This window comes from Rattus norvegicus, chromosome X (genome assembly GCF_021556685.1).
Source record: "Rattus norvegicus strain SHRSP/BbbUtx chromosome X, alternate assembly SHRSP_T2T, whole genome shotgun sequence".
In the NCBI taxonomy this organism is placed as follows: domain Eukaryota; kingdom Metazoa; phylum Chordata; class Mammalia; order Rodentia; family Muridae; genus Rattus; species Rattus norvegicus.
Genome location: NC_141554.1, coordinates 106,632,933 through 106,705,021, shown reverse-complemented (window position 1 = coordinate 106,705,021; position 72,089 = coordinate 106,632,933). Strand labels below are relative to the sequence as shown.

The 72,089-nt window shown below is 40.7% G+C and overlaps 1 protein-coding gene across 3 annotated transcripts; it reads right to left on the bottom strand.

Annotated features, from left to right (window-relative positions):
* Positions 1 to 17,061: 17,061 nt before the first annotated feature.
* On the bottom strand, positions 17,062 to 52,885 carry Pramel (preferentially expressed antigen in melanoma-like). Of its 3 annotated transcripts, NM_001419568.1 has the most exons (8): positions 52,637 to 52,885; positions 52,471 to 52,533; positions 50,997 to 51,086; positions 49,525 to 49,580; positions 44,372 to 44,469; positions 21,157 to 21,456; positions 20,138 to 20,719; positions 17,062 to 19,229 (listed from the first exon to the last, which is right to left on the bottom strand). In NM_001419568.1, exons 6-8 carry the CDS (start codon positions 21,444 to 21,446, stop codon positions 18,716 to 18,718), a joined length of 1,386 nt encoding a protein of 461 aa, NP_001406497.1. In that variant the 5' UTR covers positions 21,447 to 21,456; positions 44,372 to 44,469; positions 49,525 to 49,580; positions 50,997 to 51,086; positions 52,471 to 52,533; positions 52,637 to 52,885; the 3' UTR covers positions 17,062 to 18,715. The 3 variants fall into 3 exon arrangements, with proteins under 3 accessions (NP_001406497.1, XP_087456717.1, XP_087456718.1); XM_087600591.1 differs by lacking the exons at positions 44,372 to 44,469; positions 49,525 to 49,580; positions 50,997 to 51,086; positions 52,471 to 52,533; positions 52,637 to 52,885 and adding an exon at positions 39,330 to 39,427 and having other exon boundaries at positions 17,067 to 19,229; XM_087600592.1 differs by lacking the exons at positions 44,372 to 44,469; positions 49,525 to 49,580; positions 50,997 to 51,086; positions 52,471 to 52,533; positions 52,637 to 52,885 and having other exon boundaries at positions 17,067 to 19,229; positions 21,157 to 21,483.
* Between the last annotated feature and the right edge of the window lie 19,204 nt (positions 52,886 to 72,089).

The following is a 72,089-nucleotide window of genomic DNA, read 5'->3' as shown; positions in this document are numbered from 1 at the left end:
CCTCTAACCTCCCAAAGAAAGCTTCCTTGCACTCCCAGCAGCAGTGCCACTAACCTCCAGCCTACCACACAGCAGCCAAGGACTATGCCCCTGGGACCAGCCAGAGCTCCCCCTCTTGCCCCTCTCGGCCCTGGTCTAGACCCAGCCCTGCAGGACCCCACTTAGTTCTCAGCTCTTCTGTGTTGCCTGGGTGCCCAAGAGCCTGAGAACCAGAAGGCCCCAGCCTCCTTGCAGGCCTGGGGACCCCTGAGCCAGCTCCTGCTGTGTCCTGCACTCAGACTGTGCTTCCCCATCTCCTGAACGGGGTCCAGTGGCTTTCCACAGACCCACACCCTCCTGGCAGTGGCGTGGGGGAAGCATGGTCAAACTTCCTGTATCCCGCCTCCCAGAGTGGCCTGAATCCTGTGGTAGAGCAGACCGGAGACCCCATTAATCCCATAATCTGACACAACTCCACAGGTTCATTGAGAGTTAAAAACCATAACTACGTTATTAGTTAAGTTTTGTAAAGATAACCCCAGTTGATATTTTCTTTTGTCCTAGCATCTATAATAAATCGTTAATTCCCTTTTTATGACCTTCGGTTAATTGTTTTACAACCTCTTGGAATGTGCTCTGAGGAGGAGAAAGTCTGGTTACTAAGGCAATTAACTGGTGACACATGGGAGACTGACAGTTCTTATTGAAGTTTTGACTACCAGAAAAGGACCTAACAGCGGTCCCACTATAAAAGATCTTAACAAATACTGATACAATTTTAGGAATTCTTCTAGGATCATCATTAAGAATTAAGAAGTCATCTATGGTCTATATGGCATCACTGCAACACAGTTCGTCTTTGTAGTTCTGTAGAGATCGGCTGAAAAGTGGTGGGTGGACTAATACCTAGTGATTCTTTTTTATATGATAATTCAGGAAAAGCACATTACTAGCAGGAATCTTTTCTAAAACAATTTTCTCCTTGGCCTTGCCTATCAGAGCCTTGCCATAGATCTCAATCTAAGGGGACGTCATTTCAGGAAGATCACCTGCTAGTTATTAGTGTGTTGGCTAACGATGGAGCAAATTGATGGTGACTAGAAGAAACAGACGGGGCCATGGAGAGCAGCAGGTCCTTGAGAGCAAAGAGGAGAAACAGCTCCCCTCACTGGGGTAGGGTCTGTTTCTGGGTGAGGAATGTCAGCCTATAGTCCAGAAAAACAGAGAGATCTAACAGAGTTCAGATCACAGTTATTTGAAGGAGCATGAAGGAGATTCACCAGGAAGGCCAAGTAACCATGGAGGTACATCTACAAGAGATACAGGCCAGAGAGTCTGACCTCATGATTGTGGTTGTGCCATCAAGGCTGCCCTACATGCAAAGGTGCCAGAATTTTAATGGCCAAAGTCACCAGTGTGTTGACCTACATTTCAGAAAGATTTCTTGGAATTTCTAGGACCTGTGGCTTTCCCAGATGGCCATTGTCATGCCTACATGATCTACAAGCCCATTTGACATAATGCTTATGTCAGAGGGCAATGTTTTTGCTCTACCTCAAATCTTCTACCATAACTATCTTATGATGCTTTAAGCAGTCAGAATTCCATACACCACTGGCTTGACCTGTCCCAAGGCCAGAAATAATTTTTAGATCACGTGTCCTGGGTTTCTTCTCTGTGGGTAATTAAAGTCCAGCATTTCACTTCCTGGGTTTGTAAAGTGCTGATTATATGGACGGAATTCATACTTAATGACTTTCACATCTCCTCTAATCCACGAATATACAGCAGGGAATGCTTGCATACATATCCATTAGGAGTAATTATCTGACTAAGCATTCATCTCCTGATATGGGACAATGAAAGACACCCTGGTTCCTGATAAGGAGGCTTGAACCCTGGAGACCCTGAGGGGTGGTAGGCATTTTGCCTGACTCCCAGGAAAACGGGCCACTCAATAGACCACAGCCCTCCATAGATTTGTGACCATCAGTCTTGTAAGGGTAATGCCTCAAGCCTCTTCATAGGTAGAGGACTTGACCACAGGTCACATGGGCTCAAGACAGATCTCCATTATAATGAGGTACCTAAAGGCCTGAAGGCTTAGCCAATGAATTCCCCTTCCCAGACACTCCTCCCTGCAAATTGTATTTTATCTCAGGCTCACTCTGAGAAGGGGTACAGACTTACTCATCCACTTTCCGCCATGACACTAAATGCCTTGAAGCCATGGACCACCTCTTTTCATCAGGCTCTGCTGTGGGGAGCCACAGAGAAGGCCTTCACCTACAGAGCTGCCCTCTAACCTCCCAAAGAAAGCTTCCTTGCACTCCCAGCAGCAGTGCCACTAACCTCCAGCCTACCACACAGCAGCCAAGGACTATGCCCCTGGGACCAGCCAGAGCTCCCCCTCTTGCCCCTCTCGGCCCTGGTCTAGACCCAGCCCTGCAGGACCCCACTTAGTTCTCAGCTCTTCTGTGTTGCCTGGGTGCCCAAGAGCCTGAGAACCAGAAGGCCCCAGCCTCCTTGCAGGCCTGGGGACCCCTGAGCCAGCTCCTGCTGTGTCCTGCACTCAGACTGTGCTTCCCCATCTCCTGAACGGGGTCCAGTGGCTTTCCACAGACCCACACCCTCCTGGCAGTGGCGTGGGGGAAGCATGGTCAAACTTCCTGTATCCCGCCTCCCAGAGTGGCCTGAATCCTGTGGTAGAGCAGACCGGAGACCCCATTAATCCCATAATCTGACACAACTCCACAGGTTCATTGAGAGTTAAAAACCATAACTACGTTATTAGTTAAGTTTTGTAAAGATAACCCCAGTTGATATTTTCTTTTGTCCTAGCATCTATAATAAATCGTTAATTCCCTTTTTATGACCTTCGGTTAATTGTTTTACAACCTCTTGGAATGTGCTCTGAGGAGGAGAAAGTCTGGTTACTAAGGCAATTAACTGGTGACACATGGGAGACTGACAGTTCTTATTGAAGTTTTGACTACCAGAAAAGGACCTAACAGCGGTCCCACTATAAAAGATCTTAACAAATACTGATACAATTTTAGGAATTCTTCTAGGATCATCATTAAGAATTAAGAAGTCATCTATGGTCTATATGGCATCACTGCAACACAGTTCGTCTTTGTAGTTCTGTAGAGATCGGCTGAAAAGTGGTGGGTGGACTAATACCTAGTGATTCTTTTTTATATGATAATTCAGGAAAAGCACATTACTAGCAGGAATCTTTTCTAAAACAATTTTCTCCTTGGCCTTGCCTATCAGAGCCTTGCCATAGATCTCAATCTAAGGGGACGTCATTTCAGGAAGATCACCTGCTAGTTATTAGTGTGTTGGCTAACGATGGAGCAAATTGATGGTGACTAGAAGAAACAGACGGGGCCATGGAGAGCAGCAGGTCCTTGAGAGCAAAGAGGAGAAACAGCTCCCCTCACTGGGGTAGGGTCTGTTTCTGGGTGAGGAATGTCAGCCTATAGTCCAGAAAAACAGAGAGATCTAACAGAGTTCAGATCACAGTTATTTGAAGGAGCATGAAGGAGATTCACCAGGAAGGCCAAGTAACCATGGAGGTACATCTACAAGAGATACAGGCCAGAGAGTCTGACCTCATGATTGTGGTTGTGCCATCAAGGCTGCCCTACATGCAAAGGTGCCAGAATTTTAATGGCCAAAGTCACCAGTGTGTTGACCTACATTTCAGAAAGATTTCTTGGAATTTCTAGGACCTGTGGCTTTCCCAGATGGCCATTGTCATGCCTACATGATCTACAAGCCCATTTGACATAATGCTTATGTCAGAGGGCAATGTTTTTGCTCTACCTCAAATCTTCTACCATAACTATCTTATGATGCTTTAAGCAGTCAGAATTCCATACACCACTGGCTTGACCTGTCCCAAGGCCAGAAATAATTTTTAGATCACGTGTCCTGGGTTTCTTCTCTGTGGGTAATTAAAGTCCAGCATTTCACTTCCTGGGTTTGTAAAGTGCTGATTATATGGACGGAATTCATACTTAATGACTTTCACATCTCCTCTAATCCACGAATATATGCCCGGCAATTCCCTCTAGAAGATAAGTCCCTAAAATCATTGAGGTACTGGGAAAGGAGTTGGTCTGGCTGCTCCTGAATAATGGATTCTCCACTCTAGTTCATTTTCTACCTGAAAGACAATCTCATGTATGGAGGAGACAGATGGAATTATGTTTCTGCAAGCCCATCATGAGATGGTGGATGAGTTGCAAAGAAAAAAGATAAAATTAAAATGCCCGTTCAGTCTGCGAACTCCAGTGACTAAAACATGATCACCACTAACATGAGATAACTGACTGGCTACATGATAATCTGGAGACTAAATTCCAAGTTTTCACGGAAAATCCTGGTGTGGTTTGAACCTGATTTTGTAGGTTTTGTAACATGCAACTTTATCAGAATCATCAGGAATACACGCATGGAGTCTAACCTTGATGAAATGATATCTTTTCAACTTCCCAAAAAAGGGGAAATGTCTATGGAGAGACAGAATGAGACAGGAGCATGTCAATTAAAGGGGAAAGGGAGTGAATGTCCCATGGTAAGGAAAATTAGCATGAAGGGTCATTTGTGGGCTCTTCTGGAAACTTTAGAAGTTTCTTAAAATATAGACAGACATGAAACAAATTTAAATAGAGTCATCAAATAATGGAAGAGGTAATTCCTTAACTAGTTATCTTACATCGAGGGAAACCTCCAGTACCAGCAATGAGTTATAGCTCGCTAAACTGTTGGCTACAAGGTTCCATGGGCATGTAAAGAACAGAGGCTATTGTCAAAGCTACAGATTGTTCTCCACAATCTGATAGCACAGCCCAACTATAGAAGACAAACAGATAAGTCCAGCAGGTATCTAACTAGAGCCTTTACCTCTACTGTTCCCCAAAAGTACTCTGCTGTCGACCAGAGAGGTAATGTAACTACCACCCCATTTCTAAATCCTCAAAACTACAACAGTAGCCTTCCTACATTGTATGTTTGTGCAATAGTGGCATAAATGTGGGAACAACCAACCATTCTCTGATTGGAATTAATGTCCACTCTACAAGATGGATATCTGATGGTTTGAATAAGATTGGCCCAGGGAGTGGCACTATTAAGAGGTATGGTCTTGCTGGAGTAGGTGTGTCACTGTGGGTGTGGGCTTTAAGACCCTCATTCTAGCTTCCTGTAAGGCAGTATTCTGTTAGCAACCTTCAGTTGAAGAGGTAGAACTCTCAGCTCTGCCTGCACCATGCCTGCCTGGATGCTGCCATGTCCTGCCTTGATGATAATGGACTGAACCTCTGGACCTGTAAACCACCCCCAATTAAATGTTGTCTTTTATAAGACTTGCCTTGGTCATGGTGTCTGTTCACAGCAGTAAAACCCTAACTAAACAGAAGTCATGAATGACACTGCCTGAGTGCCCAAGAACCTGTAACTAGAGATGCCATAGGTTAAGGGAAAACCAATTACCACTGTTCTGCTAAAGAAACACGCAGTAAAATGACTCCTAATCACATTCTGCTAAAGCTGTAGATCAGAGCCTCACTCACGCATCATTGCAGATTCTTCTATTGCATTAAGTGGTTTTACATTCAGAGTTATTAATGCTAGATTGAATATAAGTTTGTATAGTCTTCTTGGGGTCCTCTAAAAAGGAGTATGGCTTTTTATTAGGTCCCTGATCACTACTTTCTTGTTGTTGGTTGAATGTAGCATATAATTTGAATTGTGTACTTGTGGTTCTCACAGGAATCTTTTAATTTGAACCTTTGCCCAGCTACTTACACAAAGTAGTAAAAACACCAGCCTCTGGCCAGGCTTCCTTCACAGTTATTCAGGTTTAGGTACTCCTTGTGTCCCAGTTCTGAGACGTGGCCCTGCTACGTGAATCCAGAGGACACAAAGGGGAGTTACACATCTGGAAAAAACCATAAAAACAAGGCTCAGTATCCAGGGTGGCCCAATGTCATTCCAAAGCCTAGAGGTGAAGCACAGGCAGTCTCCACAAGTCCACAGTGGCCTGGGTAGGCAGAGAACCTGGCCCAGGACGGACACATTTCAGGACACGTCGCTTAACTCTGTGAACCGGATGTAGGAATTGCTCAGGCTGATGGGCCAAGATTGTCCTTTCATTGCCTGTTTGTTTCCTTCCTTTCCACTTTTCTCTCCCGACTTTCTTGCCTCCTTATCTCCTTCCCTCATCATTCTGTTCTCACCCTTCACTCCTCAGTAAAGTCTACGTCTTTATCAGATCTAAAGAGTGGGCTGCGAAAGGCATCCTGCCCTGGGGACTGACTTGGCTCCATGGGGAGAGGGATTTTGTCTTTAGGATCTGGAGACCTGCTGGTCTTCTGTTCTGGCTGGTATCGTTGTGGGTCACTTTGGAAGACATCTGATGATTCTTACTATGCCCTGGGCTAAAGAAATGGGCTAGGGACACCTGGTTATAAATAGAAATAGTTTGTTAAGAAGAAAATACACACGAGGGAGTGGGATAGTGAGCAGGGAGACCTCAAGGGCTCAGGGATACTGGGCCAGTCTCAGTGATGGATATAGCAGCTCTGTCCCGATTTTATTTCTTGGGCATTTCCTGCACAAGTTCCCCTTGTTGTACAGGTGAGGCAGCATTTTGAGTTCCTGTGCCAAGTTACTTCACTGTTATCTTGATACCGTGCACTGCGGTCCCCACTCTCATGCCATCTGGACCCTGGTTTGTTTTGTCCTCTCCGTGTCAATGTGTAAAGATGTTATGTGTGCAAGGCCTGTGCCTTGGAGGCTTTGTCCAGTTGTTAGACACCTGTTTATGTGACAGGACAGCTCTGACTTACTTTGGCAGCACACTAGGTCTGACTGCTTTTCTCCATAGTCTGCTTTGACATCTGTCACTAGGTAATCTTTAACTCCGTGTTCGTAGGACGAAAGCTGTTTCTACTCCTCTTGAGTCACGGCTGTGCCAGCTGATGTTATTTCTGCCCCGTGATGTCTGAATAAACATTCAGGTGCTGGTTATTATTGTGACATTAACATTTTTACTTACTTGTTAATTGGAGCTAATTTTGTTAGGGGAATTCTGTTGTAATTTGTGAAGGCAAGAGAAACACTCTCTGCTCTCTCGGCTGTCCCTAGGGAGCGGTCCTGTTGATTTGTCCTTTTAGCGTTTGAGAGTGTGCTCTGAATGAATTTAACACTCTTATGCCACATTTGTGTATTACGCTCTGCCTATGATGACTGGCCTGATGCAGGCTGCTCTCCTGTTTGAAGCAATGGTCCTATTGGAGCTTGATCCTTATGTGCATCCCCTGCACACCAAGGAGAAGAGATAGCTTCTCTATCCAGTCCAGTCTGGGAGACTCTAGTGAGCAGAGATTTAACAACAGCACCAGGGGCTGTCTGGCCACAGGATACCACAGAGACTCACAGTGGAAGGCTACGCAAACAGCATGGCTTAGTATAATCTCCCATCCTAAGCAGATGCACATAGAGTTTAGGCACCCCAGTCGCTGAGATACTCCATACCTCCTGCTTCCAGGACTTCCTAAGGCACAGCAGAAGGAAGGTTGTGCCCACTGGTGGCCTGGCATAGAATCCCTGTCAGTCACCCACCACATCATGCTTTCCTAGAATAAGTCACCTCCGCATTAACTTTTGTTTAAGCCTGCAAAATGACCCACTGACCTAAAATAAATTTGTCTCTAGAATGCTCCAAAAATAACTAATGTATGTGCAGCCTCGCCATTTTACTGCATTATTTTAGATTTCTTATTTTTATGTGTAGAGGTGTTTGTCTACATGCATGTCTATGTACGGTGTCACCACTGACCCTGCCCTCAGAGGCCAGGATAGGGTGTTAGATCCCTACAAGTGGGGATTGAGATGGGTGTGAGTTCCCACGTGGGTGCTAAGCATCAAACCCAAGGCTCCTGAAAGAACAGCAGTGCTCTTAGATTCACTGAATGCTTAACGTTCCCACCACTCTAAGACTCTCTGACAGGCCTCCTCAGATTACTTCTAACCTGCCTGCTGAAGATGACGGTGGAGTTCCGGGACCACTGCTTCCCTCTGTTGTGTTGCTGTTGTTGTTTGCCTGTTTTTCCTTTCCAAGGTCATTCTGAAATGTGAATTCCAAGATAGTTTGAGCCCCCTGGTGGTGTACTCTGGATTCAGCACTTTCAAAGGTTAATTTTGGAAGTTTAGACTGAGATAAAAATCCAGAGTCTGTTCAGGATTAGTAAGCAGGGAACTATGTCAATGCTAGCAAATGAAAACAGAAGCTGATTATCTCAATTCAACACGCATAATTTGGATTTTTCTAACCTTTCCTTAGACAGATATGTTTATACTGTCTTCCAAACGAAGGTACCGTTAACTTCTTCTTCTTCTTTTTTTATCTTTATTAACTTGAGTATTTCTTATTTACATTTCGATTGTTATTCCCTTTCCCGAGTTCTGGGCCAACATCCCCCTAACTCTTAACTTCTTAATCCCCATTAGAAAGTGACCAGAGTGGCATCAATGTGCAAAGTCACCTTCCCCAAGCTTGACAATGTGAGTTCAATACCCTGCACCCATGTTGTCAAGAGGGACCACCACCTTCCTGGTGACCTCTGACCTCATAGCACACGCACAGCCAAATCACTGCGGTGAAAATAACTTGGAAGAAGATCATATCAGGTGTAGGTGTTTGCTAATGTGTCACCTGCCAGGAGCTATAGTCATCTGTGAAGTCAAACTACAATTGGGAAAATGGCCTCATCCAAGGGTAGGAAAGTCTGTGGAGGCCTTTTCTTGATTAATGACTGATGTGGAAGCGTCTTCCTCACTCCGGGAGATGCCATCCCTGGACAGGTGGCTCTCTGTGGTGTAAGAAACTCGAAGAAGCACCCCATGAGGAGGAATCTGGGTTCCTCCACAGGTTCTGCTCACAGATTACTGCCCTGCTTGAGTTCCTGCTCTGACTGCCAGTGACCTGCCAGTTGTGAAAGAAAATGAACCTATTCCTTTCCAAGTAGGAAATTCCCTTGTCCTTCTAGGTCTGGGTTTTCATGATAAGTGGGCATGTATCTACTCTCCAATTTAAAATTTCTCTTAAAGGCTTTTAGAGACTCTGCGGTGCGCGTGTGCCTGTATGTGTGCGTGTGTGTGTACGTGTTTGTGTGTTTGTCTGTAGTGTTAGAGTCTGTTACGCAGGATATCAGAACTCTGCTGAGGTGGTTTTAGCAAAAGCTATCTCCATCTGATAGGTGGAGAAATGGCTCAGTGGGTAAGGACACTGAAGAAGAATGGAAAATCCACCCCTGGGAGAGGTGGCAACAGGACCTTGTGAACAGCACTAAAGAATAGATGTTACTTATTGTCCCTAAGAATTAGATCTGTTGGGCCTGTCAGTCACCTGGCAAGGGGACAACCCCTCCAGCAGGCTCATTTTCCTGAAGCAGTGCTGAGGAGATGGAAAGAACAGTATCTTCCATCGCGATGATGTGCCTGTCCGGTCTCTCCCAGAAACCCAGCCTTGACACTGCGGAACCTAGCAGAGCTTTCTCCCCACAACACTTCAGAACCTGCTCAGAAAAGTGTAACTTTTCAGTTTTCTGCGTCCTACCTTTCCTTGAACCCTAAACATGCTCTTTTCTCATGCCCTTGGGTTTCTGGCTGTGTCTCTTTGGCTGCCCCACCCGCCTTTGCCACATGACAACTTTGTAACAACACCGTTCTCTCTCCCTCTTTTTAGCTTCTGGACAGCTGCCTGCCTCCCCTAAAAGTTTCCTCTTTTAAATTGAATAAAAATTGTCCTTGAGCTTTCTTCTGACTCCATTTCTCAATTAATTTATTAACAAGTCTATGAATTCACGATAGGGAACTGCAACTTCTTCAGCACCAGTTGTCACGCAGCACAAGGGTCCCCACAGGTCTCAGTAACATCATGAACTCTTGTCTCTAGGAATGTAGAGACGTGGAAAGGATGCTAGCAGCATGCTACACTTCGCAGGGACAGCTAGAATATTCTAAATAGCATGGCATTAGGACAAATCATATTCATATTTTACCATTTGAGCTCTGGTGACTTAGATGTCAACACATCCCTGTCCTGGATCTCTCTGTTGATACAAAACACAGACATGGAAAATGGACAACATTTCAAATGGTGCCATATAAACCTACTCTCACGTAAATGTGGTCATGGAAAGAGCTCGCACAGCTATCAACTGTGTGAAGGAGACCCCAGATAAGAAGCTGTGTGTGGGCGTAAACACAGGACTGCTGGAAGGAGCCCGCATATTCACAGACTGGTAGACAGGCTGGACTGTCAGCGCTGTGAGGAGATCGGAATCTCATAGGTTCAGAAGCCATTTGTCCTGGGCCGGTTTTCACCTTCAGACACCGCCATTCCTTGCCACACTGCATCTGAACTTGCATCTGAGAATAAAAGCTACATAGAGGCTTTGCATTAACTCCTTATAATAATAAACAAACCCCGTTAGAAGCTATCCACATAGCAGACTACTAGCTTCCCCCAAACCAACAGCTGAGAATGTCATCAGATAGTGTCTTAGACATATACAAACCTTCTCCCAGTTCTCTTTATCTCCTTGATTTATGACTATTTATTTGTGCCGTAAGCGTGTGTGTGTGTCTGTCTGTGTGTGTGTGCTGTAATCATATATACACAGAGACACACACAGAGACACATGAAACTGCTTCTTTTCTCGAACATGGAGTCTGAGATAAGGTAAATCTGTGTTTCCATGCCATGGTTACTCATAAGGCTGCAGCATTAAGTATTTTTTATTTCCTTTAAGACGAGACCCGTGTTTGTTTTCAAGTAACAATAACAACAAGCAGAAAAATCTTTGACTTTTAGGAGAACAGAAATTTTATTCAATACAGAAGAAAAATACCTTAAATCCCCCCCCCAGATGCCACCAAGTGCCCCTCTCTCAACGTTTTGAACCAATGTCCCTTCCTTCCATCCAGACTTGCTCTTGTCTTCTGGTTGCACATCAGGACTAGGCCACAAGGTGGCACCACCACACAAAGAAGCTAAGTGTTCTGAAAGATCTAAAACAAAATCTAGGTGTTGGGATGTACTGGGTGGTAGAATTCTCATCTGGCATGGACTCTGTAACAACAAAAATGTCCTGGCATAGGAGTGTGACTCAGTGGGACAGACTTTGTTGTGCAGGCATTACAAACACAGGCTTCATGTTCACCACACCACAGAGATGAACATATAATAATTCCTTAAAAATCCCAGTTTAACCGGGCATGGTACTGCCTGCTTTTAATTGCAACACTCATGATCCACAAGTAGGCAGATTTCTGTGACTCTGAGGCCAGCCTGTTGTCTATAGCAAGCTGCAGGCCAGTGAGGGCATAGTAAGACTGTCTAAAAATTCTGTTCATGGACCCAAGTACAGAATTTAATTATTCTCTAAACAACAATAGCTTCAAGGCAAGCCGGTGCCAGCCAGGTTTCCACTACAGTAAGAAATGTCAATACTATCTGCTTATAAGGAGAAAAGAGAAGATTTTGCTCCTAGTGTGGAAACCTCTAGTCATGAACTATTTGGCTCTGTGGCTTTTGGTTTTGCACCATTTTCTTTGAGTGCACAGTACAGCAAAAGTCCTCCCGCTCATGATTAGGGAGCATAGACTAAAAAAAGCCGGACAGGGTTCCCAGTATCCTTCACTTCAGAAACATAGGTCTCATTCCACAGGGCCTCAGACAAAGCCTTGCCCGTCAAAATTTTTATCTTGTCTCAGGCGTGTTGCCTTGACAACCAACATTGAACAAATAGGTCATTGAAGAACATCCAAGGTTCACCAGAACATAAGCTAGAGACGTTTATGCTCAGTATCCACATTACAAAAGGCCAGGTCTACGTGGAGCCCTTGGGAAAACTGTCTGTGTCAGGGACGGCAGGAGGAGAGCTAGAGCCAATAGAGAAGCTCACTTAGGATCTGGCAGCTGTGTGCAGAATGTAACAGAGAGGAAGAGACTGCACAGGCATGGCTGCAGAAATGTGGAGAAACTTGTGAAGGGATGGGATGTTGGAGAACAAGCACTCTACGCCCAGAGAGAAACCTCGGCTGTGTGCGGAGCTCAATCTGCGCCGGAACCATTGGATGCAATGCAGGTTTGGGGTGTGCCTGGAGATTTACTGCTCGGAACTGCTCTAACAGTGAACAAGCCATTTTTTACTTCAGATATTTAACTGGAAATAACTTACAGGGAAGCAGCTGTGAGGCCACCTAGTGGCCAGAGTCAGAATTTCCCCTCTGAGAGGCTGCACAGCTGACTGCAGTCTGGACAACAGGAAGAGATGGTATCAGTCCGAGCTTTAGGAATGTTTTAATAATTTATTTCGTTTATGGAGGGAGACCTGAGAGGGAAATAACAGTCTCAACTCACCGGGACCCCTGCGAGCTCCCATACACTGAGCTGAGCCACCAAGCCGACAGCCTACACGAGCTGGTCCGAGGCCTCCAACACAAATACAGTAGAGGACATCTTGGTCTGGCCTCAGTGGGAAAAGATGTGCCTAACCCACGAGAGACTTGAGTCCCCAGGAAAGGGGGAGATCTGTTGGTGTGGGAGCATCCTCTCGGGGACAGAAGGGAGGAGGAAATGGGTGAAGAATTGTGGGAGGGGGTCCATGGCTGAATTTTTTTAATTAAAATATTTTAAAATAATTTGAAAAAAGAATGTTTTTAATCAGTAGAAGAGATCGCTTTTTGACCATCCACTTCTAGGACATCTAACAAGCAGAGTACTCTCTGTAATGAGGGAAATGTGCACTTGGGAGTGTATAATGCTAGAGAGACACAATCACATGCTCAACCACGAGGGCATATGTGCACCCATGCTAACAAAACACTGCTTTTATGGATTTTGTTCCTCCACAGTGTTGACTGCAATGAATGCCTTTTTAATGGTCTGTTTGTCCAAAATACTGTGTTAACCAGCTCACAATTACATTCACAAATATACCTGTTTTTTTTTAAATTATGACATTATTTTCTTGACTACAGAAGTCTAAAAACTGGATAAAATGATCTTGTAGCAATTCTCTCAGTGGCCCAGTTACCTGCTCATGAGTCACACGTGTTTCTTGTCCATAGAATGACAGAGACACACACAGACACACACAGACACACACAGACACACAGACACACAGACACACACACACACACACACACACACACACTTCTGATACAGTACAGTGTGGTCCACATATAGTTACGTCTTCCCACAATTTCCAATTAGTAGAATCACCTCCGTCAAAGCTATTCCTTTCCATTTTACATTCTCATAGTTCATCTGTAACTCACTGGCATTTTTGTTCTAACGTATTAAAAAGGTTGTATGAGCTGCTTGATGAAATTGTCTCCTATCTCACAGTTAGTGATCAAATCTCACAGATAACAATAACTCAGGAAATAGGATTCTTGCATATGTGTGTCCCTTGTTTGATACAGTTCGATGTTTTACACAGTTTGAAGGTAGTTTTAAATCCCAATAATATTCCTATTGTGACTTAAATCAGTTTGATTTCTTTTGTAAAATTTCACAGTACCTAAGGAAGGCTTAGTAGTTGTTCCTAGCGCTGATTCCTTTCAGAGCCCATAGTGAAGGGAAATCCAGGAAAGTTTCCTAGGAGGTGGGGTTGGGACTAAGCTCCAAGTGCCCAAAATTTTGATAATAGGATATTAGCCCCAAAGCTTGAATTACCCAAGATACAATCCACAGACCACAGGAAGCTCAAGAAGAAGGGCGACCAAAGTATGGATGTCTCAGTCCTTCTTAGAAGGGGGAACAATAATATTCATAGGAGGGAATATGGAGACAAAATTTGGAGCAGAGACTGAAGGAATGTCCATTTAGAGCCTGTCCCACCTGGGGGTCCAGCCCATATACAGCCACCAAACCCAGACACTTTTGATGATGCCAAGAAGTGCATGCTGACAGGAGCCTGATATAGCTGTCTCCTGAGAGGCTCTGCCAGAGTATGACAAATGCAGAGGCAGATGCTCACAGACAATTGAACTGAGAACAGGGTCTCCAATGGTGGAGTTAGAGAAAGGGTTGAAGGAGCTATAGGAGTTTGCAACCCCATAAGAACAACAATACCAACCAACCAGAGCTCCCAGAGACTAAACCACCACCCAAAGACCATGGGTAGACCCATGGCTCTAGGTGCATATGTAGCAGAGGATGGCCTTGTTGGCATGAATTGGAGAAGTCCTCAGTCCTGCCAAGGCTCGATGCCCCAGTGTAGGGGAATGTCAGGGTGGGGAGGTGGGAGGGGGTGGGTTGTTGGGTGGGGTAACACTTTCATAGAAGTAGGGGGATGGGGGATGTCATAGGGAGTTTATAGACAGGAAACTGAGAAAGGGGATGGCATTTGAAATATAAATTAAAAAGTCCAATAAAAAAGAAAAAAGGAGAATTTTCACAGCACATTTAAATTCAAGATCTAATTTGCCACTGTTAATTGCAGAATTAGTAAAGCCTCTTTCTATAGAGTAGTGTGTATGCTCTCATGAGCTGAGCTGAGAGAGCCTTCATGGAGAGGTGAGCTGGAGAAAGTCCTGCACCTTGCCAAGGTCAGAGGGCCTTCCTTGTATCCCTGGTTTAGGGTGAATGGAAACTTCTGTTCTTTTGGAAAACTGAGCTACTTCAGACTTCAGTTTGGGAGTTATTTTTCAAAACTTTTCATCTATTCTTTGTTTCATATCATGCACCCCAGTCCTATTCATCTCCCTGTCCCTACTATCTGCCCTCCAGCTTTGTAACATTATCACAAAATAAAAACACAAAGAAACAAAAAAATGAAAATAAGACAAGGCATAGAGAATGTCATTGTGGAAGCTGTGTGAACCTGTCTGCTGGGTTCTTGTGCCGGAGCTGAGTTAAAAGGATCACTGTCTATAAGACTTATCAAACAGAGGATTATTTTCAAAATTTCTCAAGGTCAACAATGAAACTTTGAAAAATGAAAAACACATTCTATATTCTTTTTTTTTTCTTTTTCTTTTTTTCGGAGCTGGGGACCGAACCCAGGGCCTTGCGCTTCCTAGGCAAGCACTCTACCACTGAGCTAAATCCCCAACCCCCACATTCTATATTCTAGTAGGGAAAAACTCAATAGGAATAAAATAAAACCTCTCCACAAATAAACATCTATACTCCATGATTATATTAAAAATATTATCCTTGTCTTTTCTTGCCAACCTAGTTTTTACTTTTTTAGTTTAATTATATGCATATGCGTCTGTCTGTGTGCATTTGAAAATGCGAGTGCAGCGGCACACAACTTCCATTACAGGGTATCAGACTAACTAGCCCTGGAGTTACAGGCTTTGTGAGCCACTCTACATTGGTACAGGGAAATGAACGCAGACCCTCTGTGAAGAGCATGCAGCAAGGGCTCGTTACAGGTGCCCTGCCTCTCCAGTCCTCTTTCTATAGATTTTACGGCCCTTGCAAAATTCATCATTCAAAATACTTATCTCACTTGGGTCTAACTAAAATGCAGAGATTGAAATGTTTCACTTTGAGCCTCTTAGTGGAAGGTTCCATCACTTTCAAATGCCAATTCTGGGAATAAAGGCTGAGGAAATTAAAAAAAAAAACTTTTGCTGGTGATTCATAACAAATTTAAATAGAAGTTATGTTAATCTATCACAAATAACTTCAGACTGCATCAATCTATGCTGTCTTACAAATGAAGGTACTTGTAACGTCCTAAACACCTAGTCAAAAGAACACGGGAGATAGTTCAGCAGCTAAAAGCACCTGCCGCCACATGTGACACCCTGACTTCAGTCCCACAGACACATGGCAGAAAGACAGAACCAACTCCTCCAAGTTGTCCTCTGAACTCCACACACATACATGTGCCACATGCACAAGTTAAAAAAGAAATATCTTTTAAATAGTATATGCTTGAATATTAAATGTGACAAAATATTGAAATGCTTTGCTAGATGGTGCACACTCACACATAGTAGTTGGTTTGATTATGGGATTTTCACAAACGTATTTTTAATTTATAAAAATTTCCTATAAAGGAAATCAGTTGGAACTTTTAGAGACCTCAGACTTTTAATGTACTGAAAAACATAAAGACTGTGGTATTTTTAAAGTCATACTGTTTTACATTTTGTTACTAACATGAGATATTGGGGATAAGCAATGATTATAATTTAATAGTTATGTGTGTGGAGTTGACAGGGGTCAACTGTTCTTTTAGATTTTTATCAACCTGATACCAAATTAGAGTGATGGGGGATGAACTACCTCCATCAGACTGGCCTGTGGGCAAGTCTGTGGGAGCATTTTTTTCTTGATGAATGGTTGGTGAAGGAGGGCCCAGACTACTGTGGGCAGTGCCTCTTGGGCAACTGGTCCTAGGCTGTATAAGACAGTTAGATAAGCAAGCCACGAAACACACTAGACAGCTTTCTTCCATCTTTCCTGCCTCTGCTCCTGTTCAAGTTTCTGCCTTCCTCCAATGATGGGCTGAGACTGGGACTGTAATCCAACATACCTTTCCCCCTCAGTTGCATTTGCATGTGTTTTATAACAGCTATGTAGAAGCAACCTAGTACAGTCACTTAGGTTATATTTCAATCTATTGAGAAGAACACAGCATCTTCTTGCAATAGGAATTCCCTAGAATATCATTCAATGTCAATATGAAAAGGAAACCAGATTCCCTCTTCATTGTGGGGTGTATTTTCACCTCAGGGTACACTGTCCCTGACAGAAACATGTCACCAAGGAAGGAAGGAAGGAAGGAAGGAAGGGAGAGAAGGAGGGAGGGAGGGAGGGAGGGAGGGAGGGAGGGAGGGAGGGAGGGAGGGAGGGAAGAGCAAAAATATGCCAATATTGACAGAGTTGCATCTTCTCCAGTATTCTGCTACTGTTAACGCACTAGTGAGGATTGTACTGCCAAGAGCATGAGATCTCAGCTTATTCAGAGAATATATAAGAAGAATCATATGGGAAAAAGTAAAAGCCAAAAATGAAAATTCAATGAAACAGGTAAGCCTAATTTAAATAACATTTTATTTAATACAAATTGCCAAAATCTGTAATTTTTAACTTGGAAACAATGTAAGGAAAATTGCACATTACATTGGCATTTTAATAGATCTTTAAATTTTGTGCACTATACAATGACACAAGCATTACAAAATATATGAACAAATTTGAAGTATATCACAAGAGAAATATGACACACGAATTATAGCATGTTAGCATGTTTTTCTTACTAACTTGGAAATACAATCTCTTACCACCCAAAGAAAATCAATTTAAAATGTTAACTACCTTGACAGTTATTTCAACAGAAAAACATTATGTGTAAGTTGTTACTTCTGTTCTTTCTGTTACTGGGTCATTGAAATGTCATCGTTTTGGCATTTTAGTATGTGAAAGGGACAAGTGCTCATTTTTTACCTTTACCATGCCTTTGCAATGCAGTCTCCCGTATCAAGAAGTTAACAATACAAGTAAGACCTTATTGTTTCCATGTTCATGTGTGGGAGAAGATGCGTATGCTTGTGTATATGCAAGCAGGAGCTGGATGTTGGCATCTGGTATTTTCTTAAACACTTCTACACATATTTTCTGAGGCAGGATCTCTCATTGCACTTAGAAGGCACTAATTTGTTAGACTGTTTGGCCATGTAACTAAGGTTCATCATTCCTCTACCTTTTCAGCACCAGAGTTACAAATGTACACTTTGGTGCTAAACTTTTTACACATATGCCAGGCATCTGAGCATTGGTGAGCCTGTGTGGTAAGCAACTGGATGGATAAGGCATTTCCTGAGCTCTGTGTAAATTGCTAATTATTGCTGTGGCATACATCGTTTCTAATTAAGTCTAGAATACACAAACTGAATTTTTAGTTATGTCATATTTTGGAGAATGAAGTAAGCCGGCCCTGAGTATTCCCATGTGGCTAGAATGTATCATACCAAATGAGGCACCGTTATTGGAAAAAAATACAGAAGCCAAATATATATAAGGGAACGATTTACACAACTAAGTAAATATACAGTGTTAAGAGAACTAGAGGAAGTAGGAGAAATATTGTGGCAAGGATTCTAAATGCCACCACAAAATTTATGGGAAGAAGGCTGGATACCCAGCTGAACACTTCATGGTGAGTGGTGGAAATTTCACAGTGGGCCTACCTCAAGGAAGTAGGTCATTGTATTTATGTTCTTGAGGGGTATATTGAAATCTCAGGGCCTCTACTACATTCTTTCCCAAACTACTGTTAAATCCTGATAGTTTCCCATAAGCAACCCAAAACAGCCTAAAGTGACTTATGGGATGAAAGGACTGTCTTCAAAACCCACTGCCCTTTTTTACAAACACAGACAGGAAAGGCTGTCATTGTGTTGATTTATGTGTGTGCCCACAAGCATACCAAAGAGTATGGACAGGGATACAGCATAGCAGGAATTGATCATCTTATAAAAATATAAAAGCTACTATTGTCAGTAATCTGTCAATAGTGACAAGAAACTCTTGAAGTCCTTCAGTTTTTGCTAAGTTATGCACTATCCTTCCTAAGTGCAATTCTGTACAACGTAAGAACCTTAAAGATCAAGTCTACGGGTCTAGGAAATAACATTAGTACTTTAATGGTACATGTCAGATTAACACTGTGTTGGACTGTGAAATTTACTCGCAGTAAGTGATCCAGTTCATGTCCTCTCTATGTGCAAGCTCTAGCATTGCTTTCAGTTGTAGCTGTACAATGGCAAGTTTCTGTCTGTCTAAACTGCCCTGAAAATGCCATCTTTCATAGCAATGTACAGGAATAGGGTAAATCACATATTTTAGCTCCTTCATGGGTGTTAAATTATGCATGATATTCACAAGCATAGGCATTGAGATGGGGTTAGAAGCAAAGCCCAGCACACGGAGACGGGTACATCTAATTAGGGCAGGAATAAGAGCAGACATTGCAGAATCACTTATAAGGCAATGGTTTATCTCTAGATGCTGAAGAGTACCAGAGAGATTTATCAGAACAGTGTGAAAGGGCTCAAAGTCACCCCAATACATTGGGTTGTTACTAAGATTTAGTAGCTTTAGGTGGGTGACCTGAGGACTCTGGGACATAAATTTGAAGTCTCTGTACGAAAGATCACAGAATGGCAGATACAAGAAATCCAAACCAGGTGGTAAGATTCTGTAGGGAGAAACAAAAACACTTCCTGAAGAATGAAGATTGAAAAATGAAAGCTATACCTTTACATCTAGAATAAACTATCAATGTGTTAGTGTGTGCTATAGTTTACTTAATAGTTTTGGGACTCTGAGAAAATTAGTTTTCTTGTCTTCTTCCACCTTTCCCCCATTTTTTCTTTTTCTTTTATTTTTTTTTGAGACAGGATATTATGTAGCTCTGCTGTCCTTGAACTATGTAGACCATGGTAACCTTGAACTCACAGAATCTGCCTGCCTTTGTCTCCCAAGTGCTGAGATTAAAAGCATGTGCCAGCAGGCCCTGTTGAAAGTTTGGTTTTCAACACTGAAGTACAATTTCTTTTCATCTTAAGAATGTGTACAATATAAATAGATTATTCTAAGAAATATTAAGAGAAAAATCAATCCACTGAGTACTTACAATATTATATCCATTGTAGATTTTAGTTCACCTTTTTAGGGGGCAGGAGTCAGAAAGAGCAGGCAACTGAAAATTCCCTTTGGGCCAGCCCCTACTTTCATGGTCTATACCTTGGAGATTATAGATTAGCAAAGTAATCTGACATTATAAGCTAAGGACACCTATAGATTATGTACATCTGTGATGTGGCAAAATGTCTTCCTACATCCCAATTCCTGTCCCTCATCCTCTTCCTCCTATCTAGAAGGCTAGTGCATTTGCTTTTCATTTTTCTATTTCTGCACTTACCATAGTACCTGTACATTGCTGGTTGCTTAATTTTTGTAATTCTGTCTTTCTCCAGTTTCACATTCTCAGAGGTGATGAAGTGGAAAGCAAAGGTTTGAGGAACTTAGGAATGCCCAAGAGTGTTTTCTATCCTGTCTCAGTAAGCTATGCAGGGAACCCAGGGTCCTACCCCAAACCCTTACCTGAGAACTCTGTCCAGATGATTTTTGAGGCAGAATGAAGACAAGCTGAGTTCCTTAAGGTGTTCCATACGCTGCAAGTGACTGAGAAAAATCTTAAAGACTTTACCACTCAGAGATCTAAAAGTGACATTAGACAGACTAAGGCTTTCTAGGTGGATCATCCGACACAGGATGCTGGTGATATCACTCAGTGAGCCCCTATCAACTGACAATTGATCAATACATTTGAGATCAAGAAATTTCAGTGTGCATTTGCATTTACACAATTTATCAATTTGCAAATCTCGGCAGCACACATGCAAAGACCCTAAACTCTCCTCAATTTTGTACATAAGCAAAACCAAAAATTCCTTTTCCATTAAGGAGCCATCGAGGGAAAGATCCACTAGTAGTTCTACAGGCCTTGGTAAGAGAGTCTTACACTCTGCATTTACACAACAAAGCTGCCTTTCTATTTTTGTGATAGAGCGGTCAGAATAAGCACAAGAATAAAAACAGGAAGGTGTTTTGGTGCTGACTTCAGGGCATGTGATCCTACAGTCAGTGTCTTGCCTTAAATCTAGGATCCTCAATTTAGGTCCCCTGTAAGGATAAGAGGAGATTTTATATGAGAAACAGCAAATGATAATGAAACCCGGAAGGATCGATGAAGGTATATAAGAATGACACAAGCATAACAAATCCTCGTATGCACAGCTGCCACTCCTTATGCTAACCACCAATAATTCTTTCCCATGAAAATCTGACCTCCTTTCCCCCATCTTTTATACACCTTAAACTGTCTCCAGTCTTAAAGTTCCTGTCTTTTATGTAGTAACACCTGTTATATAAACCCATCAAGAGTATCCTCAATAAAATAGATTTTGTAACAAACATTGAAGGCAATAGTCTTCAATTTAAGTGTGGAGCCAATAACCTCACAACAAATCTTCAGCAAACACTAGATACTACTTCCAGGACAGCAGTAAGGTATGGTATAACCTCCCGTGTCTTACCATGTCTTTGCTATACAGTCTTACCGAGAAGAAGAGGACGGTGCAGGATATACTGGAAGATTCTCAATCATGGCTTTTAGGAGTTCATGTTGAGGCTCCTGTATGCTTAATGACCCAATATGGAGACAGTAATAGGGCCAAACTTTAACCATAGCACTCAATACATTCTTATGCCCACCCTCAAAGGCAGCAATGAACAACGGAACAAAAAGCTCTCTTGGAATCTCCTCCAGAGCTTGGATTGCTGCAGACTCCTCATTGAGTAGACTATGTATAGCAAGCTCCAACAGTTTGTTTGGGGTCTTTACATCCATCTTTGTGAACCTGCACCAGGATGAGAAACAATTAGAAGTTCTGGGAAAACACACACAGTGCTAGTGAAGTAGAAATTAGTTAAAGAATAAATGGTAAATCAGATGATCATTACTAATACATCTACTGTAGTCACCGACTAGAAATTTACTCTTAAGTGTAAATGGTGTATGTGTGTGCTTCTTCTTGGAGAATACCTACTCCCTCACATGTATATATAGATATATGTTTATGATAAAACACAATTAGAAGTGGGTAGTTAATAAGCAGAAATCAAATGCGGTCACTGAGCTACATGGCTCCATGATAAAGGAAAGATAAACCTGCACAAAAGTGGTACAACAGAAAATTTTAAAACACAAAATTGTGATTAAAGAGAATAAGAATTACATTCTAGCCCATCCAACCTATTGCTATATTTGTGGCAGATGAAGACACACCAAAATGGTACAAGATACACATGAAGGAAGATGATTAATAACTTAAACTTGATGTCAAGCATATTCAGAAAAACTAGTCACAAATTGAGCCTGCAGATGAAAAAGCAAACAGAAAAGTGAAAGAGTGGGATACAGTTTAGGGCAAAGACTTAAAAAAAACTGTTCAGTATTTTGTCACATATGTGGAAAAGAAATAGAGAATCTGATAATGCAATACTGATTTCTAGGGTTTGAGACTGGTTCTAGGGTTGGGGTGACAAAGCAGAGTTAGATATGATTCATGTAAGCTAGAGGCTAGTATGGACATATCACAGTGAATCTCATTAAGATGTTATGAATATGTATTAAAATAATAAATATCAAATGAATATAAAATAATTGACATAGATGGCTTAAAACTGCGATCTTTGAAACACAGACTGAGAATAAATAAGTCAATGTGGATACAAGAAGTATTCAAGAATATTTGTTAATATAGAGAAAAGACATGAACTAGTCCCACAGCTCTCTGTACCCAAATCCTGTCGGGGAGAGAGCTGGACTCTCAGAAGTACGGACAATCCTGAGAGCTCAGGGGAGACCACCATTTCTGCTCACATTCCTGGCCCAAGAGGAACCTGCCTAGTGCCCTATGGATATAGGAACATAGGAGTAGTCAGTGGCAGGAACTTTCCGGTTTCTGCTGGTGCCCAGAACTGAACCACTACTACAGCTCTCTGTACCCAAATCCCTTGGTGGAGAGAACTAGACTTTCAGAAATTTGGACAATGCTGAGAGCTCAGGGGACACTGACACTTCTGCTCACATGCCTGGCCCAAGAGGAACTCACCTAGTGCCTTTGTGCCCTCTGGGCACAGGAACCTAGGAGCAGTCAAGGGCAGGGATCTTCCAGGTTCTGCCTGAGCCCAGAGCTGAAAGCCAGTCTCCAGGAGCACCGACACACCTGAGAGCAGAGTTAAAACCAACTCTTCTGCTCCAAGTGACCCACATTGTGGCCTGTGGACACACAAAAGCAGGAGCAGTCTGGGACAGGACATTTCCGGTTTCTGCCTGCACCCTGAGCTGAACTGCTCCCACAGCTCTCTGTACACAAATCCCATGGGAGAGAGATCTGGACTATCAAAAGGGTGAACAAGCATGACAGCTCAGGAGAGACCACTACTTCTGCTCACATTCCTGGTCCAAGAGGAACCTGCCCTTTGGATATGGGAAACTAGGAGCAGTCAGGGGGCAGGACCCTTCTAGTTTCTGCCTGTGTCCAGACCTGAAAGCCAGTTGAGAGGAGCTCCAATACAACTGGGAGCAGAGGTAAGAACAACTCTTCTACTCCAAGCGACCCGCCTGGAGGCTTCAGAACACACAAACCAAGGAGCAGTTCTCTGTTTCCAGATCTAGCTGAAAGCAAACAGGTCTACAGGAGTGCTGACACACAGGCTTACAGGAGGCTCAAGTCACTGTCAGAGACAGCAAGACAAGCTAACATCAGAGACAACCTGATGGCAAGAGGCAAGCACAGGAACCTAAACAATAGAAACCAAGACTACTTGGCATCATCAGAGCCCTTCCACCAAAGTTATTCCACCAAAGCAAATACTGGATATCCAAATGCACCAGAAAAGCAAGATTTGGATTTAAAATCACATCTCATGATCATGATAGAGGACTTTAAGAAGGACATAAAGAACTCCCTTAAAGAAATACAGGACAACACAGGTAAACAGGTAGAAGCCCTTAAAGAGAAAACACAAAAAACCCCTTAAAGAATTACAGGAAAGCACAACCACACATGTGAAGGAATTGAACAAAACCATACAGGATTTAAACATGGAAATAGAAATGATAAAGAAATCACATAGGGAGACAATCTTAGAGATAGAAAACCTAGGAAAGAGATGCAAGAATCACTAACAAAATACAAGAGATAGAAGAGAGAATCTCAGGGGTAGACGGTACCATAGAAAACATTGAAACATCCCTCAAAGAAAATGTAAAACATAAAGAGCTACTAACCAAAAACATCCAGGAAATCCAGAACACAATGAAGAAGGTCAAACCTAAAGAAATTGGTATAGGAGAGAGCAAAGACTCTCAATTTAAAGGGCCAGTAAATACCTTCAACAAAATTATAGAAGAAAACGTCCCTAACCTAAATAAAGAGATGCCCATAAACTTAGACGAAGCCTACAGAACTCCAAATACATTGGACTAGAAAAGAAATTTCTCACAGCATATAATAGTCAAAAAACAAATGCACAAAATAAAGAAAGAACATTAAAAGTAGTAAGGGGGAAATGTCAAGCAATATATAAAGGTGGATCTATCAGAATTATACCAGACTTTTCACCAGAGACTGTGTCATACAGACTGTAAGAGAACACAAATGCAAGCACAGGCTACTATATCCAGCAAAACTCTCAATTAACATAGATGCAAAATCCAAGATATTTCATGACAAGACAAAATTTACATAATATCTTTCCACAAATCTAGCCCTACAAAGGATAATAGATGCAAAACTCCAACACAAGGAGGGAAAATACACTCTAGAAAAAGCAAGAAAATAATCTCTTTGCAATGAAACCAAAAGAGGAGAGCCACACAAACATAATTCTACCTCTAACAACAAAAATAACAAGAAACAACAATCACTATTATTTAGTATCTCTTAACATCAATGGAACCAATTCCCCAATAAAAAGACATAGACTAACAGACTGGATACATAAAGAGGACCCAGCATTTTGCTGCACGCAGGCAAAACCTCAGAGACAAAGACAGACCCTACCTCAGAGTAAAAGGCTGAAAAACAATTTTCCAAACAAATGGTCCCAAGAAACAAGATGGAGTAGCCATTCAAATATTGACTTTCAAACAAAAGTTATCAAAAAACATAAGGAAGGACACTTCATATCATCAAAAGAAAAATCCACCAAGATGAACTCTCAATCCTGAATATCTATGCTTCAAATGCAAGGGCACCTACATTCATAAAAGAAACCTTAATAAGGCTCAAAGCACACATTACTCCTCACACAATAATAATATTGGGAGATTTCAATATCCCATTCTGATCAATGAACTGATCATGTAAACAGAAAATATACAGACACATAGAGAAACTAAAAGAAGCTATGAGCCAAATGGATTTAATAGGTATTTATAGAAAATTTCATTCACAACAAAAGGATATACCTTCTTTTCATCACCTAATGGTACCTTCTCCCAAATCGACCATATAATTGGTCACAAAACAGGCCTCAACAGATACAGGAAGATAGACACAATCCCATGCATCCTATCAGATCACCACAGACTAAGGCTGGTCTTCAGTAACAACAAAAACGATAGAAAGCCCATATATATATATGGAAGTTGAACAATGCTCTACTCAATGATAACTCAGTCAAGGAATAAAAAAAGAAAGAAATTAAATACTTCTTAGAATTTAATAAAAACAAAGTCACAACATACCCATGCTCATGGATTGGCAGAATAATATAGTAAAAATGGCCATTTTGCCAAAAGCAATCTACAGATTCAATGCACTCCCCATCAAAATTCCAACTAAATTCTTCATAGAGTTAGAAAGACTAACTTGCAAATTCATTTGGAATAACAATAAAACAGGATAGTGAAAGCTATCCTCAACAATAAAAGAACTTCAGGGGTAATCATAATCCCTGACCTCAAGCTGTATTACAGAGCAACAGTGATAGAAACTGTATGGTATTGGTATAGAGAAAGGCAGGTAGATCAATGGCATAGAATTTGAGACCCAGAAATGAACCCACACACCTATGGTCACTTGATATTTAAATCAAGTGGAATAAAAGACAACATTTTCAACAAATGGTGCTGGTTCAACTGGAGGTCAGCATGTAGAAGGATGCAAACCAGCCATTCTTATCACCCTATACAAAACTCAAGTCCAAGTGGATCAAGATCCTCCACATAAAACCAGATACACTCACAGTAATAGACAAAAAAATGGGGAAGAGCCTCTAACACATAGGCATTGGGGAAAATCTCCTGAATAAAACACCAATGGCTTATGCTCTAAGATCAAGAATTGACAAATGGGACCTCATAAAACTGCAAAGCTTCTGTAAGGCAAAGGACACTGTCATTAGGACAAAATGGCAACCAACATATCAGGAAAAGATCTTTACCAATTCTACATTCAATAGAGGGCTAATATCCAAAATATACAAAGAACTCAAGAAGTTAGATTCTAAAGAGCCATAAAACCCTATTAAAATGGGGTACAGAGCTAAACAAAGAATTCTCAGCTAAGGAATATCAAATGGCTGAGATGTACCTAAAAAATGTTCAACATCCTTAATCATCAGGGAACTGCAAATCAAGACAACCCTGAGATTCCACCTCACACCAGTCTGAGTGGCTAGGATCAAAAACTTAGGTGACAACAGGTACTGGCAAGGATGTAGAGAAAGAGAATCACTTCTCCATTTTTGGTATGATTGGAAGCTGGTACAACCAGTCTGAAAATCAGTCTGTAGGTTCCTCAGAAAATTGGAGATTGCACCACCTGAGGACCCAGCTATACCACTCCTGGGCATATACCCAAAGGATGCTGCAACATACAACAAGGACACATGCTCCACTATGTTCATAGCAGCCGAATTTCTAATAGCCAGAAGCTGGAAATAACCAAGATGTCCTCCAACACGGGAATGGATACAGAAAATGTGGTACATTTACACAATGGAGTAATTACTCAGCTATCAAAAACAATGACTTCATTAAATTCATAGGCAAATGGATGGAACTAGAAAATATGCTGAATGAGGTAATCCAAGCACACACACACACACACACACACACACACACACACACACACACACACACACACATACATCCCCACACATGATATGCACTCACTGATAAGTGGATGTCAGCTCAAAAGTTTGGATTACCCAAGATACAATACACAGACCACATGAAGCTCAAGAAGAAGGATGACCAAAGTGTGGATGCTTTAGTCCTTCTTAAAAAGGGGAACAACAGTATTCATATGAGGAGATATGGAGACAAAGTTTGGAGCAGAGACTGAAGGAATGGCCATTCAGAGTCTGCCCCACATGGGGATCCAGCCCACATACATACACCGACCAAGCCCAGACAATATTGCTGATGCCTATTAAGGCACTCTGACAGGAGTCTGAAATAGCTGTCTCCTGCAAAGCTCAGCCAGAGAGTGACAAAGACCGAGTCGAATGCTAGCAACAAACCATAGAACTAAGAACAGAGTCCCCATTAGAGGAGTTAGAGAAAGGAGTGAAGGAGTTGAAGGGACTTCCAACCCCATAAGAACAACAATACCAACCAACCAGAGCTCCAAGGGACTAAACCACCATCCAAAGTGTACACATGGACAGACCCATGGCTATAGCTGCATATGGAGCAGAGGATGGCCTTGTTGTGCACCAATGGGAGGAGAAGCCCTTGGTCCTGCCAAGGCTGGACCTCCCAGTGTAGGTGAATATCAGGGCGGGGAGGTGGAAAGGGGATCGTTGGGGAGGGGGAACACCTTTATAGAAGGAGAAGGAAGGGGATTGAATAGGGAGCTTATGGATCGGAAACCAGGAAAGGGAATATCATTTGAAATGTAAATAAAAATATCCAGTAAAAATAAATGATGAGAGAAAACATAAAAGGAAAGAATCTAGTTACATATAAAAGAGTTCAAATGCTCCTACCTTTTCCTTCTTCTGCTGTAACAACGTCAACAACAACAGAAGCAACAGCAGAAACAACAGCAACTATAAACCCTCGAAAAGGCCTACATAACATTGAAGAACAGACAATAGCATGGTTAAATTAGATAGACTATAAAAATGTAGTATTATATGAAGAAGAAAAATGAAGGAAAATTCCAGGCAAAAACATTAAACCACCAGACAACCAAATTTCTGTTACTTCTCACCTACTTAGTGTAGTACTTTGCCACAGTACACATTATGCCACTGACCTTAGCTAAAATAACTTGATGATGAAGATAAAATTATTATAGTTAAGAACAAAGCAGTGTTACATTTTCTTGAGACTTCAGGGATTTCAATTTCTGGGAGAGAATATTTAAGTCGTCTTCAAAACATGTTCCAAGGTCTCAAAAGATGGTCTTCTGTTATAACTCAGGGTGCAAGAGAGTTTAATTATATCCTACTTGTGACAAACTTTCTTTTGTATGAACCAAAAGTCAAACAGCCTTGAAACAAAGGGACTGGGCAGTCTCGGCAAGCACAGTGGCTGATTTCACACACTGTTACAAATGTTAGGAAAACATATTCAAGAATTTGCTCTTTGTGCTATACTACAAGGTCACCACATTCCCAGGATTATCTGCAAATATTACATTATTTTGGTTCAAATTTATTTGTGGATGTGCCTAATATAACCAAATAAGGATTCTGGATTCCATTGAAGAGATTGTGGAACAATGGTAATAAAATTTGACTTTTCCCTGAGAAACTCAACATTTAAAAAAAGTCAGTTCTCCCTAGGTTGATGTATAAATGTAATGCAATTTCAAAAATACCTACAAACATTTTATGGAGTTAGACAGCCTGATGGTAAAGTTCATAAGAACAGCTAAGAAGAGCAGCCCTCTGGGTCAAGCCAAGTTACCCCGAGCAACCTGACAGCCCAGGGGGACCACCAATCTCCCACTGCCTCTCTTCTACCTACACCAGACTCTTGAACCATACAGGTAAGCTTCCATTCCCCCACCAATCTTCCCTGCTGGCTGAGCCCTCTGTGGCACACCAAGCTGCCCTGAGCAGCCTGTTGTCTCCAGCTGCCCTCCCCTCACTTTATCAAACCTGAGACTCCTGAACCATACAGGTTACCTTCCCTTTTCCCCACCCATGTATCCAACTCTGCCTGAGCCCCATCATCTTTCCTGTCTGCACCTTCATCTGAACCCTTGGCAGATCAAAGTGCCTTCCTCTGGACACCAAATCCAGCCTGTGTCACTGGAGGTCTGCTCTAACCAGGGACATGGGGTCAGAGGAGGCTTGCTATAACAAGGGACACAGGAAGTCTGCCCTAACCAGAGACAGCACTGCCTTCTTCCTAGAAGGCCTGCTCTAACCCAAGTTATACAGCTCTACCTGCCTCCAAAGGAGGCCTGCTCCAGTCTGAGACACCCAGGCCAACTAACACCAGGGATAACCAAATGTTGAGGCAAGCACAAGAACAGAAGTCAATGTAATTTGGCATCATCAGAACCCAATTTTCTTCCTACAGGTATCCCCAGATACTGTAACACATCTGAAGAGCAAGACTGTAACCTAAAAATCCCATCTAATGAAGGTGATAGAGGCCTTTAAGGAGAATATAAATAACTCCCTTAAAGAAAGCAAACAGGTAGAAGCCCTTAAAGAGGAAACAAATAAATCCCTTAAAGAAAGCAAACAGGTAGAAGCCCTTAAAGAGGAAACAAATAAATCCCTTAAAGAAATACAGGAAAATACAAACAGGTGAAGGATTTAAATAAAACAGTCCAAAATCACCCCTTGGGAGAGAGAGCTCACTGCCCGGACAGGTGGGCACTCCTGAGACTGCAGAGCGGGAGAGACCACCAACACTGCCCACCCCTGCCCACATCCCTGGCCCAAGAGGAAACTGTATACGGCCTCTAGGGACCGGAAGATAGGGGCACTTGAACAGCAGATCCCCCACAGTCCAGACACCGCCCGGACCTGAAGGGAACTAGTCAACAGTTCTCTGCATCCAAATCCCATGGGATGGAGAGCTAAACCTTCAGAGGGGCAAATATACCTGGGAAGTCAGAAGAGACTACACTCTGCCCACATTTCTGACTCCAGAGAAAAACACCTAATACCATCTGGGACCCCAGTGCACGGGGTCCCCAGGAAAAGGCAGCTCAGGCCCTCCTGGTTGCCGCCCTCACTGAGAGCTGAAAAGCAGCCCTCCAGGAGCCACTTCAGTCGCGGGACCACAGGTAAGAGCAACTTTTCTGCTCCAAGCAACCTGCCTGGTAGAATCAGGACACAAGCCCACAGTAACAGCTGAAGACCAGTAGACAGGAAAGACTGCACGCCCGAAAGCAGAACACTCTGTTCCCATAACTGGCTGAAAGAAAACAGGAGCACAGGTGTACAGCACTCCTGACACATAGGCCTATAGGACAGTCTAGCCACTGTCAGAAATAGCAGAACAAGGTAACACCAGAGACAACCTGATGGCGAGAGGCAAGTGGGGAACTTAAGCAACAGAAACCAAGACTACATGGCATCATCGGAGCCCAATTCTCCCACCAAAGCAAACACTGAGTATCCAAACACACCAGAAAAGCAAGATCTAGTTTCAAAATCATATTTGATCATGATGCTGGAGGACTTCAAGAAAGACATGAAGAACTCCCTTAGAGAAACGGAGGAAAACATAAATAAACAAGTAGAAGCCTATAGAGAGGAATCACAAAAATCCCTGAAAGAATTCCAGGAAAACACAATCAAACAGGTGAAGGAATTAAAAATGGAAATAGAAGCAATAAAGAAAGTACACAGGGAAACAACCCTGGATATAGAAAATCAAAGGAAGAGACAAGGAGCCGTAGATACAAGCATCACCAACAGAATACAAGAGATAGAAGAGAGAATCTCAGGAGCAGAAGATTCCATAGAAATCATCAACACAACGGTCAAAGAAAATGTAAAACGGAAAAAGCTACTGGTCCCAAACATACAGGGAATCCAGGACTCAATGAAAAAATCAAACATAAGGATGATAGGCATAGAAGAGAGTGAAGACTCCCAACTGAAAAGGCCAGTAAATATATTCAACAAAATTATAGAAGAAAACTTCCTTAATCTAAAGAAAGAGATACCCATAAACATACAAGAAACATACAGAACTTCAAATAGATTGGACCAGAAAAGAAATTCCTCCCATCACATAATAGTCAAAACACCAAATGCACAAAACAAAGAAAGAATATTAAAAACATGAAGGGAAAAAGGTCAAATAACATTTAAAGGCAGACCTATCAGAATCACACCAGACTTCTCACCAGAGACTATGAAAGCCAGAAGATCCTGGACAGATGACATACAGACCCTAAGAGAACACAAATGCCAGCCCAGGTTACTGTATCCTGCAAAACTCTCAATTAACATAGATGGAGAAACCAAGATATTCCATGACAAAACCAAATTTACACAATATCTTTCCACAAATCCAGCCCTACAAAGGATAATAAATGGTAAAGCAGAACACAAGGAGGCAAATTACACCCTAGAAAAAGCAAGAAACCAATCGTCTTGGCAACAAAACAAAGAGAAGAAAAGCACACAAACATAATCTCACATCCAAATATGAATATAACAGGAAGCAATAATCACTATTCCTTAATATCTCTCAACATCAATGGTCTCAACTCCCCAATAAAAAGACATAGATTAACAAACTGGATACGCAATGAGGACCCTGCACTCTGCTGCCTACAGGAAACATACCTCAGAGACAAAGACAGACACTAACTCAGAGTGAAAGGCTGGAAAACAACTTTCCGAGCAAATGGTCAGAAGAAGCAAGCTGGAGTAGCCATTCTAATATCAAATAAAATTGATTTTCAACCAAAAGTCATCAAAAAAGATAAGGAAGGACACTTCATATTCATCAAAGGAAAAATCCACCAAGATGAACTCTCAATCCTAAATATCTATGCCCCAAATACAAGGGCACCTACATACATAAAAGAAACCTTACTAAAGCTCAAAGCACACATTGCACCTCACACAATAATAGTAGGAGATTTCAACACCCCACTCTCATCAATGGACAGATCATGGAAACAGAAATTAAACAGAGACATAGACAGAGTAAGAGAAATCATGAACCAAATGGACTTCACAGATATTTATAGAACATTCTATCCTAAAACAAAAGGATATACATTCTTCTCAGCTCCTCATGGTATTTTCTCCAAAATTGACCATATAATTGGTCAAAAAACGGGCCTCAACAGATACAGAAAGATAGAAATAATCCCATGCGTGCTATCGGACCACCACGGCCTAAAACTGGTCTTCAATAACAATAAGGGGAAAACGCCCACATATACGTGGAAATTGAACAATGCTCTACTCAATGATAACCTGGTCAAGGAAGAAATAAAGAAAGAAATCAAAGGCTTCTTAGACTTTAATGAAAATGAAGGTACAACATACCCAAACTTATGGGACACAATGAAAGCTGTGCTAAGAGGAAAACTCATAGCTCTGAATGCCCGCAGAAAGAAACAAGAGAGAGCACATATCAGCAGCTTGACAGCACACCTAAAAGCTCTAGAACAAAAAGAAGCAAATACACCGAGGAGGAGTAAAAGGCAGGAAATAATCAAACTCAGAGCTGCAATCAACCAATTCGAAACAAAAAGGACCATACAAAGAATCAACAGAACCAAAAGCTGATTCTTTGAGAAAATCAACAATATAGATAGCCAGACTAACGAGAGGACACAGAGAGTGTGTCCAAATTAACAAAATCAGAAATGAAAAGGGAGACATAACTACAGAATCAGAGGAAATCCAAAAAATCATCAGATCCTACTACAAAAGCCTATATTTAACAAAACTTGAAAATCTTCAGGAAATGGACAATTTCCTAGACAGATACCAGGTACCAAAGTTAAATCAGGAACAGATAAAACATTTAAGCAACCTCATAACTCCTAAAGGAATAGAAACAGTCAATAAAGGTCTCCCAGCCAGAATACAGCAAATACATAGGTGAATGCTATCATTAAACCGCTGAACTGAGAACGGGACCCCCGTTGAAGGAATCATAGAAAGGACTGAAAGAGCTTGAAGGGGCTTGAGACCCCATATGAACAACAATGCCAACCAACCAGAGCTCCCAGGGACTAAGCCACTATCCAAAGACTATTCATAGACTGACCCTGGGCTCCAACCTCATAGGTAGCAATGAATGGCCTAGTAAGAGCACCAGTGGAAGGGGAAGCCCTTGGTCCTGCCAAGACTGAACCCCCAGTGAACGGGATTGTTGGGGGGAGGGTGGTAATGGGGGGAGGATGGGGAGGGGAAGCACATATAGAAGGGGTGGGGAAGGGTTTAGGGGGATGTTAGCCAGGAAACTGGGAAGGGGAATAAAAATCGAAATGTAAAAAAGAAATAGTCAAGTTAATAAAGATAAAATTTAAAAAATTACATAAAAAGTAAAAATAAATATTTTTACATTAAAATAAACAGTCCAAAATCTACAACTGCAAATAGAAACAATAAAGAAATCACAAATGGAGGCAATCCTGGATATGGAAAACCTAGGAAAGAAACCAGGAGCTACAGATGTAAGCATCACCAACAGAATACAAAGAGTAGAAGAGAGAATCTCAGGTGTACAAGATACAATAGAAGGTATCTACACGTTGGTCAAAGGAAAAAAATACATAGATATAGGTGGAAGGTGGGGAGGGGATAGGGGGTTCATGGAGGGGAAACTGGAAAATGTAAATAAATAAAATAACCAAATATATATATATATATATATATATATATATATCCAAGTGTAAAAAAAAAATCCTCTGAGAGGCCCAGCTGACCAAGACAGACACAGATATTTACACCCAACAAATGGACTGAAGTCAGGAACCCTTGTGGTTGAATTAGGGAAAGGCTGGAAGACATTATGGAGTATGGCAACCCCAGCAGTCTCAACTAACCTCTCCCAAATCTCTCAGACACTGAGCCACAAACCAGGCAGCATACACTGGCTGGTCTGAGGCCTAGACACATATACAACAGAGGACTGCCCGGTCTGGCCTCAATGAAAGATCCAGCACCTAACCCTCAAGAGACTTGAGCCCCCAGGGATTGGGGAGGTCTGGTGGAGTGGGGGGTAGGGACATCCTCTTGGAGACAGGGGGAGGAGGACTGGGATGAGGGACTGTCAGAGTAGGGACAGGGAGGTGGATAATGGCTGAACTGTATAAAACCATCCCAAGAGAACACAGGGACAGACCTATCGCTCCATCTGCATATGTATAAGAGGATGGCCTTGTCTGGTATCAATGGGAGGAGAGGCCCTTGATCCTGTCAGGGCCTGATGCCCCAGTATAGGGGAATGTTAGGACAGAGAGGTGGGAAGGAGTGGGTGGGTGGGTGAGGGAGCACCCTCGTAGAAGCAGGGCAGGGGATGGGATACTGGGTTTTGGAGGGAAAACTGCTAAAGGGTATAATATTTGAAATGTAAATAAAAATATTCTCATAAAAAAGGAATGCTAACATCACCAGACCCCCCTCCCCCAAAGATTAAAGATAATAAAGAAAAAAAGAAAAGAAGTTCCTAACCCAGAACATTCAGGAAATTTGGAACACAACAAAAAGATCAAACCTGAAAATAATAGGAATAGAAGAGGGCAAAGATTACCATTCCATAGGGACAGAAAACAGCTTCAACAAAATCATAGAAGAAAACTTCCCTAACTTAAAGAAAGAGATGGCTATAAATGTATAAAAAGCCTACAGAACACCAAATAGATTGGACCAGAAGAAACATACGCCTGCCATAAAATAATCAAAACCATTAAATGTACAGAACAAAGTAAGAATATTAAAAGCCAGAAGGGGAAAAGGCCAAATAATGTATAAAGACAGACCTATCAGAATTACACCAGTCTCAAAAGATTCTAAAAGCCAGAAGATGTCACACAAACAATAAGAGACCATAGATGCCAGCCCACCAAGTTTATCAATCATTATAGATGGAGAAACCAAGATATTCCATGACAATACCAAGCTTAAACAGTATCTTTCTACTAATCCAGTCCTACAGAAGATACTAAAAACTCCACCACCAGGAGGGAAACTATACCCAAGAAAATGCAAGAAATTATCACACAACAAACCCAAATGAGAATCAAACACACACATAATGCCACCTTCAACAACAAAAATAACAGGAAGCAACAATCATTGTTCTTTAATATCCCTCAACCTAAACAGACTCAATTCCCCAATAAAAAGATACAGGCTAACAGACTGGATATATAAACAGGACCTATTATTTTACTGCATACAGGAAACATACTTCAGCAACAAAGACAGACACTACTTCAGAATGAAGAGCAGGAAAAAAATTTCCAAGCATATAGCCCCAAGAAACAAGCTGGTGTCACCATTCTAATATCCGATAAAATAGACTTCCAACCAAAAGTAATCAAAAGAGACGGAGAAGAACACTTTTATGCTTGTCAAAGAAAAAAATCAACATCTAATAGCCCAAATGCAAGGACACCCACATTTGTAAAAGAAACTTTACTGAAGCTCAAAGCACACATTGAAACTCACACAATTAGAATGGCTAAGATAAAAAACTCAAGTGATAGCACATGCTGGTGAGGATGTGGAGAAGGAGGTACACTCCTTCATTGCTGGTGAAATTGCAAACTAGTACAGCCACTCTGGAAATCAATCAGGCGCTTCCTCAGGAAAATGGAAATAGTTCTACCACTCCTGGGCATATACCCAAAAGATGTTCCACCATACCAGGAGAACCATGCTCCACTATGTTCATAGCAGTCTTATTTATAATAGCCTGAATCTGGAAACAACTCCAATGTCCCTCAACAGAGGAATGAATAAAGAAAATGTTCATTTACACAATGGAATACTATTCAGTTATTAAAAACTAGGACATCATGAATTTTGCAGGCAAATGGATGGAACTAGAAAATATTATCCTGAGTGTGGTAACCCAGTCCCAAAAGGACATGCATGATATGTACTCACTGATAAGTGGATATTAACCAAAAAGTACAGAATCCCAGGATACAACCTACAGACCATAAGAAGTTTAACAGGAAGGAAGGCCCAAGTGAGGATGCTGTAATCACACTTAGAAGGAGCAACAAAATAACCACAGGAGACAATTGAAGAGAGGTCCCTGGGCATGCGAATATTCAAAGGACAAGCTCAGAGGACAAGGAGAATGAACGGAAATATACAGCTGTGGGTGGGCTGGAGGGAGTAACTTCTAGAAATTCCCAAAGACCTGGAACGTGAGAAGCTCCAAGGACTCAATGGGGATGGCTTGGTCAAAGTGCACAACAGTGGAGAGATGCAAACTGAAGAGACCACTTCCAGTAGATAGACAGGGCCCCAGTAGAGGAATGGGGTTACCAACTTAACTTGAAAATTTTTGTCACACAGAATTGTTCCTGTCTAAAAGAAATGCAGAGAAAAAATGGAGTAGAGACTAAAGGAAAGGCCATCTAGTGACTGACTGAACTTGGGAACCATCTCATGGGTTGGCACCAAACCCTGACACAGGACTAAGGTCATGTTTTGCTTGCAGACAGGATCCTAGCATGGCTGTCCTCTGAAAGACTCTATCAGCAGCTGACTGAGACAGATATAGATACTTACAGACAACCATTGGACTAAGGTTGGGGACCCCTATGGAAGAGTTAGGGGAAGGACTGAAGTAGCTAAAAAGGATGGTAGCCCCATAAGAAGACCAACAATATCAACTAACCTGAACCCCAGGGAGCTCTCAGAGACTAAGCCACCAACCAAAGAGCATACATGGGCTTGTCGGTGGCCGCCAGCATATGTAGCAGAAGACTACCTTGTCTAGCCTCAGTGGGAGAGGAAGCACTCAATCCTGTGGAGACTTGATGTCCCAGGTAAAGGTGATACTGGGGGTGGGAGCATGTCATGTGGTCATGAAGTAGGTGGGTGGCATGGGCAGAGTAACTCCACTTCAGAGAGAAAGGGTAGTGGAGATGGGGTGGAAAAAATCTGGGAGGAGAGACCTGGAAGTTGGGCAACATTTGGAATGTAAATAAAACAATTTATTTTTAAAGAAAGAATAGCTAAGAAGAAAGAAGGAAGACTTCAGAGCAGGGACTTCTGATGTCACGCTGAGAAAACATAAACTTTGTGGAGAACTTCTGTAACTACATCATCGTGTCACTGCTACAAGAATAGACAAAACAGTCTAATAAAATAGGTTAGAAATCCTAGAAATAGAAGTCAACGCCAATGGACAGTAATGCTTAATAAAAGCGGTGGGCTGAAGAGATGGTTCAGCAGTAGCTAGGAGCACTGGCAGCAGAGGATGGCCTTGTTGGGCACCAATGGGAGAAGAAGTCCTTGGTCCTGCCAAGGCTGGACACCCCAGTGTAGGAGAATGTCAGGGTGGGAGACAGGAAGGGGTGGGTGGTTGGTTGGGGAGCACCCTCATCGAAGTAGGGGGTGGGGATGGAATAGGGGGTTTATGGATGGGAAACTGGGAAAGGGGATAACATTTGAAATGTAAATCAAAAATATCCAATAAAAAAGAAATGCTATCACTAAAAGTGTTTAACATATTTTTCACATGCAGTGTGAAAGCACTTAATACTTTGAAATAACTTATGAAATGATATCCCATTTTTACTTTGTAGATAATTTTATTCTTTTGAATGCTATGGACCATAAAGTTGTTATAGGTGTTGTTCAATGTATAATTGTCTTTAAGATAGTATGTGGTTCAAACACTATTTCATTCACGTGGCTGCAGAAGCAAGATTAAAATTGTTTTGTATCCCTCCCTCCCTCCCCCCCTCACTTCCCAACCTATGGCAAATTGGATAGTTGGTCCCAATGCCATGACATGGGAACAGGAGGACTGACCCTGCTACTCACAGGCTGCAACACTAAGAAAAGTGGCCTTGTATCTTGCATGTGTAGCACAATGGATCTAGTTGGCATGGGCAAGGAGGCCGTCAGAGATGGATCACTGGCTCTGCTCTTCACTGGCTCCTTCACTGGGTAAACTAGCCAGGGCAGTCAGTACTCAAGAGCTTTATCTGATGGTGTGGGTGCAAGGGAGCTGGAGGGCTTACAAAACAATTTGGACCATATAGGTCCAAATCAGGTGTTAAGAGTTGATTCACCCCAACATCTACTCCATTTATGAACTACTGAATCTGTGAAGGGGATGTTCCTACACATCCAAAGTCATAGGATCTCCATGACACAAGACAAAATCAGGAAATCTGAGAGGAGTCGGAGTTAGGATCCAGTTTTGCTACTGTAGCAGAAGCCAGAGGCCTCAGACCAGACCAATGACTCCTTATGACGAACATTTGCAAGTACACAAGTATAGACTGCAGGCACACTGTCACTCACTACAACCTCTACTATGAGTTTTTTTTTTCTTTTGAAGGGGGAGGTTGCAAGGGTATGTATGAAGGGACAAGGAGATGAGTGGGATTGGGGTATATAATATGAAATTCACAAAGAATCGAAAAAAAAGTTAAAATTGAGAAAAATATCACTGGCTGATCTAGATGGCACAGATTCAATTCCTGAACCTTGAAACATCTATAAACCCAGTTCCAGGGGATCTGATGTTCTCTTTTGGTTACTGTGGGAATTTCACAAATGTGCTATACAGACATACAGGCAGGCGAAATCCCATACACATAAAAATAATTACTCTAAATGAAGAAAGAAAGGTGACATGGACGAACCACTAGAGAAAAGGTAGACATGCATGTGCAGAGTGAGACTTAGAAAAAAAGAACCCTAAGGTAAACCCACGACACATGGCATGTATACGAGTAACTGAAACTTTAAAGATTTAAGGAAAATGTTGAATCGCACAGCTTCTTGAAGTAAACAATACAGGTATTCTATAAGCTTGCTATAGGGAAAGGTTTTATAAATGTCACTCAAATTCCAGAGGTAATGAACAGAATATGCAATCTGATTAAACAGAACCCAAAGGATTTAAAAATATCAAATTTGGGGTTGGGGATTTAGCTCAGTGGTAGAGCACTTGCCTAGCAAGCGCAAGGCCCTGGGTTCGGTCCCCAGCTCCAAAAAAAAAAAGAAAAGAAAAAAAATCAAATTCAAGTATTTCAAAAGGGACCTTACAGACTAAAATGATGTAGTAATGTAACATCCTAGATAGGAAGAAATTATGCTTCTTAAATAGAGAAGTCAAAATTTAAAGAAACAAAGGACAAAGTGGTATGAAAATGAAAAAAAAAAGACACAAACTAACAGTTCACACAAGAATTCAAGAATATATTTCAAACAAATAATAAATGTCAAAATTTAATGACAAACAGATGTTTGTAGTATATTAAAATAACCCTGAGTTATGACCCAGTCTCTGGGAACATGTAGGCAAAATTATAAAGTTACTGTGTTCTATTAGAGAAGCTGTGAGAAATGAAAATTAAATATCCTAGAAAGTTGCTTCTTCTACAAATGCATCTATTTATGCCTAAGTATAATCAGTGAAGCATTATAATTTCAAAATATAAACAATTAAAAACCACACATAGGTAGATTAAAAATGTTATGGTATAGCCATAGAAATGTGTCTGTTGCAAGTATAGAAAAGCAAAATGAAAATCTATTAAGAAACATGGTATGTACTCACTAATAATTGGATATGAGCCAAAACTGTACAGAATATCCAGGATATCCACAGAACTCAAGAAAGGTTAACAAGCTGAAGAGCTCAGGTGAGGATCCCTTGGGGAAAAAAAGAGAAAAAGGGTGGAGGGATGGGCAGATGGAGGGAGAAGCTTGGGTGGGAGATAGGACAGGGAGGGGAAAGGGGAACATGATCAATTATTCGGGGGGCAGGAGTGAATCCCCGAGGGCCAGCAGAAAGAATGGAAACAGGTAACTTCAGGAAGTAGGAGGTGCGGGGGGGGGGTCCTTCTAGAATGTACCAGAGACCTAGGAGGTGTGAGAGGCTCACAACTCAAAGGGGGGGACTTTAGATGAAATGTTCAACAGTGGAGAGGGAACTTGTAGAGTCCATCAAGTGGAGGGATGGGGTTGCCTCCCACAGTCAAAAACTCTGATCCAGAATTGTTCCTGTGTAAAAGAACTGCAGAGACAAAAATGGAGAAGAGGCTGAGGGAAAGGAAATTCAGTGACAAGACTAAATTGGGATCTAGCTCAAGGGGAGGTTCCAAGGCCTGACATTATTACTGATGCTATGATGTTTTTTAGACAGGAGCCTAGTATGGCTGTCCTGAGAGGACCAACAAGCAGCTGACTGAGACAGAAGCAGATACTTATACACAACCAATGGATAGAACCCTGGGACCCTTGTGATTGAATTAGGGAATGGCTGGAAGAAGTTAATGAGGAGGACGACCCCATAGGAAGACCACCAGTTACACTAACCAGGACCTCTGAGATCTCTCAGACACTAAGCCACCAACCAGGTAGCATACAAGAACTTGTTCGAGACCCCCAACACATATACTGCAGGAGGACTGACTGCTCTGGTCTCAGTGAGAGAAGATGCAGCACCTTAAGGACACAGGGAGTGTGGGGAGGTCTGGTGTGGTGGGGATGGGGATAATGAGGGTGTGGTAAGGACATCCTCTTGGAGCCAGAAGGAGGAGGAATGGAATGAGGAACAATCACAGGGTGGACTGAGAGGGAGATAACAACTGCACTGTGAAGAAGGAGGAGGAGGAGGAGGAAGAAGAAGAGGAGGAGGAAGAGGAGGAAGAGGGGGAGGAGGAAGAAGAAGAGGAAGAGGAGGGAAGAGGGAAGAGGGAGGAGAGAAAGAGGAAGAGGAATAGGAAGAGGAAGAACAAGAAGAATTATTAAATTAAAAAATGTTAGGTATATATTTTAAGAAAATGTTATTAACTTGTAACACTCAGTTCTAAATGGGATGTCTCCATCAAATCCCTCCCCTTAGGGCTCAGGGAACATTCCAGAAGAGGAAGCAGCAAGATTAAGAGTCCCTGGGGATGGAAGACATGAAAGAAGCAAGGCTTTCTAGGCAAAGCAGGATGATACACCTATGAACTCACAGATAGTGAGGTAGCATTTATGGGGTCTGCAGAATTGGACACAAGCTCCCATTCCTAACTCAGAAGCTATTGAACTCGTATCTCCTCACAAAGAAAAAAATATTCTTCTCCAAGAGTCTCACTGGTTATACAAACCAGATTTAAGGGTAGGCCATATGTCCAGCAATAGATGGTCAACACAAAATTAACTCAATGTTAATTGGAAGGGTTTTTTTTTTTTTTTTTGTTTGTTTCATCTAGTGACGCTTTGTCTGGACTTCTTTTTTTAAAAACGTTATAGTTCTTTGGCTTGTATATTATTGATTCTGGATTTTTTAAATGAGCTTTCTCTCTGTGTGTATGTGTGTCTCCTCATTTCTATAAGAGTTCCCTGTGCTTTTTCTGCTTTTCTTTTGTGTCTGTTTGTACTGTCCTATTCTGCAGAGTTGGACATTGCCCATAATTCTGGGAATGAGACTCAACATCAGGAAAGCTTTATAAACTGCCCAAGGGATTCCAACATGCCACCAAACGGAATACATTGGCCATGTGAAGTGCTTCTTACAATTTTGCTCCAACACCCGAGCACTGCCATCACTTTGAAACTGAAATAGGAGAATTCTTAGGCTCTGCCTGAGACTCCTGGATCCCAGACACTGGAGAGCCACACAACTGCACAAATTCATACAATCAATCATTTGTTTTATTCTATCAGGTTATATTATTTTACTACTCTTTTAGATATCTGTTTTCTAATGAGAAAGGAGATAGATCTGGGTGGATAGGGAAGTGGGGAGGATCTGGAAGGAGTTGGGAGAGGGGAAACTATAATCATAATAATTGTATTGAAAACCTATTGTCAATGAAAAATGCTGTTAAATGAAAAATAAAAATGTGAATCCTATGGTATCTCTCATGTACTACAGTAATGTAAGAAAATATGTTATATTTCCTTTGTGCAAAACAAATATAAGTGATATTAGATCAGAAAGTGGAGGGGGTATGTTATTCCTGCAGCGAAGGCTGGGAAAGAAATGGGAAATGAGAGCAGAGTACGGAAAAGGAAGAAAGAGTAATACTTTTCAAAATACAAATTTTTATATTGGATTATCTGAGTAATAGTAATGTTTCCCTTACTCAAAATATAAGCACAGTTGAACGTCTATAATAGCAGTCCTACATCTTGTCTTCATGTCTGGTGTCCAGTATCACATATCAGACATTGCTGAAACACTGTGGTGAATATAACTCTCACATCAAAATGAGCAGAGGGGAAGATGAATGCCATTAGAGCAGGTATTTTTGTCACAAACATATAATTTCAATACAGTCATAATAAAACATGGAATTTCAGGGTAAAATAACCTTAGCAGCTATATACATATTGCATGTTAAGCAGAAACAGTTAGACCAAAACCTAGGTGTCATGGCATATGGCCGTAATCTCCGGACTCAGGAGGTGGAAGAAGATGTACTAAGTAGCTCAACTACATAGTGAGGTAAAAAGCCACTTTGCTGCATGTTACACTATTTTAAAAATTCAAATCCATACATGCAAACAAACAAAAGAGAAGCCAGGGTAAGGAAAGATAGACTATTGAAATGGAGAAACATTAAAACACCAGGAAGGGCTAGGCCAACTTAGATGTACTGAGACACAGAGAGGCTATTCATTCAAGAGTAGCAGGCTCTCAAAATTTCCAGCACCAGTTCCATGATGGGGGTAGTTTGTTTGAGGAAAGCCACTTCCAAATATAATGTGTCTCTGATAAAAACAAAACAAAACAGGCAGACACTCTAACCCCAAAGGTAAGCTCATGATTCCCATAAGCATTAATTTAATCTCAGAAATGTGGGGACAGTGACCCTGCTATTGGCACTAGTTAACATAAAGAAATAACACATTTTTCCTGTTTTAAGTGTTTCAGAGTGCTATCCAACCAGGTGCAATCTTGAGTGAGGCCAACTGTTTAAGACAAAAATGCTCTGGTAAATTAGAAACTATGGAGTGTCCCACAGAACTCTGGACCCAAATCCCGTGGGGGAGAGAGCTGAACTCTCAGAAGTGCGGAGACTCCTGAGAACTCAGAAGATACAATTACTTTTGCCCACATTCCTGACCCAAGAGAAACCTGAGATTCCACCTCACACCAGTCAGAATGGCTAAGATAAAAAACTCAAGTGACAACAGATGTTGGTGAGGATTTGGACAAAGAGGAACACTCCTCCACTTTTGGTTGGATTGCATGCAGGTACAACTCTGGAAATCAGTCTGGAGGTTCCTCAGAAAATTGGACATTCCACTACCCAAGGACCCAGCTATACCTCTCCTGGGTATATACCCAAAAGATGTTCCAACAAACAACAAAGACACATGCTCCACTGTGTTCATAGCAGCCTTATTTATAATAGCCAGAAGCTGGAAAGAACCCAGATGGATACAAAAAATGTGGTACATCTACACGATAGATTACTACTCAGCTATTAAAAACACTGACTTCATGATATTCATAGGCAAATGGATGGAACGAGAAAATATTATCCTGAGTGAGGTAACCCAAGCGCATGCGCACGTGCACACACACACACATACACACACACACACAAACACACATGGTATGCACTTACTGATAAATGGATATTAGCCTAAAAGCTCAAATTACCCAAGATACAATCCACAGACCACATGAAGCTCAAGAAGAAGGATGACTGAAGTGTGGATGCTTTAGTCCTTCTTAAAAGGGGGGAACAAAAATATTCATGAGGAGATATGGAAACAAAGTTTGGAGCAGAGACTGAATGTAGGGCCATTCAGAGTCTGCCCCACCTGGGGATCCAGCCCATATACATACAGCCACCAAAACTAGACAATATTGATGAAGCCAAGAAGTGCATGCTGACAGGAACTGGATATAGATGTCTCCTGAGAGACAAAGTCAGAGCATGACAAATACAGAGATTAATGCTAGCAGCAAACCACTGAACTGAGAATGGGACCCCCATTGGAGGAATTAGAGAAAGGATTGAAAGAGCTGAAGGGGCTTGCAACCCCATAAGAACAACAATACCAACCAACCAACCGGAGCTCCCAGGGACTAAACCACTACCCAAAGACTATATATACATGGACAAATGTATGGCTCCAGCTGTATATGTAGCAGAGGATGGCCTTGTTGGGCACCAATGGGAGGGGCAGTCCTCTGTCCTGCCAAGGCTGGACACCCCAGTATAGGGGAATGTCACTGTGGGGAGGTGGAAAGGGGGGTTAGGGAAGGGGAACACCCTTTAGAAGAAGGGGTGGGGATGGGATAGAGGGCTTATGGATGGGAAAGGGAATAACATTTGAAATATAAATAAAAAAATCTAATAAAAAAAGAAACCATGGAGCAATTGCAAAATGAGGACTTGAGAGAGGCTCTACCAAATTAGCTTTGTGGGAGATGCCTGTAGCAGGCAGTGATGAGGTTTGGTGAATGACAGACAACGACACTCTGAAAAAAAATGCAGGCATCAGTCCCTCAGCTAATAAAGGGGCCATAGCTCAGAGTCCATACAACCAGAGTGTTAATGAGTAAACCCCATCACCAGGTAACAACAGAGGACTCAGATAATCCCATGCTTGAGGTCATAGAGAAGCTCTACATCTAGAGGTATTTACCTTCTGTATGGGTCAAGGCTGATGAAACCAGAATCCTGAGTTACAGGTCCACGAAGGCCTTAGGTTGCAGCAGCTTCCTTCCTCTCACAGATGCTCTACTGTTGGGGGATAAATGAGTGCAGTGAAACCAAAATTCAAACACAAATCTTGGTGCTATATTTCCTTCCCCTGGTCTGTGCTCTTTATTTATTTTATTAATACAGTATTACTTCTACTTCTAAAATACAACATTTTTATTAATTACTTGAAAATTTCATACATACATACAATGTATTCTGTTCATATTTAATTCCAATCCTGCCCCTAAATCCTCCTAGATCCACCCCTACCTCTAAACTTCTCCCAACTACATATGTTCTTTTTCTTAGCCATTGGGTACAATTAAAGCTTCTACTTTTACCCCAATTCATAGTTTACTGTACAATAATTTCTCTCAGTATCTGCTTCATACTTGTTGGGGCACATTATACCTTTTATGTTTCTTTATACAGTTTAGTTAGCTATTACAGTGGTAATACTTGAAGAATACTTGAGGTAGCAAGAGAGAAGGCTCAGCAGTTAAAAGCACTGACTGCTATTCTAAAGGATCTGAGTTCTTCTCCCAGCACCTATATAGCAATTCACAACTGTCTATAACTCTAAGCCCAGGGGAATCTCACACCCTCATACAGATGCACATGCAGGCAAAACACCAAATGCACATAAAATAAAATTAAATCAATTATTAAAAAAGGGAAAGTATACTTGAAAAAAGTTCAGGAACTTTCACACATATGAATGAAAAGAAAAAATTAACTCAAAACATGTATAAGTAACATAAATGAGAAAAGTCATAAGGAGTTTAAAAGAAAACAAGCAAAAATTCTGAAAATCAAATCAATAAAAACCACAGAGAGTATCGCTGATAAGCTATATCAATCAAGATTAAGAACACTAAGCTTTGAAGAAAAGTTGAAAGAAATTTCACATTTATACATGAATAAATAAAAAATCTTGAGGACAAAGTTCTAGAGTATGAGCAGAAGTCAAAATCTAACTATAGGAGAAAAATGAGTTGAAACAAAGGCTCAAGGTACAGAAAATAAAGTCACTGAAATTATACCAGAAAGTTTCCTGATTCTATAGAAAGAAATGAATTTTAAGCACAAGAGGCATTTAGACTCTAAAACAGATATGACAAGAAAATAACTTCTGTAATATATATTAGGAATAAAATGTAAGGGAATAAAACCATGTAGAGTATGCTAAGACTAACAAACACATAACATGAACAGCTGCAAAACACCCATCTATTTCATTTAAAAAATGAAGTTCAAGCAGAATAACACCAGACTTCTTGGCAGAAACTGAAAAGCCATGAAAATAATAAATGATGTATTTTAAGCTTTAAAGTAAATACATGTCAAGTGAGATTATTGTAACTAGGAGTTACATCCTAAAATCAGTTAAGAAATAAAAAATTTTCAGATAGCACAAACTACATATGCTACTAAGCCAGCCTATAAGAAATGCACTTAAAGGAACTGTGCATACAGAAGAGAAATAAATATGGTGTTAATTGTGAGGAAACAGAAGAGACTAAATTTCATTACAGTAAGAAATAAAGATTATAGGAAAAACCCCTACAATTCAGTAAATCATCATGTGCCCAATACAATGAGGGGGAGAATAACAAGGACAAATAATATTTGAATAAACCATGAAATCAACCAAAAATTTCCTCAAATGAAAAATGTTCTCAATAATAATCCTAATTACAATGGTTCTAACTATTGAATATAAATATAACTGGCCGACTAGGTAAGCCTAGGTAAGCTATATCATGTATGCCTAGACGGTTACTGCCTGGAGGAAATGAATCTTTTGGTCAAATAAGTAAAAACTTAGAATGAAAGGGGTGAGGTTAATAAACTAAGCTATTAGAAGCAGGAAAAAACCAGGACTAGCTTTGTTCAGATCTGATAAAATAGATGTCAAGTCAAAACTAATTGTTTAGAAGACATATGACCAATAAATATTAATAAAGGGAACCACTGGGGTTGGGGATTTAGCTTAGTGGTAGAGTGCTTGCCTAGCAAGCGCAAGGCCCTGGGTTCGGTCCTCAGCTCTGAAAAAAAAAGACAAAATAATTAAAGGGAACCACCCATTAATATGCCATCATCAATACAAATACATAAGCACTGAATATTGATTATTTAACATAAAACAAATGATCCTGTAGCTACTTAGTGGGTGATGACAATATCCAACCTTTGTCAAATGATAAATAATCCAAACATAACAATTGACAATTTACTGCAGACACAATTCACTATAGATCAAATAGACTTAGACATTATGCTGGTTTAATTTTTGTCAAATTAACACAAGCTAGGGTCTGATGAGAAGAAGGAACTCAGGAGTTGGGAGTTGCCTCCATCATATTAGAATACTGGCAAGACTGTGGGGCACATTTTTTATTAATGATTGATATGGGAGGAGTGCCTGCCTAGCTCTCTGAAGGGGATGCCACACTTGGGCAGCTAGTCCTGGGTTGTATAAAAGGGCAGTTGAGCGAGTCAAAACAAACAAGACAGTATACATCATTTCTTCATGGCCCTTGCCTCCAGGTTCCTGCTCTGACTTCCTTGGATGATGGACTTATAAGCTGGAAGGTGAAATAAACCCTTTCTTCCCCACATTCCTTTTAGTTATGGTGTTTATCATAACAAGACAGCAAACAAGGACAAATATTTATAGAATATTCAATAGCTACATAATACACATCTTCTCAGCAGCACATGAGATATTCTGTGATATAGATAATAATTTAGGTCATTGAGCAGGTAAAATATATTTTAAAATAAAAAATACTTTTGATCTCATTTGATCAGAAAGCAGTAAAACTATAAATTCCTATAAAGAAAAATTACAGAAATGAAACAATCTAAATAAAATTAAACATTACACCCTTAAGATCAATAGCTCAGTAAAGAAATCAGGGAGGATGTTAAAAATTCCTGAAATCAGTTTAGGGCATTATGAGAAACTCCTCAAGCAATATAGGCTATTGCTATTCCCTAAAATTGACTACCAGGACTTAAAAGTATGTCACTACTTTGGAAGACACCAAACATTTCAGGCAAATGACTTGGAGGAACTGAGCTTGAAATAGCCTTCAGGTTGCTTCCCTAAGGATGAGTTATTCAGTGGTGCTACACATAGTGCCAAGGGAGAAAAGCAATCAATAGTCATGAGTAGCTTTAAGATTATTGTCTTAGTTACTTTTCTATTGCCATGAAGAAACACCATGACCAAGGAAAAATATAAGACCATTTAATTAGGGGTTTGCTTACAGTTCAGAGGCTTATTTCATAATCTTTAAGGTGAGAAGTATGGTGACAGGCAGGCAGGCATGCACAATGTTAGAGAAGTAGCAAGAGCTTACTTCCTGATCTACAGGCAGGAGGAAGACAGAAAGTGAATGTGCCTGGCACTAAGTTTTGAAACCTTAAAACTCCCCAATAATACACATCTCCTCTAACAAGGCCACACCTAATCTTTCCTAAACAGTCCACCAACTGGGAACCAAATATTGACATACTTGAGTCTTTGGTGGTTGTTCTCATTATAACCATTATATTCTACTCATTGGCCCCTATAGGCTTGAACCATATCATAATGCAAAATATACTCAGTCAAACTTCAAAAGTCTCCACAGTCTGAAGACTGCTTAAAAATAGAGGGCCCAGAGAATTTTTTCTTCTTTCTGAGACTAAAGGCAATCTCTTAATAGCAATCATACAAAGTAAAAAATCAAAAAACCAAATCACATACTTCTAACATATAATGGCACAAAATAAACATTACTATTCCAAAAGAGAGGAGGAGTAGGGCAGTGTGAGGAGAAACTGGATCAAAGAAAGATTGAAACCTAGCAGCACAAATTCACTATCTCTATGGCTGATATTAAAGGGCTTATTAGATGGGTCTTTATATATCCCACACCTCCCAGCATTGTTGAGTACAACATTAGCTTTCCTTAAGGATGCACCAAGTTTCCAAAGCTTCTTTATATCCATATCTTCCTTCAAAAAACCAGAGACACATGGCTTAAGCTAGCAACTTCTGCTTGCTTGAGCTAAAACCTGCCCCTTTCCATGACTTACATTTGTGTAAGCTATGACTTATTAACTGTTTCTCATAGTATACCCTGGCACAGAAACAACAAAAGCCCTGCTGAGTTTGTCTTTCTGCCATTATTCATTTGTTATTAGTTAGCCAAACCCATATCTCAGATGGAAAGGCCAAAAATTATAGGAGCTGGTATTAATAATTTGGAGACTAAAATAAAATGGTGGTTTGAATAAGAATGGCCCCATTACAGAATCATAAATTTTACTACTTGGTCTACAATTGGAACTATTTGGGAAAGATTAGGAGGTTTGCCCTTCTTGGAGTACCACTGTGGGTAGACTCTAAGGTTTCAAACCCCAATAACAGGCCCAGTGTCTGTCTGTCTATCTGTCAGTCTGTCTGTCTCTCCCTCTCTGTCTCTGTCTCTCTCTCACTCCCTACCATGATGTTACAACTAACCCTGTGAAACTATAAGCAAGGCCCCAATGAAGTGATTTTCTTTTATATTGTTTTGATCATAGGTTCTCTTCATAACAATAGATAAGTAACTAAAAAGTGGGTACGAGAGAGTGCTGTATAGCTGTGACAGGCCTGTCAGTGCTATTTGAGGATGGAATGTGTACTTTCGGGTTTTGGATTAGGAAAGTGGTTAAATTCTTTAACTGAGTTTCAATGGGTAATCTTAGTAGGAACTTGAAAGAGAATAATACTGAGTACAATGTGAACTATGCAATCTCAGCTGGAGAGGTTTCAGAGGGCAATGATAGCAAGTGGCCTAGAGACCACTCTTAAGTAGTTTTGGCAAAGAATGTGGCTGCTTTTTGCTCTTGTCCAAATAACCTGACACAGGCTAAATTGAGTAGTGTTAGGCCTAATGGTGTTGACAGAGGAGAATTCAAGACAACCTGGTTTTGACTGTGTCACCTTATTAGTGATCTCTCTTATGCAAATATACACATCTCTTTTCGTTGCAATAGCATAGTGTTTTGTTGCTATTGTTCTATGACATAACTTGAAAGCAGCTAATATTTACTCACTGGTTCTCCTATGTAGGAGATCTTTCCCTTTTCTACTGTCTTCTTCAATTTCTTCACTGTAATAAAAATAAGAATGTATAAATTATATCATAGAACAATAGCAACAAAGATAGCATGTTAGTGCGACACAAAGAGATGTGTAAATCACTGGAATAGAATAAATAAATAATCCAGAAATAATACTATATATTTACAATCAATCGATTTTTGAAAAAAAAAGTGTCCAAATTATCCACTGCATGAAAGAAAACCTTTTTAGGTTGGAGAATTTTTTTTTTCCGGAGCTGGGGACCGAACCCAGGGCCTTGCGCCTCCTAGGCAAGCGCCCTACCACTGAGCTAAATCCCCAACCCAAGAAAACCTTTTTAAAAGCAGAGCTAGTGAAACAAGACATCTAAATGTAGAAAGATTAACATATATCCCTGTCTCTATTTACAAAAATCAATTAAAAATGGATAAAAATTCCTATGGTAAGATGCAACTTTTTAAAACTTCTTTAAGAAGCTATAGAATCCAAACAGTTTTAAGGTACAGGCACAGCAAAGCTTCCTTAAGACACATTTTGAAATCAGCCAGGAAACAACAGCAGGAACAAACAAATTGCATGAAATTAAAAATCCTTGCAGAGCAATATAAACAACATGACAAGCAACAAGATGGATATAACTTTATAGCTATACACATTTTATAGAGAATTAATATTTAGACAATTTAATGAGCTTAAAATATTAATATGAAATATAGAAGCTGCCGCATTGGTAAATGACAAATCAACTGGATTTGGCTCAAAAGAAGAAATATGGTTAATAAATACACTCATAAATGTCAAACTTCCCTAGCCCAAATAAAACTGATAATCAAAAGTAAATTGAGATGCTAAATGGCAATAAATGTTTGAGAGGATGTGGGGGAAAGAAAATCTTATGTGATGCTGGTGAAAATATGAAAATACTTATGGAATCTAGAACTATTTCACTTTCACCTTACAGCATCCAAAGCAATTTAAATGAATATACCATAAAGATACCTGTACATTCATGTTTTTTATGTTACTTTTTACAATAACCCCAGAATGAAGTCAGTCTAGTACTGTATCAACAGATCCAAGAAATAAAGTGTGCACATGTACTGGAATTATTACCAAGTAAGTGGTAAAGAGAAACAAAATGGCAGCATTTGTAGGAAAATACATGGAAGAAAGAATCATCATGTTACTCAAAATAATCCAGTTTTATGAGATAAATATTATATACTTTCTCTCACAGGATGGACCTAGATTGAAATATATATATTCACACACAAAAATATGCAATGAGAAAAAATGAGTTTGAATGAAGGAAGGAGAAAAATGGAGAGGACATTGAGAGGGAACAGGAATAAAGAACTAGTATATGCATACTGGAAATGTAATAACACTTTGCATAGGTTTTTTTAAAGAGATAAACCCACAGAAACTTGAAAAAAATTCTTACCAGTACTCTTGAAATGTTTCAGACTTATACCACAGACTGGAACTACAGAGAAATAACAACTAAATTCAGTGAAGTCTTCTGAATGGGATTCTGGAATACAAAGGGAATCTATTAGAATAACATATATGAAGCAGTAATTGGTCAGTGAGTTATCAAAAAAGACATGAAGACAAAGTTACGAGGGAGACATGTTGGGGGGATGTGGGAGGGCTTGGAAAGCAGAAATGGGGGTGATTATGGCCGTATTTTATTTATTTATACATGCATAAAATTCTCCATAAAGAAAATTTATAATAAAAATAAAGAATACTGAAAAATTAAAATGAAATCTATAATAACTTATTAGTTATGTAATGTTGGTAAAATTATGAAAATATTTATGGAGGCTACTGATGAAAATAAAATCTGGAACTATTTTACAGTCCACATACAGCATATAAAGCAATCTAAATAAACACAGCCTGCACATTCACCTTTCTTATGTTACTTTTTACGAATATCTAATCAATCTTAGATTTGGTATTTTATAAGATGTCCAAAGTAGAGATATCTGAAAGAATACATTTTAGAACACTACAATTATTTTTAAATGTTTTAAAGATAAAAGTCAGGCATGGAGGAAAGCACCTGTAACTCTCACTCTCAGAATGCAGAGAGAAAAGATCACAAGGTTTCTGACTGGTCACAGCAGGGCACTGGAAAAATTCTAAATCCCTTAGAAATGAAATTCCATTTATTTGCCACAGGTAAATGAACAGATATTTGTATTAAAACAAAAGTATCTAAAAATATAAATTAAATAAACTAAAAGGGAAATTATCTACCGAGCTCACTTTTCTATTAATTTAAAAATATGCCATATAAAAACTAGCAAGACTAAGAGGCAATGAAAGAAAAAAATGGTGTTTTTGTTGCTATTGTTATTTCTATTTGGGGTGTTTTTGTTTATGTGACAAGGTTTCACCATGTAACTAAACTGACTCAAACCAAGAAAAAAATAATGGTGTTTGTGTTTTTATTATTATTATTATTATTATTATTATTATTATTATTATTAGTTTCTTGGTTAGTTTTCACCCTGGAAGAAACAGTTTATTTCAGTTTACAAGTTAGCCAGAGCAGGAACTCAAGGCATTACTATGTACCCAGGCTTAGGTTTGTGAAGGAAGAAAAAAAAACAGTGTTTTGCATGTTTGGGGTTTGTTTATTTGTTTTTGGTTTTTGTTTTGTTTTTTAGCTAAGGTTTCATCATGGAAGTAGACTCATGTAAAAGAAGAAAAAAAATTTTTTTGAGACAAGGCCTAACTCTGTACCCAGGCCGTGGCAGAGCTCGAAATCTGCTTGCTTCAGCCTCCAATACACCATCATACCTGACCTAGAAAGATAAATTTTTTAATAAGAGGTGAAAGGATGTGTGGAGGAATTTAAACAGAGAATGTGAAGCAATTGGTTACAAAATTGAAGCGACTCTCACCTCAGGAGACAATGCCTCTAGACACTACCACAAAATTGACGCCTCGAGCAAACAAGGCGGAACCTGTAAGAAATCCAGCAAAATTGATGATAAATCCCAAAACCTTGGGTCTGTATCATTTAGCCCAAATAAGTTCAATTTATAAAAAGAAATGTCTGTCGTTTACCTCAGTGGAAGGGTAGGAAGAATCTACTGACTTTTCCGGCACCTCTGTAGCACAACAGCGGCTTATTGACGAGAGAGTTCCTCAAACGCTGAAAGCCGCGAGAGCGTGTGAGAGGCGTGCGAGTGCAAGACGACGCAGGGTCCTCAAAAGCCCCTCTGAGGACTGAAAAGCCCCTCTGAGGACTCAAAAGCCCCTTTGAGGACCCCAACAGTTCCTTTTTAAACTTAGCGCAGTAACTGGGGGATTCTGATTGGCTTAGCTGGGGTCAGCTGACCTCTCTATGACTCAGCACGTTGGGGTTCTCGAGGTTACGAGGCGAGGCTCCTGACTGGCAAGTCACATTTAGGTACCTACGCATCTGCCTGCATCTTTTTTTTTGAGAAAAGTTACGTGAAATATATATGAGTATGACTGTATGACTTAAGCACTGCCTGACTAGAACATTCTCCTGGAGAACTAAGTTCACATTAATTGAACAAAAGAGCGGAAGGCTTTGACTTAAAAACCAGGCCATTGCTGGAGAGATGGTTCAGAACTCTCATTCCTGGGAACTCAGTGCCTTCTTCTGACCCCCATTAACACCAGGCAAAACACTCACATACATGAAATAAATATATCTAAAGAGTTTTAAAAAAAGAAAATGAAAATTATTCTTAATTGTAAAATTTTGACAAATGGTTCTAGTTTTCAGCATTTTTTTCATGGCTGGTGACACAGTCATTTTATTTTTCTTAAATATGTTAATATAGTAAAACAAAACTTGTGTTGCATTATATTTTGTGTCGATAGATTTATTTACTAACGTTTTATTTTACTAACGAGTTTTAAATCTATGTACAAGAACATTTCTTTTTTTTATTTCTTGTGATAGCATTGGTTGGGTTGGCACAGAGAATCTGGTGTCATAAAATAAAATAGGAAGTGGATCATATTTATATCCTTGAAAATGTTATGCAAAGTAAATTACTTCACCTTTAAATTTTTTTGGAATTCACAAGTTTATTTACCATGGGCCTAGAAATTATCATTGCTGCTTTTGAGCAGCTTTTCAACTATTTTCATTATCTTTAATTGCTTTAAGGCTACTAAAAGTTCCATTTTTTCCATTCTTTGATTGTATCTTCAAAGAATTGTCAGGTTTGTCTAGTTTTCACATAAAACCACCATTAATAACAAAACCACTGTCAATAACAAAATCCAATAAAGTACATTTGAGAACATATTTGACATTATTGATGGGAAATATATAAATATATCATACAACAATAAAGGGGCAATGATCAGTTTAAATAGGCCAAAAATTTGAAAGATTATTTCTTCAAAGACAATGAAAAGGTATATCAGATGCTCAACATTTATAACGATCAGGAAAATGCAAATGCAAATGACAAAGACTTACTGCTTTGTACTCATTGATAACTATTACTTTTTCCTAAGAGTAAGACTTTAAATATGCATATTCACTGTGGACCATCTTGGGTGATGTAATAAAGAAATATATTTAGGAAGATCCATATACTCGTGTAATAAAATTTAATGAAAAAAGTCAATTTTGAAAACAGCAAAAAGAGGCATATGGAAGAATTTGAAGGGAGGAAAGGAAAGGGGGAAATGAGGTAACTATAATCTCACAAATACAAGATATAAATAAATTTTGCACTAGTCTATGTCTAGTAATTCTGTAGGTACATACTCAAAGGTATTGGAAGAAGAAACTTGAACAAGTATTTGCAAGGCAATAGGCATATCAATATTATTTATGATACTATGAGCATAGAACTAAGTCAATTTTCACTATAAATGAGCAGATAAGCAAACAACAGCATGTCCTATTAACAGAATGCTGTTTGTCCTGAAAGGGAATGACAGTGTAGTAAATACAACATGAATAAAACTTGACATTTCACGGTTGGGGATTTAGCTCAGTGGTAGAGCACTTGCCTAGCAAGTGCAAGACCCTGGGTTGGTCCTCAGCTCTGGAAAAAAACAAAACAAAACAAAACAAAAAAAAAAACAAAAAAAACCTTGACATTTCGTGCTAGAGACATAATATGACACAAAAGTACAAATGCACTGTGTCATTCACAGGATGTAGTTAAACTAGAAAAATTATTTGATATAGTGGAATCATAGTCACTAGAATTTTAGGAGAGAGTGGAATGTGAAATTACCGGTCAATGGCAAAGCATCAATTAAAACAATAAAAAAAGATTCTGGATATTGATTTTTACTGATTTTTCATAATAATATAAATTCTCTTAGCTATGTTTGAATTAATTATAAATTAAAATGGATTACACTATACATTTTCTCATTATGAAGGTTTGTTATAATTTTCCTGTCAGATTTCTTTTTTAATTTTTTTCTTTTATTGGATTTTTTCTTTACATTTCAAATGTTTCCCTGTTTCCCCTTTGGAAGTCCCCTATCCCATCCTCCCTTCCCCTGCTTCTATGATAGAACTCTCCCACCCACCCACTCTTACCTCCATGTCTGACATTGCCCTTACACTGAGACATCAAACCTTCACAGGACCAAGGGCCTCTCCTCCCATTGATGTCCAACAAGGCCATCCATTTTAAATAATGATATCTTTACCATGCTAAAAATTGTATAGTGCTCTCCCGCTCAGGTCTCAGTACAAAATTTTCAATGAAGAAATGTCATACCACTTGAGGAAGAGGAGGGAACTAGAATGATGGAAGGAAAAAGGAGAGACGCACCCTATTGGCACGTAAAGCTTTGCATTCATTTTTATTTTAACTCATCTGTTGGAGCCCATGTTCACTACCACATGACCTTTCCTGGATACAGCCAAGGATCTTCTGTCCTCCTCTTGGAGGCTACCTAGACTGAGAGGGTATGGTCATATTAACTCTCGAATGGAGCTTTAAGGGATCAATGTTTCCTTTTATCATAACATTACTTCTTCCTCACTCTTGCAGGAGAGTGAGCAGAAAATAATTAAGCATTCATTGTACCATGTGTCCCTCATCTCCATCACTGAGGCTCTATGTTTGTAAGGACAGATAAGAGAGCAAGGACACTTAATTAGCCTTCACTTACCACTTGGGTGAGAACATTCACTGCTGAATTCCTTGGGAGCCACCAGACATCTCCTAACCTTTGTTAATAGTGTCATGTCACCATGTTTAAGAACACAGTCCTGGTCAACATCTCATCTTCAACATAAAAGCTATCCAGAACAGAAATAGAGAGCAGAATTTGAGAGAGAGAGAGAGAGAGAGAGAGAGAGAGAGAGAGAGAGAGAGAGAGAGAGAGCGAGCACACAATGGGGGTACATGAAAGGGATGGCAAGACACAAAATAAAATTATGTTTTAATTTAAAAAACTCAAAATACACTTTCAAATCCCATCAGAAACTACAGCATGTGCATGGTTTTGTTCTACTTTTAAAGTTCGTCTGCTGTGGTATCATGGATTCTGAAAGAATATACAGGAAGCACTATCAGGTTTTTCTGAGATTGTTGACTGAGAAAAAAATCTTGGAAATAATTTAGTGGGAAGATACGTGCAGTAATTTTAGGTTGATGGTGAAATGATTCCAAATTCCAGATGCTCTTAACTCAGCCTACAGAGAATAAGATGATAGGTATCACCAACCACATCCACCCGAAAAGTTTTCTCTGTCAAATGTTCCTTTTAGTCATGTGCTCGTGTCTTTCATACAAACAGGGTCAGTTACTGCATCTTCATGCCTCTCCCATTTGTAAACTCTTTTTAACTGGGTGCCTACTGGTCTGATGATGTTGGGCAGGATTTTCCCCTAATTTCCTATGAGGTTTCATTTTAAGTAACCTGTGCTGTGTGTGTGTGTGTGTGTGTGTGTGTGTGTGTGTGTGTGTGTGTGTGTGTGTTTGTAGGGGATTCCAGAGAGTGAGTGTTCTCATTTATCTTGTCTCAGGTCCACAAGATATCCAAATATTGCTATAAATTTATGATTGTGTGAGAGACAATTGCTTTCCTCTTCAATAGGGTAAGCAATACATAATGGTACTGCTAAAGGATATGTAGTCATGGCTCTTTGATAGTATTCCATTCATAGTTTTACTAAGTTTTCCACCTAATTAGTAGAAACTTGTGGCTTTGAGGTGATAAAGTTCACTGACTACATTTGATTTTTAAATGCAAACATTAAGGACAGGAGATGCGGACTCACTGACTTTTTTGCAATTGTATCAGCTAATCTCCCTCTGATCTTCCACTTTCTTCCACATTTCTGTTTTGAGCATCTAGTAGAGGTCAATTGATAAACATGCAGAAAACAAACAAGGTCACTTATGTTTCTGGACATTCTGGTGTGTGTGTGTGTGTGTGTGTGTGTGATATGATATATATATGTATATATATATATATCATATACATATGCATACACATCCATCCATACATACATACATACATACATAGTGATGGTAGACCATAATTTTCTTTAGAAATATTAAAGTATTAAGTGATTTTATCCCAACCCAATTGTCTAGTATGCAATCTTTCTGTGTCATACACAGAACTATATATCCAGGCTTCACCTGGAAAGGCCAGCTGGGCCCTCAATGGGAGTCAATCTTCCAGCTCTCTGATGTATTTCAGAAACACTATGAGTGTATAGTTTTTTTTTCTCCTGGCTGCTTTGATACAGTGAGCAATTTGTTTTTCTATATGACAATAATGTGGGCACCAGTCTTCAATCTAGAACTTCCTTATCCTTGAGATTCTCTTGTTAGGGAAGTATAACAGCACTAGTTGTTAACATAATTATTTATCATTTATTTATATGCGCTATTCTGTATATGCGGAGGTCAAAGGACTTGTCGGAAGTTTTTCTGTCCTATTATGAGAGATCCAGAGGTTGAACTCATGTAATAAAACCTGTTAACAGACCCTGTGAGAGAGAGACCCAACCGCCTGGTCAGGTGGGCACTCCTGAGGCTGCAGAGCAGAAGAGACCACCAACACTGCTCACCCCTGCCCACATCCCTGGCCCAAGAGGAAACTGTATAAGGCCTCTGGGCTCCCGTGGGGGAGGGCCCAGGAGCGGCAGGACCCCTGCCAGAGACACCGCCGGACCCTGAAGGAAACAGACCGGATAAACAGTTCTCTGCACCCAAATCCCGTGGGAGGGAGAGCTAAACCTTCAGAGAGGCAGACAAGCCTGGGAAACCAGAAGAGACTGCTCTCTGCACACACATCTCGGACGCCAGAGGAAAAAGCCAAAGACCATCTGGAACCCTGGTGCACTGAAGTTCCCGGAAGGGGCGGCACAGGTCTTCCTGGTTGCTGCCGCTGCAGAGGGCCCCTGGGCAGCACCCCACGAGCGAACTTGAGCCTCGGGACCACAGGTAAGACCAACTTTTCTGCTGCAAGAAAGCTGCCTGGTGAGCTTGGGACACACGGAAGCAGAATTCCTCTAGGACCGGGCATGTTCTGTGTTTACCGGAAGTCCCACACCCTCGGATCCCGGCCCGCAGCAGCTCTCTGCTCCCAGACCCTGTGAGAGAGAGACCCAACCGCCTGGTCAGGTGGGCACTCCGGAGGCTGCAGAGCGGAAGAGACCACCAACACTGCTCACCCCTGCCCACATCCCTGGCCCAAGAGGAAACTGTACAAGGCCTCTGGGCTCCCGTGGGGGAGGGCCCAGGAGCAGCAGGACCCCTGCCAGAGACACCGCCGGACCCTGAAGGAAACAGACCGGATAAACAGTTCTCTGCACCCAAATCCCGTGGGAGGGAGAGCTAAACCTTCAGAGAGGCAGACAAGCCTGGGAAACCAGAAGAGACTGATCTCTGTACATACATCTCGGACGCCAGAGGAAAACACCAAAGGCCATCTGGAACCCTGATGCACTGAAGCTCCCGGAAGAGGCGGCACAGGTATTCCTGGTTGCTGCCGCCGCAGAGAGCCCGTGGGCAGCACCCCACGAGCGAACTTGAGCCTCGGGACCACAGGTAAGACCAACTTTTCTGCTGCAAGAAAGCTGCCTGGTGAACTCAAGACACAGGCCCACAAGAACAGCTGAAGACCTGTAGAGAGGAAAAACTACACGCCCGAAAGCAGAACACTCTGTTCCCATAACTGGCTGAAAGAAAACAGGAAAACAGGTCTACAGCACTCCTGACACACAGGCTTATAGGACAGTCTAGCCACTGTCAGAAATAGCAGAACAAAGTAACACTAGAGATAATCTGATGGCGAGAGGCAAGCGCAGGAACCCAAGCAACAGAAACCAAGACTACATGCCATCATCGGAGCCCAATTCTCCCACCAAAACAAACATGGAATATCCAAACACACCAGAAAAGCAAGATCTAGTTTCAAAATCATATTTGATCATGATGCTGGAGGACTTCAAGAAAGATGTGAAGAACTCCCTTAGGGAAACACAGGAAAACATTAATAAACAAGTAGAAGCCTACAGAGAGGAATCGCAAAAATCCCTGAAAGAATTCCAGGAAAACACAATCAAACAGTTGAAGGAATTAAAAATGGAAATAGAAGCAATCAAGAAAGAACACATGGAAACAACCCTGGATATAGAAAACCAAAAGAAGAGACAAGGAGCTGTAGATACAAGCTTCACCAACAGAATACAAGAGATGGAAGAGAGAATATCAGGAGCAGAAGATTCCATAGAAATCATTGACTCAACTGTCAAAGATAATGTAAAGCAGAAAAAGCTACTGGTCCAAAACATACAGGAAATCCAGGACTCAATGAGAAGATCAAACCTAAGGATAATAGGTATAGAAGAGAGTGAAGACTCCCAGCTCAAAGGACCAGTAAATATCTTCAACAAAATCATAGAAGAAAACTTCCCTAATCTAAAAAAAGAGATACCCATAGGCATACAAGAAGCCTACAGAACTCCAAATAGATTGGACCAGAAAAGAAACACCTCCTGTCACATAATAGTCAAAACACCAAACGCACAAAATAAAGAAAGAATATTAAAAGCAGTAAGGGAAAAAGGTCAAGTAACATATAAAGGCAGACCTATCAGAATCACACCAGACTTCTCGCCAGAAACTATGAAGGCCAGAAGATCCTGGACTGATGTCATACAGACCCTAAGAGAACACAAATGCCAGCCCAGGTTACTGTATCCTGCAAAACTCTCAATTAACATAGATGGAGAAACCAAGATATTCCATGACAAAACCAAATTTACACAATATCTTTCTACAAATCCAGCACTACAAAGGATAATAAATGGTAAAGCCCAACATAAGGAGGCAAGCTATAACCTAGAAGAAGCAAGAAACTAATCGTCTTGGCAACAAAACAAAGAGAATGAAAGCACACAAACATAACCTCACATCCAAATATGAATATAACGGGAAGCAATAATCACTATTCCTTAATACCTCTCAACATCAATGGCCTCAACTCCCCAATAAAAAGACATAGATTGCACACCCGCGGATCCCGGCCCGCAGCAGCTCTCTGCTCCCAGACCCGGTGAGAGAGAGACCCAACCGCCTGGTCAGGTGGGCACTCCTGAGGCTACAGAGTGGAAGAGACCACCAACACTGCTCACCCCTGCCCACATCCCTGGCCCAAGAGGAAACTGTATAAGGCCTCTGGGCTCCCGTGGGGGAGGGCCCAGGAGCGGCAGGACTTCTGCGCCTGAGACACCGCCGGAACCTGAAAGAAACAGACCGGATAAACAGTTCTCTGCACCCAAATCCCGTGGGAGGGAGAGCTAAACCTTCAGAGAGGCAGACAAGCCTGGGAAACCAGAAGAGACTGCTCCCTGCACACACATCTCGGACGCCAGAGGAAAAAGCCAAAGACCATCTGGAACCCTGGTGCACTGAAGCTCCCGGAAGGGGCGGCACAGGTCTTCCTGGTTGCTGCCGCTGCAGAGAGCCCCTGGGCAGCACCCCACGAGCGAACCTGAGCCTCGGGACCACAGGTAAGACCAAATTTTCTGCTGCAAGAAAGCTGCCTGGTGAACTCAAGACACAGGCCCACAGGAACAGCTGAAGACCTGTAGAGAGGAAAAACTACACGCCGGAAAGCAGAACACACTGTCCCCATAACTGACTGAAAGAGAGGAAAACAGGTCTACAGCACTCCTGACACACAGGCTTATAGGTCAGTCTAGCCACTGTCAGAAATAGCAGAACAAAGTAACACTAGAGATAATCTGATGGCGAGAGGCAAGCGCAGGAACCCAAGCAACAGAAACCAAGACTGCATGCCATCATCGGAGCCCAATTCTCCCGCCAAAACAAACATGGAATATCCAAACACACCAGAAAAGCAAGATCTAGTTTCAAAATCATATTTGATCATGATGCTGGAGGACTTCAAGAAAGACATGAACACACTTAGGGAAACACAGGAAATCATTAATAAACAAGTAGAGGCCTACAGAGAGGAATGGCAAAAATCCCTGAAAGAATTCCAGGAAAACACAATCAAACAGATGAAGGAATTAAAAATGGAAATAGAAGCAATCAAGAAAGAACACATGGAAACAACCCTGGATATAGAAAACCAAAAGAAGAGACAAGGAGCTGTAGATACAAGCTTCACCAACAGAATACAAGAGATGGAAGAGAGAATCTCAGGAGCAGAAGATTCCATAGAAATCATTGACTCAACTGTCAAAGATAATGTAAAGCGGAAAAAGCTACTGGTCCAAAACATACAGGAAATCCAGGACTCAATGAGAAGATCAAACCTAAGGATAATAGGTATAGAAGAGAGTGAAGACTCCCAGCTCAAAGGACCAGTAAATATCTTCAACAAAATCATAGAAGAAAACTTCCCTAACCTAAAAAAAGAGATACCCATAGGCATACAAGAAGCCTACAGAACTCCAAATAGATTGGACCAGAAAAGAAACACCTCCCGTCACATAATTGTCAAAACACCAAACGCACAAAATAAAGAAAGAATATTAAAAGCAGTAAGGGAAAAAGGTCAAGTAACATATAAAGGGAGACCTATCAGAATCACACCAGACTTCTCGCCAGAAACTATGAAGGCCAGAAGATCCTGGACTGATGTCATACAGACCCTAAGAGAACACAAATGCCAGCCCAGGTTACTGTATCCAGCAAAACTCTCAATTAACATTGATGGAGAAACCAAGATATTCCATGACAAAACCAAATTTACACAATATCTTTCTACAAATCCAGCACTACAAAGGATAATAAATGGTAAAGCCCAACATAAAGAGGCAAGCTATACCCTAGAAGAAGCAAGAAACTAATCGTCTTGGCAACAAAACAAAGAGAATGAAAGCACACAAACATAACCTCACATCCAAATATGAATATAAAGGGAAACAATAATCACTATTCCTTAATATCCCTCAATATCAATGGCCTCAACTCCCCAATAAAAAGACATAGATTAACAAACTGGATACGCAACGAGGACCCTGCATTCTGCTGCCTACAGGAAACACACCTCAGAGACAAAGACAGACATTACCTCAGAGTGAAAGGCTGGAAAACAACTTTCCAAGCAAATGGTCAGAAGAAGCAAGCTGGAGTAGCCATTCTAATATCAAATAAAATCAATTTCCAACTAAAAGTCATCAAAAAAGATAAGGAAGGACACTTCATATTCATCAAAGGAAAAATCAACCAAGATGAACTCTCAATCCTAAATATCTATGCCCCAAATACAAGGGCACCTACATACGTAAAAGAAACCTTACTAAAGCTCAAAACACACATTGCACCTCACACAATAATAGTGGGAGATTTCAACACCCCACTCTCATCAATGGACAGATCATGGAAACAGAAATTAAACAGTGATGTCGACAGACTAAGAGAAGTCATGAGCCAAATGGACTTAACGGATATTTATAGAACATTCTATCCTAAAGCAAAAGGATATACCTTCTTCTCAGCTCCTCATGGTACTTTCTCCAAAATTGACCATATAATTGGTCAAAAAACGGGCCTCAACAGGTACAGAAAGATAGAAATAATCCCATGCGTGCTATCGGACCACCACGGCCTAAAACTGGTCTTCAATAACAATAAGGGAAGAATGCCCACATATACGTGGAAATTGAACAATGCTCTACTCAATGATAACCTGGTCAAGGAAGAAATAAAGAAAGAAATTAAAAACTTTTTAGAATTTAATGAAAATGAAGATACAACATACTCAAACTTATGGGACACAATGAAAGCTGTGCTAAGAGGAAAACTCATAGCGCTGAGTGCCTGCAGAAAGAAACAGGAAAGAGCATATGTCAGCAGCTTGACAGCACACCTAAAAGCTCTAGAACAAAAAGAAGCAAATACACCCAGGAGGAGTAGAAGGCAGGAAATAATCAAACTCAGAGCTGAAATCAACCAAGTAGAAACAAAAAGGACCATAGAAAGAATCAACAGGACCAAAAGTTGGTTCTTTGAGAAAATCAACAAGATAGATAAACCCTTAGCCAGACTAACGAGAGGACACAGAGAGTGCGTCCAAATTAACAAAATCAGAAATGAAAAGGGAGACATAACTACAGATTCAGAGGAAATTCAAAAAATCATCAGATCTTACTATAAAAACCTATATTCAACAAAATTTGAAAATCTTCAGGAAATGGACAATTTCCTAGACAGATACCAGGTATCAAAGTTAAATCAGGAACAGATAAACCAGTTAAACAACCCCATAACTCCTAAGGAAATAGAAGCAGTCATTAAAGGTCTCCCAACCAAAAAGAGCCCAGGTCCAGATGGGTTTAGTGCAGAATTCTATCAAACCTTCATAGAAGACCTCATACCAATATTATCCAAACTATTCCACAAAATTGAAACAGATGGAGGCCTACCGAATTCCTTCTATGAATCTACAATTACTCTTATACCTAAACCACACAAAGACACAACAAAGAAAGAGAACTTCAGACCAATTTCCCTTATGAATATCGACGCAAAAATACTCAATAAAATTCTGGCAAACCGAATTCAAGAGCACATCAAAACAATCATCCACCATGATCAAGTAGGCTTCATCCCAGGCATGCAGGGATGGTTTAATATACGGAAAACCATCAACGTGATCCATTATATAAACAAACTGAAAGAACAGAACCACATGATCATTTCATTAGATGCTGAGAAAGCATTTGACAAAATTCAACACCCCTTCATGATAAAAGTCCTGGAAAGAATAGGAATTCAAGGCCCATACCTAAACATAGTAAAAGCCATATACAGCAAACCAGTTGCTAACATTAAACTAAATGGAGAGAAACTTGAAGCAATCCCACTAAAATCAGGGACTAGACAAGGCTGCCCACTCTCTCCCTACTTATTCAATATAGTTCTTGAAGTTCTAGCCAGAGCAATCAGACAACAAAAGGAGATCAAAGGGATACAGATCGGAAAAGAAGAGGTCAAAATATCACTATTTGCAGATGATATGATAGTATATTTAAGTGATCCCAAAAGTTCCACCAGAGAACTACTAAAGCTGATAAACAACTTCAGCAAAGTGGCTGGGTATAAAATTAACTCAAATAAATCAGTTGCCTTCCTCTATACAAAAGAGAAACAAGCCGAGAAAGAAATTAGGGAAACGACACCCTTCATAATAGACCCAAATAATATAAAGTACCTCGGTGTGACTTTAACCAAGCAAGTAAAAGATCTGTACAATAAGAACTTCAAGACACTGAAGAAAGAAATTGAAGAAGACCTCAGAAGATGGAAAGATCTCCCATGCTCATGGATTGGCAGGATTAATATAGTAAAAATGGCCATTTTACCAAAAGCAATCTACAGATTCAATGCAATCCCCATCAAAATACCAATCCAATTCTTCAAAGAGTTAGACAGAACAATTTGCAAATTCATCTGGAATAACAAAAAACCCAGGATAGCTAAAGCTATCCTCAACAATAAAAGGACTTCAGGGGGAATCACTATCCCTGAACTCAAGCAGTATTACAGAGCAATAGTGATAAAAACTGCATGGTATTGGTACAGAGACAGACAGATAGACCAATGGAATAGAATTGAAGACCCAGAAATGAACCCACACACCTATGGTCACTTGATTTTTGACAAAGGAGCCAAAACCATCCAATGGAAAAAAGATAGCATTTTCAGCAAATGGTGCTGGTTCAACTGGAGGGCAACATGTAGAAGAATGCAGATCGATCCATGCTTATCACCCTGTACAAAGTTTAAGTCGAAGTGGATCAAGGACCTCCACATCAAACCAGACACACTCAAACTAATAGAAGAAAAACTAGGGAAGCATCTGGAACACATGGGCACTGGAAAAAATTTCCTGAACAAAACACCAATGGCTTATGCTCTAAGATCAAGAATTGACAAATGGGATCTCATAAAACTGCAAAGCTTCTGTAAGGCAAAGGACACTGTGGTTAGGACAAAACGGCAACCAACAGATTGGGAAAAGATCTTTACCAACCCTACAACAGATAGAGGCCTTATATCCAAAATATACAAAGAACTCAAGAAGTTAGACCGCAGGGAAACAAATAACCCTATTAAAAAATGGGGTTCAGAGCTAAACAAAGAATTCACAGCTGAGGAATGCCGAATGGCTGAGAAACACCTAAAGAAATGTTCAACATCTTTAGTCATAAGGGAAATGCAAATCAAAACAACCCTGAGATTTCACCTCACACCAGTGCGATTGGCTAAGATCAAAAACTCAGGTGACAGCAGATGCTGGCGAGGTTGTGGAGAAAGAGGAACACTCCTCCATTGTTGGTGGGATTGCAGACTGGTAAAACCATTCTGGAAATCAGTCTGGAGGTTCCTCAGAAAATTGGACATTGAACTGCCTGAGGATCCAGCTATACCTCTCTTGGGCATATACCCAAAAGATGCCTCAACATATAAAAGAGACACGTGCTCCACTATGTTCATCGCAGCCTTATTTATAATAGCCAGAAAATGGAAAGAACCCAGATGCCCTTCAACAGAGGAATGGATACAGAAAATGTGGTACATCTACACAATGGAATACTACTCAGCTATCAAAAACAACGAGTTTATGAAATTCGTAGGCAAATGGTTGGAACTGGAAAATATCATCCTGAGTGAACTAACCCAATCACAGAAAGACATACATGGTATGCACTCATTGATAAGTGGCTATTAGCCCAAATGCTTGAATTACCCTAGATCCCTAGAACAAACGAAACTCAAGACGGATGATCAAAATGTGAATGCTTCACTCCTTCTTTAAATGAGGAAAAAGAATACCCTTGGCAGGGAAGGGAGAGGCAAAGATTAAAACAGAGACTGAAGGAACACCCATTCAGAGCCTGTCCCACATTTGGCCCATACATATACAGCCACCCAATTGGACTAGATGGATGAAGCAAAGAAGTGCAGACCGACAGGAGCCGGATGTAGATCGCTCCTGAGAGACACAGCCAGAATACAGCAAATACAGAGGCGAATGCCAGCAGCAAACCACTGAACTGAGAATAGGTCCCCTATTGAAGGAATCAGAGAAAGAACTGGAAGAGCTTGAAGGGGCTCGAGACCCCAAAAGTACAACAATGCCAAGCAACCAGAGCTTCCAGGAACTAAGCCACTACCTAAAGACTATACATGGACTGACCCTGGACTCTGACCCCATAGGTAGCAATGAATATCCTAGTAAGAGCACCAGTGGAAGGGGAAGCCCTGGGTCCTGCTAAGACTGAACCCCCAGTGAACTAGTCTATGGGGGGAGGGCGGCAATGGTGGGAGGGTTGGGAGGGGAACACCCATAAGGAAGGGGAGGGGGGAGGGGGATGTTTGCCCGGAAACCGGGAAAGGGAATAACACTCGAAATGTATATAAGAAATACTCAAGTTAATAAAAAAAAATAAAAATAAAAAAAAAAGACATAGATTAACAAACTGGATACGCAACGAGGACCCTGCATTCTGCTGCCTACAGGAAACACACCTCAGAGACAAAGACAGACATTACCTCAGAGTGAAAGGCTGGAAAACAATTTTCCAAGCAAATGGTCAGAAGAAGCAAGCTGGAGTAGCCATTCTAATATCAAATAAAATCAATTTCCAACTAAAAGTCATCAAAAAAGATAAGGAAGGACACTTCATATTCATCAAAGGAAAAATCCACCAAGATGAACTCTCAATCCTAAATATCTATGCCCCAAATACAAGGGCACCTACATACGTAAAAGAAACCTTACTAAAGCTCAAAACACACATTGCACCTCACACAATAATAGTGGGAGATTTCAACACCCCACTCTCATCAATGGACAGATCATGGAAACAGAAATTGAACAGAGATGTAGACAGACTAAGAGAAGTCATGAGCCAAATGGACTTAACGGATATTTATAGAACATTCTATCCTAAAGCAAAAGGATATACCTTCTTCTCAGCTCCTCATGGTACTTTCTCCAAAATTGACCATATAATTGGTCAAAAAACGGGCCTCAACAGGTACAGAAAGATAGAAATAATCCCATGCGTGCTATCGGACCACCACGGCCTAAAACTGGTCTTCAATAACAATCAAGGAAGAATGCCCACATATACTTGGAAATTGAACAATGCTCTACTCAATGATAACCTGGTCAAGGAAGAAATAAAGAAAGAAATTAAAAACTTTTTAGAATTTAATGAAAATGAAGGTACAACATACCCAAACTTATGGGACACAATGAAAGCTGTGCTATGAGGAAAACTCATAGCGCTGAGTGCCTGCAGAAAGAAACAGGAAAGAGCATATGTCAGCAGCTTGACAGCACACCTAAAAGCTCTAGAACAAAAAGAAACACATACACCCAGGAGGAGTAGAAGGCAGGAAATAATCAAACTCAGAGCGGAAATCAACCAAGTAGAAACAAAAAGGACCATAGAAAGAATCAACAGAACCAAAAGTTGGTTCTTTGAGAAAATCAACAAGATAGATAAACCCTTAGCCAGACTAACGAGAGGACACAGAGAGTGCGTCCAAATTAACAAAATCAGAAATGAAAAGGGAGACATAACAACAGATTCAGAGGAAATTCAAAAAAATCATCAGATCTTACTATAAAAACCTATATTCAACAAAACTTGAAAATCTTCAGGAAATGGATAATTTCCTAGACAGATACCAGGTACCGAAGTTAAATCAGGAACAGATAAACCAGTTAAACAACCCCATAACGCCTAAGGAAATAGAAGCAGTCATTAAAGGTCTCCCAACCAAAAAGAGCCCAGGTCCAGACGGGTTTAGTGCAGAATTCTACCAAACCTTCATAGAAGACCTCATACCAATATTATCCAAACTATTCCACAAAATTGAAACAGATGGATCACTACCGAATACCTTCTACGAAGCCACGATTACTCTTATACCTAAACCACACAAAGAGACAACAAAGAAAGAGAACTTCAGACCAATTTCCCTTATGAATATTGATGCAAAAATACTCAACAAAATTCTGGCAAACCGAATCCAAGAGCACATCAAAACAATCATACACCATGACCAAGTAGGCTTCATCCCAGGCATGCAGGGATGGTTTAATATACGGAAAACCATCAACGTGATCCATTATATAAACAAACTGAAAGAACAAAACCACATGATCATTTCATTAGACGCTGAGAAAGCATTTGACAAAATTCAACACCCCTTCATGATAAAAGTCCTGGAGAGAATAGGAATTCAAGGCCCATACCTGAACATAGTAAAAGCCATATACAGCAAACCAGTTGCTAACATTAAACTAAATGGAGAGAAACTCGAAGCAATCCCACTAAAATCAGGGACTAGACAAGGCTGCCCACTCTCTCCCTACTTATTCAATATAGTTCTTGAAGTTCTAGCCAGAGCAATCAGACAACAAAGGAGGTCAAGGGGATACAGATCGGAAAAGAAGAAGTCAAAATATAACTGTTTGCAGATGATATGATAGTGTATTTAAGTGATCCCAAAAGTTCCACCAGAGAACTACTAAAGCTGATAAACAACTTCAGCAAAGTGGCTGGGTATAAAATTAACTCAAATAAATCAGTAGCCTTCCTCTACACAAAAGAGAAACAAGCCGAGAAAGAAATTAGGGAAACGACACCCTTCATAATAGACCCAAATAATATAAAGTACCTCGGTGTGACTTTAACCAAGCAAGTAAAAGATCTGTACAATAAGAACTACAAGACACTGAAGAAGGAAATTGAAGAAGACCTCAGAAGATGGAAAGATCTCCCATGCTCATGGATTGGCAGGATTAATATAGTAAAAATGGCCATTTTACCAAAAGCGATCTACAGATTCAATGCAATCCCCATCAAAATACCAATCCAATTCTTCAAAGAGTTAGACAGAACAATTTGCAAATTCATCTGGAATAACAAAAAAACCCAGGATAACTAAAGCTATCCTCAACAATAAAAGGACTTCAGGGGGAATCACTATCCCTGATCTCAAGCAGTATTACAGAGCAATAGTGATAAAAACTGCATGGTATTGGTACAGAGACAGACAGATAGACCAATGGAATAGAATTGAAGACCCAGAAATGAACCCACACACCTATGGTCACTTGATTTTTGACAAAGGAGCCAAAACCATCCAATGGAAAAAAGATAGCATTTTCAGCAAATGGTGCTGGTTCAACTGGAGGGCAACATGTAGAAGAATGCAGATCGATCCATGCTTATCACCCTGTACAAAGCTTAAGTCTAAGTGGATCAAGGACCTCCACATCAAACCAGACACACTCACACTAATAGAAGAAAAACTAGGGAAGCATCTGGAACACATGGGCACTGGAAAAAATTTCCTAAACAAAACACCAATGGCTTACGCTCTAAGATCAAGAATCGACAAATGGGATCTCATAAAACTACAAAGCTTCTGTAAGGCAAAGGACACGGTGGTTAGGACAAAACGGCAACCAACAGATTGGGAAAAGATCTTTACCAATCCTACAACAGATAGAGGCCTTATATCCAAAATATACAAAGAACTCAAGAAGATAGACCGCAGGGAAACAAATGACCCTATTAAAAAATGGGGTTCAGAGCTAAACAAAGAATTCACAGCTGAGGAATGCCGAATGGCTGAGAAACACCTAAAGAAATGTTCAACATCTTTAGTCATAAGGGAAATGCAAATCAAAACAACCCTGAGATTTCACCTCACACCAGTGAGAATGGCTAAGATCAAAAACTCAGGGGGCTGGGGATTTAGCTCAGTGTTAGAGAGCTTACCTAGGAGGGGCTGGGGATTTAGCTCAGTGGTAGAGCGCTTACCTAGGAAGCGCAAGGCCCTGGGTTCGGTCCCTAGCTCCGAAAAAAAAAAAGAACCAAAAAAAAAAAAAAGATGTTTGTTAAAAAAAAAAAAGATGTTTGTTAAAAACTCAGGGGACAACAGATGCTGGCGAGGATGTGGAGGAAGAGGAACACTACTCCATTGTTGGTGGGATTGCAAACTGGTACAACCATTCTGGAAATCAGTCTGGAGAATCCTCAGAGAATTGGACATTGAACTGCCTGAGGATCCAGCTATACCTCTCTTGGGCATATACCCAAAAGATGCCCCAACATATAAAAAAGACACGTGCTCCACTATGTTCATTGCAGCCTTATTTATAATAGCCAGAAGCCGGAAAGAACCCAGATGCCCTTCAACAGAGGAATGGATACAGAAAATGTGGTACATCTACACAATGGAATATTACTCAGCTATCAAAAACAACGAGTTTATGAAATTCGTAGGCAAATGGTTGGAACTGGAAAACATCATCCTGAGTGAGCTAACCCAATCACAGAAAGACATACATGGTATGCACTCATTGATAAGTGGCTATTAGCCCAAATGCTTGAATTACCCTAGATGCCTAGAGCAAATGAAACTCAAGACAGATGATCAAAATGTGAATGCTTCACTCCTTTTTTAAAAGGGGAACAAGAATACCCTTGGCAGGGAAGAGAGAGGCAAAGATTAAAACAGAGACTGAAGGAACACCCATTCAGAGTCTGCCCCACATGTGGCCCATACATATATAGCCACCCAATTAGACAAGATGGATGAAGCAAAGAAGTGCAGACCGACAGGAGCCGGATGTAGATCGCTCCTAAGAGACACAGCCAGAATACAGCAAATACAGAGGCGAATGCCAGCAGCAAACCACTGAACTGAGAATAGGACCCCCGTTGAAGGAATCAGAGAAAGAACTGGAAGAGCTTGAAGGGGCTCGAGACTCCATATGTACAACAATGTCAAGCAACCAGAGCTTCCAGGGACTAAGCCCCTACCCAAAGACTATACATGGACTGACCCTGGACTCTGACCTCATAGGTAGCAATGCATATCCTAGTAAGAGCACCAGTGGAAGGGGAAGCCCTGGGTCCTGCTAAGACTGAACCCCCAGTGAACTAGACTGGTGGGGGGAGGGCGGCAATGGGGGGAGGGTTGGGAGGGGAACACCCATAAGGAAGGGGAGGGGGGAGGGGAATGTTTGCCCGGATACCGGGAAAGGGAATAACACTTGAAATGTATATAAGAAATACTCAAGTTAATAAAAAAATAGAAATAAACAAAAAAAACAAAAAAAAAACAAAACAAAACAAAAAAAAAACCTGTTAAGTTGTAAGTAATTTTATCTACTGAGCTATCTGTCGACTGCTGGCTGCTAGTGAAATATGCTTTAGAAATACTGCTGGGGGGAATGATGACATTGGTTTTCCCCATATGTGAACCCTATAAACTAGAAATGCAACCTACCTGGCAAGATATGCTCACCTGTACAACAGCAGCTTGATTATGGGTGGGGATAATCAAATGTCCTCTAATTGGATATAAGGCTTGCTACACAGACCCAAGAATCCATGCTTGATAACTGTTAATTTCAGATAACCAGATCTAGAGAGTTCATAGGCCCAAGTGTCAGGAGCCATCTATGATAGCTTTGAAATTATAATGAGTATTAAAAGGCAACAGTGCTTTGAACTTAATATCACCATTCTTCTGTAACTCCCATTTTATCTCTGAGGTAATTTTCTAAAGATTTTTTTTTGTCTAAGAAGTTATAAAACGGCCAGAGAAAAGGCATGAAGTTGTTGGATATATGGTTTGGCTTGGAAAATCCCTACCTCATCCATCCATCAATCAATCAATCCATCCATCCATCCATCCATCCATCCATCCATCCATCCATCCATCCATCCAAATATATGTCTGTCTGTCTGTCTGTCTGTCTGTATATATGTATGTACGTATATATGTATGTATGCAAGCATGCATTAATATTGTAGAACTGATTAAGACAGATGGTTGTACCCAGCCAGAGTGTGGGTGTATGAATGTATATGTGTCCATACATACATGCCTGTGTAAATCATTTTAATCCTTTTCCTTTTCTTCCTGTCTGGTTCGCAAACTTTTTATTGGATATTTTTTATTTATTTACATTCAAATGTTATCCCCTATCCATAAATCTCCTATCCCATCCCCCTGCC

Bases quoted from the DNA above. Each gene is read 5' to 3' on its own strand.
- Pramel (NM_001419568.1), bottom strand. From the start codon at position 21,446: ATGGATGTAAAGACCCCAAACAAACTGTTGGAGCTTGCTATACATAGT. The intron at 20,720-21,156 runs GTAAGACTGTAT...TTATCCTTACAG, and splicing joins GCACCGTCCTCTTCTTCTCG to GGGACCTAAATTGAGGATCC. The intron at 19,230-20,137 runs GTAAGGGTTTGG...TTCTCCCTACAG, and splicing joins CATCTGGACAGAGTTCTCAG to AATCTTACCACCTGGTTTGG.